This window comes from Lolium perenne, chromosome 3 (assembly GCF_019359855.2).
Source record: "Lolium perenne isolate Kyuss_39 chromosome 3, Kyuss_2.0, whole genome shotgun sequence".
In the NCBI taxonomy this organism is placed as follows: Eukaryota; Viridiplantae; Streptophyta; class Magnoliopsida; order Poales; family Poaceae; genus Lolium; species Lolium perenne.
Genome location: NC_067246.2, coordinates 22559619 through 22631707, shown reverse-complemented (window position 1 = coordinate 22631707; position 72089 = coordinate 22559619). Strand labels below are relative to the sequence as shown.

At 45.3% G+C, this 72089-nt stretch overlaps 1 protein-coding gene across 1 annotated transcript; it reads left to right on the top strand.

Annotated features, from left to right (window-relative positions):
• Positions 1-24080: 24080 nt before the first annotated feature.
• Positions 24081-24902, top strand: LOC127340921 (protein NEGATIVE REGULATOR OF RESISTANCE). The gene has a single exon (XM_051366691.2). The coding sequence runs from the start codon at positions 24141-24143 to the stop codon at positions 24540-24542; it is 402 nt and encodes a 133-aa protein (XP_051222651.1). The 5' UTR covers positions 24081-24140; the 3' UTR covers positions 24543-24902.
• Positions 24903-72089: the final 47187 nt, after the last annotated feature.

The window sequence follows — 72089 nt, the reverse complement described above, 5'->3', positions numbered from 1 at the left end:
GGGGTTACGCCGAGGCTGCCTCCGTATATGAGAAATGATGTGAATATGAGGTGAATGTACGACCCAAGCCCTGTGCAGTTCCCGGGTTAACAGTTGGTTTTCACCGCGAGGCCAAGCTCATGGGGAGAGGTGCCTATACTAGTATATATATAAGTGAAAGGTTATGGTTGATGATCCGCGTACTGAGTTACGATGATTCGGGGTTATCCTCGACGGATGAAATCAAAAGTTGTGGCACAAGAGTACAACCTCTGCAGAGTGTTAAACCTATTCGAATAGCCGTGTCCACGGTTACGGACGATTGGAAAGGCCATACTGTTCCGTTATCAGAATTTTGATCTTAAAAAGGAATGATGAATTTGAAAGGTGATTTGGAGTTTGAATTACAAATGATTTGTGGGAATGACACTAATGTTCCCACTTGAGTTAGTCTAGCGAATACTAAGTCTTTACCAAAGTTTGAGGAACTAAAACTTGGCTTTCCGCAAATAAACCTAGAGCTTAGTACCCCTTGAATACTCCTCTTAAGAAATTACTTTAGTATTAGTTTGCGAGTGCTTTAAAGTACTCATGGCTTTGCCCTGGCTATTCAAATGCCAGACTTTGAGGAGGAGCAACAGTATCCGGATGACGGACAACAAGATGTCTACGATAACTAGGCTCGTCTCCGAACGTCAAGCGGTGCCTGTGGGACAGTTAGTCCACTACTACTACGCTTCCGCTACTTATGTGTGATGTTGAACAATCTATTTGTGTAATATTGGATCATGTGATCCGTGGTTGTAAGACAAGTATGTGTTGTAATAAATGATGACTCTGAACTACTTACTATTATGTCTCGCAAAAACAATCTTCCTGGGATTGCGATGTATGATATAATGGGCATCTGGACTTAAAAATCCGGGTGTTGACACTTAAAATTATGTGCACATTTGTGTTGGGTTTGGATGATGAGCATCCACTATGTGTTATTCAACTTGAGGTTGAACTACATTTACTTGTTGAGGATATAATTTCCTCTGTTCCGCGGAAGCATATGAGAATTTATATCTCATGTGGCCAATTTTCTCCCCCTTTTGCTCTCATTTCGGAGAAAAGTGGTTACATTAGGTACCTTCACTCTTTTGGCACATAGGTTGCATGCATAATATGATTTTGTGACATATTTGTCACGAGTAAATGTATGTGGCAGATTTGCAATGTGTTGCAAATTTATGACTGAACTTGTCGTTTAGATTTTCAAGTACATGAATATAAGGACTGTAAGTCTATGACATTTATTATTTATTTGTCGGCATTCTTTGTGGTACTAATCTCCCCCCTAATGCCAAAAAATGTCGTTATTGCAAATGCAATCAGCGTACGGGCTATCAATAACTCCCTTGTTAGGGTCTTGAGGTATTTGACGGATAAACAATTATACCTTAGTTATTTATCACATAGATCCCAAATTGATGTGAGGGCCCATGATGTCCGCTGGGGTGGTGATACCGGTATATAACCGAATTATCGTAGATGGGAAATACTTGTTTGATTTCCACGTACTTACTGCAAGGGGAAGCAATATGATAAGCAACTGTAGTGATGTTGATTAGATCTACGGCGTGTAAGACCGCATGTCTCCAACAATATGTTGGTACATCAAAATTTTGTGCAGTGGTCATTTAATTAGTTTGATTCTTTTGACAAAGAATTAGTTGCACTATTCTGGGTATGTACACGCAGGTACTTAGTAAAATCATGAATGCTCATGAAAACAATATTAGTATTGGTTTAACCAATATATATAATATTTTGCTCTTAATTTGATAATTTGAGCAATTAATTTAGTAAAATCATGGATTTATGGAGATTAAAGACCCATGTAAGACCATCCACTAGATGTGTCTATCAATACCATGAAATACTTATATGACCCAGATAGTTGTTGAATAGTCAACAAGTATCTTCTTGAATAAATTCAAGTAATTTGAGTGGAGTGTGAGAGACTTAGAAGAAAAAAATTCTCATGGCACATTAGGTGCTCATAAAATCTAATGATTTGAGAATTTTGCAACTTGTAAATTGTGACCAACAAAATTTCACTAATTTTTCGCATTATCCCTATAATGGGTTATCAAGGCGATTATGAAAAATCTTAGATTCATCAAAATCTGAAAAAAAATAGTTTGTACTCAACAGAGTTTAGTATGAATTTAGTTCATACATTGAAATGTCATGTATGAGAAACATGATATTAATGGACAAAATACCACGTATGGTAGTATAAATATGGGTTTATTGAGATAGGTATGAGACTAAACAAGGTCTCCAAAATGTCTTGGGAATTTTATTCCACAAGAAAACTAGTATTGTAAAGGAGTGTATCTCCAACCGGATTATGCCTGTGTTTTCTTCACGATGAAGATTATAAGTATAATCGTAACAAGATTATAGTACGGTGTTTCTTGAAGTGAGCTTCAAAATTACCCCGTTTAACTTGCTGATGATCAACTTGTGGAATAACCCAACCAAAATGCTTGGGAATTGGGATTTCATATGTACAATGATTCATACAATAACATCTTTGGTAAACTTGAGAGTTATCTTATCCCTTTAATATATCCATTATGTTTCTCCTTGTCATTTTACCTCCAGTTTACATTGATTTCTCATAGTTCTTTCTAGGACCATTGAGATTGCTAGTACTATGGTTACCATTTAAATTTCAGGTAGTGGTATATATCACCCGTAGGGTGTATCTAATGATTCTTTCTGGGAAGACATCATATATCCTGAAATTGAGAGGATAATAACTAAAAAAAATCACAATGGGTTAGAATACTCAAAAGTGGATGAGAAACTATTCACATTGCGTTTATGCATCATACATCTCCTTGATGGAGATTTACAGAGAAATCAATATTTACCCAATTTCTCTCATGTAATGTGAGGTTTACTGTGATAGTAAATTGAAATTGATAACAAATGCCCTAATGAGCATATATTAATAGTCAAGGTGATTTCTTAATGACCATAGGTAGACATTTAATGTTGATAAATCAAATGATACTTCTATCAATGATTTGAACTTCATTCCCAAAGTGATGGGTGATGTTACATTATATATATACTGTTGACATTGGTTGTTCATGGTGAATATAATTATCACCACATGCTGTAGAAATTTAATTTTACTTCGATAGCAAAATTTCCTTTGGTGATAACAAGTATGCTCTAGAGGAACAACTTAAATGTTAAGCTAATGCTTTCATGCCATATATGTGCGTGCTGATCTTAAATTCTAAGTTAACACATTGTAGTTAGCCACCATATTTATGGAGTACATCTCTCGGTAGTAGGAGCCATAGTCTAACATATATATCGGTAGACTCCTTATGCTGCTATCTTGTGTTATAATTTGACAAATAATTGAAGATCCGCAATTTTCACAATCAATGTCATTATCTTGTGATTCACAAATAAAATTTAAGATAATCACATATTATGTTGGCAATTTTATCTCAAATTTTAATGAGATATTTGCATGTCATATTTTTTTCAGTTGCAAATAAAATTTTAACCGGAATTACATGTTACAAAGAATGCTAAAGGCAAATATGTAACATGACTTACTGAGAAATATAGTATGGGAGGCATGAAAAGTATATATACTTGTGCTGGAAGACGTGATGGCCTCATATGGTAATTTTACATGATGTAAAATTGTGCGTCCCTATTATTTTTTATGCATTTTTTTTTAAAAAATACCGTGACCTTCTACTGTGAATATTTTCTATAAAGAAAATGGATTTAAAATGCAAATAACAATAACCATGTGCTACGAATATCACGTCTGAAGACTCGGTAGCTATGTCTACCAAGTCTGATGGCTCATTAAAAATGCAGTATGGAAGGGGCTAAATTGCAACACAGCAAAGAGATAAGAATCCCTATCTTCCTGTCTTGATACGAATCAATGGATTTGTATCACTTCTAATCAACTACGCTCGCCTAGATTTCCGTCGTGCGGTCGATTGAGGGGAAGAAGAGCGACGGGAAGACTCCGTCAGGTCGATTTGTCTCGCCGCCTGGAGGACGACGACGCATCGTGTCGCCAGAGGCCGTCGTCGGCGTGGCTGGTGGTCGGAGCACGGAGGGCGCCGCCGCGACGCCGGGAGCCACGCGTAAGGTCACATCCGCAGGGGCAGTCGTCGGTCGTCACCTTCGCCGCGTCTAGGCAGCCACACCACCACGAGGAGCCGGCCGAGGGCCACGGCCGTCTCAGGAGGACCGGCACCGAGGCCGGCGTCGCCTCTGCGCTCATGGGGCAAGATCGAGGGCTGCAGCCGCGGGCGCAGGACGCCGTGAGGGCCTACGTCGGTGGGAGCCGAGGAAGGGCCGGTGATGAGGACGCCGACGGAGACGGTTAAGCTTCGTCGCCGGTATTTCTTTCGTTCCTATTCTCAATCTAGCGTGTTGCTCTCGGTAGAGGCAGTGCTGATAACGTAATAGGAACTAATGATTGAGAGAATTAAGTGATATTTCATTGATGATTGTTGGGTATATATACCCACCGAACAGACGCCAATAAGGCGGTTACAAAGGTACCTCTTCGGTATTACAGTGTTTGGACAAAACTAACTGACTACTTAGCTTAGGACCTAAACTAATCTTAATAACTGCCTAATTAGCTTAGTACCAAAGCTATCCTACTTCTAACACACATCTCAAAAAAGATAATGACGGATCAAGCTAACATGCAGGGTTGGGTTTGCGTTTCCAGTCAATTTCACCTGCGTTCACACGGAACATCAAAAATTACTTTATGTAGATAGCTTCATAAAACAGAGTTTTAGATCCAATAGTACATGAAAGTATCTGGTCATGTACGCATGAACTAGGCTATAGAAAGAAAACAAGAGCAGGCTTGTGATTTTGTGGGAACTGAATATTCTTGTTCGGTGAGATTTGCTCGTCCGATCTACACGAGAGGCGGCTCAGCGCAGCTTCTGAAGATTTTTTTTCTTTTGAGAATTGCTTCTGAAGATTAGGGATATGCAAACACCAGAGGGTTCAGAAGGGTGACGGTGGGTGTGGAGGAGGCGGCGGCACGGCTCCAGGGGTAAGGAGGAGTTCAGAAGGCAGCCACGGCGGCGTGTCTCTGCGTGATCAGTTGCAATCAGCGAATTAGATTGTGTATGATACCCTTAATTACAATGGAAAAATGTCTAAACTATCCTTCTAAACCAATGGCTAGATTTAGTTTGTACTCCATCAAATAACTGGGGAGTATAGGGGTACCATAAAAACTCCCGCACTAAAAAACACAAGATACTATGTTGACTATAGTTGATACTTAATCAGTTGTAATATATATGTGGCGAAAGAGAGAAGTTGTTTCTTAGCATGACGAAGATTAAAATTAGCTCCGAGGAGCACATGCGCTGGCCTAAGTAGAAATTAAGGGCATTTCAAATGTAAAAAAAATCTGAAATTGTCAGCATATGTAGACATGAAAGTAACAAGCTCACCCAAAAAGTACATGTATTTTTTTTAACAAAACTAGCAATCTAACCCACAACACTTGCGCGGTTAGATTTATTATATGGATTTATACATGTCAAATGAGATTTTGATATAGCCTTTAATACACAAACGTTGTCTACACTATTATGTACTATATTTAGCTATCAAGTACTAAGAAAATATCCATGAAAAAGAATATGTTAGTACTATTTTCATCTGACCAGTCTAAATACCCACTTCTATGTATAAATAAACAAAGTGTGAATGCATGATTCATCTCTATGTTTAATTTGATTGATGTCAATGAATATTTAAACACCAAATATAACATGATCACTTAATTATTATGGATCCTGTGTTAATTTCTTATTCTTGTCTCGGTGTCATGATAAGTGGACTATAATTACATATTCGCTTAGTGCAGTATGTCAATCGGTGCATGTGAATTGCAAATTGCTCAATTATTTTCTTTTAGTACTTTTTTTTCTGGTTCCCATTTCAGTATTGCTGCATGGAAAACAGGTTTCCGTCGTGATTATTATTATTATTGTTCTAACTGCGAATTTCCACAGATATACATATATGGGGAATTTGAAGCAACAATTATTGTGCTCACTGCTCAAGATTCACTCAGAACTGTACGCGTTGTGCGATCAATCAATTGTGAATGCAGCTGTTCTAAACTGATTGGTTGCTAATGTTGTGCTATCAAGAAAGGGGCCCACGGTTGTTAAAGAGATCTTGACCTGCGCTTGACTTCGTTGGCGAGACAGCGATGACCTGCACGGCCGCACCAACCTCGGAGGTGATATCACCCAAGTGAAGAAAGCGAGCAACATCACAGACAGCCACAGTGGTTTACTGGTTTTTGATTTTTTGATATCTAGCCGGTCCTTTCCTGGAATTTGTGGCCCAAATTTCTTTCTGAATCTAAGGTGTCTACAACCTCACTTATTCTCATTCCCGATATTCTTCATCCAACCATTCTTCAACTTTATGCAAAATCATCGGCGCAGAAAGCATGTAAGGGGACTTATGAAACTTGACAAGGCTTGTGCGTTACCTCTACCCCTCGACAGATTTAACCCTTGGTCATTGTGTGGGTTTGTTGATCCATGCCACCTTGCAAGATCGGCTAGGCCTGGCCTCCTACCTTTTCGCTGCTCCCTCCTTCCAAGCCATCAGCGAGAGAAGGCTGGGAGGTGTAACCTCTCAAGACTTTTTTATGTAGACACCACTAGTGCAAACATGGCCTTTTGCACCGGTTTTTAAAGGCCATATGCACCGGATGGGCAACCGGTGCAAACCATCCGGTGCAAAAGGCCCCCCCCCCCCTTTTGCACCGGTTGGCTTACAAACCGGTGCTAAAGGGGTCTCCACGTGGCCGGCTGTGGGGCGCTCGGCGGGGAAGCTTTTGCACCGGTTCGTAATACGAACCGGTGCAAAAAGGTTAGTCGCGGCAGCATTTTAGTGCCCTTCCCTGCCGCGGCAGACTCTGCCGCGGTAGGGAATTGCACTAAAACGCTGCCGCGGCAGAGACTCTGCCCCATTCGAAACACGGTATAATATTAATGCAGACAATTCAAATATATATATATATAGGAAACCATTATATTACATATATCGATCAAAGTGACACACGTTCATGCATATATATATGTCTACATCAACTTTGATACTGGATGTCGGCCACATAGTGTTCTCCGTCTGGAGCTAAGACTTGCTCAAGTAAGAATCCCGCCAGCTCTTCTTGAATTGCTCGTACACGCTCGGTTGCTAGAAGACCGTCCCGCAACCGTTCGATCTAATCATTTGAAGAAGGTACGGTGGTCAATATATATGTGTGTGTATGTGAATGAAACAGAAGGTGATAAAATAAAGCCATGAATGTTGTTTACTTACATCAAGTTGTTCCAAAATGTCCCTCTTATGGTGGGTATTCTGGCGGATGAACTCGCAAACGTAATACCCGCATAAATTATTCCCGTCCTCCTGCCTCAAGCACTTTACGAGAACAAAATTCAGTCAAAATAATATATATATATAATCAAGGATGATAATAATGGTATTGAAACTAGAATCATCAAAGAGATGCGCGGCCTAGCCAGTATTACTTACCGGTACATGTTTTATTCGAAGTTCTTTATTCTTTAAACCCGGAGACTTGTTGGTGAACCGTTTCCAAGCCTTGAGTAGGATATCAGCCATGTCCCCCCACGCCTCAAGGGGTTTACTCTTCGAGTCCATGACTTCTACTATCCCGGTGTCGGGTTCAATGACTAGCAGGATATAGTGAAACCTGCGGACACACATATATATGCATAACTCATCAATTACACTTAACACATGGAGTAAGCGAAAAAGATTTAATGTGTGAAGACAAGAACACTCACGCAGTTGTAAGGAAATAGTATTGCCCTTTTGTATGAGTTTTTCCTTAAGACATATACCAAGTTATTCTCCGTGTCCTTGGGAGAGTGGTCGACAGTATACCCATTCACGGTATATGGGTCAACGAACCCAAGATCATAGATTTGCCCCTTGCGGCATTCGCGGATCTTCATTCTCGCATAATACGGTGAGAGTATGGTTATATGCATGCAATGGACGAGCCGCGGTAGAGACTTAATTACAAAAATAATACTTACAGACAGTAGGCACTCAGCAGAGATTTGTCGAGGGCGTCTTGGTTGAATAACTGAAATAATTCACAAAATTCGATGTTCATCACGTCATTTCGCCCGTAGTGCTCATCTGTGATTGCCACCATGATCCAGTTCTTACCATCCTTACATGCATCCATGTACCAATTATGCAGTCTTCGCAGTTGTGTTGATAGATTAGGCAACTCCTCAGCTCTGACAAGAGGTTGCCCGTACTTGTACTGGTATGCTATTTGGACATCATCACCCGTACTTGTAAGGAATTTTGCATCGATGCGGCTTAAGTACTCAGGAATACTCATACCGACCGCATCTGCCTCATCTTTGTATAGTCTTACCATCTCCGGATCAAAGCACGCTGTGACATCGGGATACACTTGGAGCGGGGGGCACGAGTTTTTCTGGTTTCCAAGCTGGGGAACTGGTTTCCCTTCTACCTTACTTTTTTCCCACCGATCTCTTGCTGACACATTTGACTTGCGAATAGACCGGTCATAGTTCGATGAAAGACTTGGCTCAGGTTGATGAAGGTTCTTCAACAGTTTCAACTTCTTTTCTAGAGATATAGCTGGCTCCGGCTCAAGCTGGGGCTTTTTCAATTTCAACATTTGTTGCTTGTGTTGTTCAGCTACGATCTTGGCATTTTCCTCAACTGTATAGTCATAAGGTCTCTTGGGAGGAACCTTAGGCACTCTTGGGAGGGGCTCTTGTTTGCGTCTCGGTGATCTGTTACGACTCAGCTGTGTCGTAGCGGACCGCCTAATTTTGCTCTTAGACTTGGGCTGCGGCGGCGGAGAAGGCTCACACGGCGGCGGAGAAGGCTCACGCGGCGGCGGAGAAGGCTCACGCGTCGGCGGGGAAGGCTCACGCGCCGGCGGGAAGGCTCACGCACTGGAGACGGCTGCATCGGTGGAGAATGCTGCCTCGGTGGAGACCTTGTTGGCGCCTTCCAACCCGGAATCACAATGAATTCTTTTCGCCATAGAACTGTAGTGTTCTTGGCTTCTCCCAGCTCTAGCAAATCCCCTTCACCGGCTGGGTGGTCAAGCCTCAGCGGCCCATACCCATCCATAACTTGATCCACCCCGGCAACAGCGTAGCTGTGTGGAACCGGCTTGAAGTGGTATCTTTGATCGGGCATCGGGCGGTAAGACATAGCCGACCGCCACCTTGAGCGTTAAGTGGCCCATCGTTTGGAAATGTAGCTCACAAGGTGTAGACTCTGTGATAAAGTCTACAGGTAGAGATCAAGATCCATCTCGCGGTTCCACAGGGAGGGAGGAGCCATCTCGCGGATCCACATGTGCATCATCACCGTGCAGCTCCGTGGAAGCCACGCTGCTTTTCCGCCGAGATCCTCGGCCGGTAGCATCGAATGCAACTTCTTCTATCTCGCGGATTAGGTTGAGGTTGGGTGATCGTGGATCGAGCCTCGACATTATCATCCTCACTTGCTCCTCTAGCTTAGCAACGCGTTCGTGAACCACATCCTTTTGCCTCTCGACGGCTTCTATCGGGATATTTCTTCGTTTCGCAGGAAACCCAATACACCACGGCTTGCCACCTGATGTGGTTCGTGTTCGTCCCGAGTGTTCAGGATTCCCAAGGGCGCGTGTGAGCTGGTCCTTCTCTCTTTCGGGACGGAACTTCCCTCTTCAACTTCCTTTGCAACATTTCTAAAGGCTTCGATGGGAAGTGGGTTTTCCTTATGTCTTTGTGTATATATGCATAACCCTTGTGCGTCCAACGTGCCCCCATGCGCGTAAAACCAATCCCTTGACCGCTGGTTCCATTTCAGTACCTCTGGCTGGATCCCCTTTTTAATTAGCTCGTTCTCCCATTTCTCCCACTTAGGCCTGCCAAACATTGTAGCCTCCTCGCCCCATGGTATGGAAGTACATCTTATTAGAAGCATTTTTCGTATTGGTGTCGACCTTTTCTTTGCCTTGTCCGATTTCTTTAACTTCACAAATTCCTCCCGGTGGTCTTTTATCTTCTCATAGGGGCCTTTGAAATCAGGAGTCTTCCCTTTCTTGACAAAGAAGCTGTCCAATTTCTTCTTGTAGTCGTTGAACTGCATCGCCATCTTCTTAAGAGCCCACTTCTTAACTCTTCGCTGTACGCTATTCAGCTCGGGATCCTCGTGGTCTGGCCTGTCATTCTCACTATCGTAGTCGCTTGGCTCCGGAAAGATGAAATTTATCAGCAGCTTCCTAAACATCACACTTTTTAATCTCGTGTCGACATAAGTAACTCCTTCGCCCCCCTTTACAGGTTTCTTCCATTCTTGAGTGGTGATCGGGACGGTGTCCCTAACAACAACTCCACATTGACTTACAAAATTTTTGCGAACTTCTTGGGAGAAATGGGTTCGCCATCTATCGCGATTTCCGTGATGGTGCACCTTTCATGGTCTTCCATCTTTCTGGCCGCGCCTCGTTTAGTTCTGCCAGTAGAGTTTGTTGATCGGGAGGTCTAAAAGAAGAAACAACGTTAATACATGTATATGCACAAATCTGGAGGCTTGGTTAATTAATATATATACACCTCGGCGGCGTCGTGAGCTTCTCCCTCGCAGTCGTCACCTTCTCCCTCACCGGAGCCGTCTCCACGGTTGTCTTGCTCATCTTCCTCACCGGAGGCGTCTCCACGGGTTCGGTCGTCTCCCTCGCCGGATTGGTTTAGGTAAAGAGAGGTGATATCCTCATCATCACGGATAATCTCCTCGACCATGTATTCTTTTTCTAGGTCTCGTTCCATAGTTTCTGCAAAGACTTACAAGTTATTCTAATGCTATAAACACAACGAAGCAGTAATTAACCAAGATAATGATATAAATAAATGATCAAATATTAGAGTTACACATATATATAAGTGCAAATAAAGGATAATGCTGAATACATAATCAAAGATCTGAGTTACACATATAGCTCGATCGGTCCCTAATACATCACACTACAAGCTCTCAACGGCGCCGATCGGGTCCCGAGCCGCGCCGGGTGAACACCCAAAGCCACGGAACAGTAACGGGAGCATAGCTAACATGAGATCCCTGCATAACTGACCATCCGGTCCTATACATGGTGTCTAACGCATACATGTAACGGCGAACATGCTCATCCTCCGCTGCAATGCGCTGAGCTACCACCTCCGGCGGGGCCGGCTCCCTCTGAAACGAACGTGGCCCATAAGACCTCCACCAGAGAATATCCGGGTCGACGACGGGACCCGGATTCCGCACCAAGGTGCGCGCCCCGGAAGATAACACCTCCCAGTGCCACCCCGGCGGAGCCCAGTCCCGAACTTCCCCCAACTGCCGCAACTCCTCTAAAATTGTCCTAGCTCCAGGACGCGGCGGGCGCGGCATCGTATGCAAACTAATATTGAATTTGAATAAATTACTTATGAATATATATATATCTTAGTAACAAATACTACTATTTTTAAATTTGTCTAACATATATTTTGTCTAACATATATTTTCTAACTACAATTTTCTAACATTTTTATCTAACATATTATAAATTCTAAATTCTAAATTTCTAAATTTCACTACTATTTCTAAGATTCTAAGATTTATCTAACATATTCTAAATTCTAAATTTCTATATTTCACTACAATTTTGTAACATTTTTATCTAACATATTCTATATTCTAAATTCTAACAAATATTTTCTAACTACAATTTGTCTAACATATATTTTCTAACATATATTTTCTAACTACAATTTTCTCACATATATTTTCTAACTACAATTTTCTAACATATATTTTCTAACTACAATTTTCTAACATATATTTTCTAACTACAATTTTCTAACTACAATTTTCTATATCTTAGTAAAAAAATTTGTCTAACATATATTTTCTAACTAACAATTTTCTAACATTTTTATCTAACATTCTAACAAATAATTTCTAACTACAATTTTCTAAATAGATCTAACTAAAATTTATCTAACTTATATTTCTAAATTTAACTACTAAATTTTCTAACTAATTAAAACAAAAAAAAGAAGAAAAAAAAAAGGAAAAGGCCGGTCGGGCTCACCCGTAGCCGCGGCTGCCGGCCGGAGCTGGGCGGCGGTTGGCGGCGCGGGCGCGGCGGCGCGGCGGCTGCAGCGGAGCGCGCGGGCGCGCTGGCCGGGCGGTGGCGGCGCAGCGCCGCGGGCCGGGCGGGGGCGGCGCAGCGCGCTGGCCGGGCGGGGCGGCGCGGGCGCGCGGACGCGGAGGAGAGGCGGCGGCGCGGTCGGCGGCGGCGCGGCGGGCGGGGAGGCGGCGGCGCGGTCGGCGGCGGCGCGCGGCGGGCGGAGGCGCGCGGCGGCGGCGGCGCGGCGGGCGAAAATTCTGCAGAGTCTCCCGTAATTTGGTCCTCGCGCGAATGGAGAAGAAAGGGCGCGCGCGCGGAATTTATGCACGTGCCTTTGCAACCGGGGTTGTTGGCTCGAACCGGTGCAAAAGACCCTTTTGCACCGGTTCAAGCCAACAACCGGTGCACACGGTCCCTTTTTTCACGGCCTTTTGTATTTTCCCGCCCTTTATTGTTCGTGTTTCGCGTGGGATAGGTTCCCGCCACGACGCGCGTGGTAGGTTCCCGTCAAACGACGCCGCGCGGATATTTTCCCGCCACGACGCGAGGGATGTTTTCCTCCACGACGCAAGCGGCGCGTGGTATATTTTCCCGCCACGACGCAAACGGCGCGGGATATTTTCCCTCCACGGCGCCGCGCGGGATATTTTCTCTCTATAAATAGTACGTCCCCGTCTCTCCCACTTCGATCATCACCAAACCCTAGCCCATTGCACAATGCCCCCAAAGCCGCACCCGCCGCCGGTGGAGGTGGACCCGCAGCTCACGGAGATAGAGGAGTGGGAGGAGCTGCAGCGGCAGGAGGCGGCAGCAAGGAGGGCAGCAGAGGATGAGGTGGACCCGCAGCTTGCAGAGATAGAGGAGTGGGAGGAGGCGGCGCTAGCGGCTACCATAGAAGCATTTGAGAGGCAGAGTCTCCAGGAGCTGCATAAGCGGCCGCGTGTGGCGGATCTGGATAGTGAGGAGATGCATAAGCGTCGTTGTGAGGAGGAGCTGCGGCAGGAGGCGGCAGCCGTGAGGGCAGCAACGGATGCGCGGAAGAACTAGTAGAAGTTGTTATTATTTTAGTTTAAATTTAGTTAATGTTAAATTTCAATAAAGTCGTTGTCGTTGTTTTAGTTTAAGTTTAGTTAACGTATCTTGTTAAATTTCAATAAAGTCGTTGTCTTTAGTTTATATACCCCTTTTATCCCGGTTCCTGGCTTGAACCGGTGCTAAAGATGGTGGATTTGATTATATACCCCTTTTATCCCGGTTCCTGGCTGAAACCGGTGCTAAAGATGGGGGGCTAAATCTGGGGGACGCTTATCTGGTGTTTGCCTTATCTGGGGTGGCCTCATCTGGGGGGGATTATCTGGAGGCACATTGCTATATATAGCCCCCTCCGGGGAGAGTAGAGAGAGCAGCCTGAGAGGCAACGACCAAGAAGGAAAGAGCCTCTCCGGCGAAGCTTCTCGAAGATGTCTTAGATGGCTGGCCGTCTTAGACATCTTCGGAAGCTTTGCCCGAGTAACTCTTCCCGCAAGTCCCGCTCGGAAGCTGCTAGTATACACCCAACAACCAGAAGCTCAGGGTCTTACGATCTCTTCCGGTAGCTTTACGATGGAAAGAGACTCTCCAGCGAAGCATCTCGAAGATGTCTTAGATGGCTGGCCGTCTTAGACATCTTCTAAGCTTTGCCCGAGTAACTCTTCCCGCAAGTCCCGCTCGGAAGCTGCTAGTATACACCCAACAACCAGTAGCTCAGGGTAAGGAGGGCTTCCGGGAGCTTTTCGAAGGAAAAAGCCTCTCCGGCGAAGCTTCTCGAAGATGTCTTAGATGGCTGGCCGTCTTAGACATCTTCGGAAGCTTTGCCCGAGTAACTCTTCCCGCAAGTCCCGCTCGGAAGCTGCTAGTATATATACACCCAACAACCAGTACCTCAGGGTAATTAAAGAGGGCTTCCGGGAGCTTCTCGAAGGAAAGAGCATTTAGTTCAAACGACCAATGTTACTGATACATATCACAACAAACGCTTCACAATATGAGCTCATCAAGGTACAGGATAATAATTAATACATTATGATCGCTTCGACCGTAACCATGGAGTATCTTCAGCATTTAACGCGATGGTTGGATCAATGTTCACTCTGAAGGGCGGAATTTCAGCAAACTTATTATAATCTTCTGACATGTCTGTCTTGTCCTCGACTCCCACGATGGTTCTTTTCCCTGAAAGAACTATGTGACGCTTTGGCTCATCGGATGAGCTCGTTTCCTTATGTTTTCTTTTCTTCGGTCTGGAGGACATGTCCTTCACATAGAAAACCTGAGCCACATCATTGGCTAGGACGAATGGTTCGTCTCTCGTAACCAAGATTGTTGAGATCCACTGTTGTTATTCCGTACAGCTGGTCTACCTTTACCCCTTTTCCATCAAGCTTGAACCATTTGCACCGAAACAAAGGGATCTTAAAATAAGGTCCATAGTCAAGTTCCCATATCTCCTCTATGTAACCATAATATGTGTCCTTTTCCCCACTGTTAGTGTTTGTTGCATCAATGCGGACACCACTGTTTTGGTTGGTGCTCTTTTTATCTTGGGCGAACGTGTAGAAGGTATTTCCATTTATCTCGTACTCTGGAAAGTCAAGTATAGTCGAAGATGGTGACCCGGCCAACAAGTACAATTGATCATCAATGGCGTTGTTATTCATGAGATGTGTTCGGAGCCAACCGCCGAATGTCTCGCATATGTTTATGTGTAATCCATTCTTCAGATCGCCCGGATATTCGGAGCGTACAATATTCTTGTGATCGGTGATATACGGGGCCACCAAGGTGGAACTTTGTAGAACTCGTGTAGTGTGCTTGAGTGAAAGAAATGCCGTCCCTACATATCATTGATTTCCTTCCTAGCGTGCCTTTTCCACTTAGTCGCCCCTCATGTCGTGATTCAGAACACCAATCGACTTAAGGTCAGGAATAAAGTCAACACGTAACTCGATGACCTCCTCTCGTTCCATAGCCCTTGGAGATGCTTCCTTCGGCCTAGCACGGTTATGAACATATTTCTTTAAGACCCCCATGAACCTCTCGAAGGGGAACATATTGTGTAGAAAGACAGACCGAGGATGGCAATCTCTTCGACAAGGTGAACCAGGAGATGTGTCATAACATTGAAGAAAGATGGTGGAAACACCAACTCAAAGCTAACAAGACATTGCACCACATCCTTCGTAACCTTGGAAGACTAGCTGGATCGATTACCTTCTGAGATATCGCATTAAGGAATGCACATAGCTTCACAATGGGTATTCGAACATTTTCCGGCAGAAGCCCCCTCAGTGCAACCGAAAGCAGCTGCGTCATAATAATGTGGCAGTCATGCGACTTCGTGTTCTGGAATGTTTTCTTCTCCATATTTATAATTCCCTTTATATTGGAGGAGAAGCCGACGGGACCTTGATACCGTAAAGGACTTCAAAAAAGATATCCTTCTCTCGCTTTGGTAAGAGCGTAGCTGCCAGACTTAAGCGACTCCCTGTATCCGTCTTGTAATCCTGTTCTTGCTTGTTCTTTGGGCCTTTCATACGATACTGGTCCTCCCTTGCTTCGGGTGTATCTTTTGTCTGCCCATACACGCCTAAGAAGCCTAGCAGGTTCACGCAAAGATTCTTCGTCACATGCATCACGTCGATTGAAGAGCGGACCTCTAGGACTTTCCAATAGGGTAGATCCCAAAATATAGATTTTTTCTTCCACATGGGTGCGTGTCCGGTAACAACCTCTTTGGGAACAGATTTTTCTTCGAAGCCTTTTTTGGGAACAAGATTGGCCGCCAGACCCTTTCCAAATATTACTTTTATGTCCTTGACCATATCAAGTAAAGCATCACCAAGACGGAGTTCAGCTTCTCCCGGTGATCCGCCTCACCTCCGAAATGATTGCCTTTCTTCTCGATGGGGTGCCTCTTTGGAAGAAATCGACGATGCCCTGTGTACACAACCTTCTTACATTTCTTCAAATAAGCACCTTCGGTCTCATCTAAGCAAGGCGTGCATGCATTGTATCCCTTGTTTGTCCGTCCTGAAAGGTTACTAAGAGCAGGCCAATCATTGATGGTCACGAAAAGCAACGCTCGTAGGTTGAATGACTCCTGTTTGTACTCATCCCATGCAAGAACACCTGGTTTGCTCCACAACTGTAAGAGTTCTTCAAATAATGGCCGTAGGTAAACATCAATGTCGTTGCCGGGTTGCTTTGGGCCTTGGATGAGCACCGCATCATAATGAACTTCCGCTTCATGCACAACCAAGGCGGAAGGTTATAGATACATAGAGTTACAGGCCAGGTGCTATGACTGCAGCTCTGCTCCCCAAAAGGATTCATTCCATCCGTACTTAGACCAAACCTTAAGTTCCTCGTCTTCGCAAAGTCCGGGAACTCTCTATCGATTTTCCTCCACTGCGACCCATCGGCGGGGTGTCTCAGCTTCTCGTCTTTCTTACGGTCTTCTTTGTGCCATCGCAACAACCTCGGCATGCTCTTTATTTCTGAACAGACGTTTCAACCGTGGTATTATAGGAGCATACCACATAACCTTGGCAGAACCCTCTTCCTAGGGGCTCGCCCTCAACATCACCAGGGTCATCTCGCCTGATCTTATACCGTAGTGCATTGCATACCGGACATTTTTCCAAATTTTCGTACTCAAGGCGGTAGAGGATGCAGTCATTAATGCATGCATGTATCTTCAAGCACCTCTAATCCTAGAGGGCAGAGAACCTTCTTTGCTTCGTACGTATCGTCGTGCAATTCGTTATCCTTTGGAAACCTCCTCTTCATTATTTTCAAGAACTTCTCAAATGGCTTGTCACATATACCAGCCTCTGCCTTCCATTGCAAAGCAACTCCAGTGTGGCACCGAGCTTTGTGTTGCCATCTTCGCAATTTGGGTATAACTTCTTTTGTGATCATCTAACATGCCCTTTAACTTTCGCTTCGTTTTCGTTTCTGCATCTCTCGTGTGCATCAGCGATGGCCCGACGAAGATCATCATCAACGGGCTCATCCGATGCCTCTTCATCTTGATCACCTCCACCTGCCTCCTCATCTTCATCATGCCCCGTTGCGATATCACCGTAGTTAGGGTACATATCATCATCCTCTTCTTCTTCGTCGTCGTCTTCCATCATAACCCCTCTTTCTCCATGCTTGGTCCAACAATTATAGCTGGGCATGAAACCTTTCCAAAGCAGGTGGGAGTGAATGACTTGCCATTCAGGGTATTGCTTTAAGTTCGGCAATCAACACATGGACAACATATATAACCATCCGCCCGTGGGTTTTCCTCAGCCACACGGAAAAATTCTTTCGTGCCCGAAGTGAACTCGGGCAGACGTCTCACAACGTACATCCATTGCCGCCGGTTCATCTACATCAAATAATTAAGTTTATCAAAAAACCATTACAAAACATCATAATATATATATATATATATAGTGTATATTAGCACCGTACAAATGAAAGGATAAAGTTGTTTAACCTTGATTGAGGAGGGAAAGAAAGAGGAGAAAGCTTAAGTGTCGCTCCGGCACCTCATCTCATTTTTGTTTTGTGTAAAATCAAGCGGCATCATTCTCTCAGACATTTCATCGAGCACCTTGTGTGCATGCCAAAGAAATGCAAGGTAGCACTCAACACACACACCTTTCTCCTAGAAAAAGTGAAGTTGTGAATTGGCTGGTTGGAGGTGAGCTGATATAAGGGCTGGGGACCTTTTGCACCGGTTCGTGTTACAAACCGGTGCAAATGAGCTATCTTTTGCACCGGTTTGTAACACGAACCGGTGCAAAAGGTTCCTCGGCTGACACGTGCCTGGCGACAAACCTTTTGCACCGGTTTGTGTTACAAACCGGTGCAAAAGATATATCATTTGCACCGGTTTGTAACACGAACCGGTGCAAAATGTCCCTCGGCCGGCTGCTGCCCACGAACCGGTGCTAATGACCCCCTTTAGCACCGGTTCGTGCCAAATCCGGTGCAAAAGCCATCTGGGGCAAAAAACGAAAGCCCTTGTTTCTACTAGTGCACGTTTGGGTTTTGTCATCCCCTGTCAATGCGGGTGCGTAGTCAATTTTACATAATAATTTTCTTGACGACAAATACATGGAAGATGCACAGAACAAAGTGAGAAAAACGCCAAGAAAATTATTGAAACACATTTTTGTCATGCATACCCATGAACCGGTCGTCGAGTCATGTAAGGAGACATGATGATTTGGAGCCTTACCAAGTAATAATTGTTCATTCAAAAAATTGATGATATTGACTTTAACCAATCTAGCTTGTGGAATAAGTTCTTGGTTGGTGCACCAAATATAAGGATGTTTTGGGGACCCCCCCCCCCCCCCCCCCCCTCTTTCACACACAGAAGAAACATGAACTCATGATCATGTATATGTGTAGGCCGGTCGGGCCTCTTAGGTTTACATATTTTTTGAACATATGAACAAACATATAATTAAGATGTAAAATCCTCTTGAAACGTGCAAGTTGGAAAATTACATAATGTAGCATCAAGAGTGTTTATCACACAACATAAAAATAAATAAAGGTTAACAAAAAATTGCAAAGTTGATCGTTTTCTATAAAATTGTGCAAAGAATAACTCTTAAGGACGGGATTCCTGAACTGAGTGTCCAACTTGATAACCTGTGTTATCGGTGAGGTGTTTGGTGAACATAAATTATGAGAAATTCATGTTGTATGTATTCTTACATATCAAAAAATAATTGATGGGTTGCGTGAATCAACAGATGCAAATATTTGTAGGGTTTACACTTTACTTTTTTTTTCCTTATTGAGTGCAAACTAGCTAGGAGCCATTAGTTAGAATTTTCCACTCTTTCCATACCAACCACAATGACAAGAAGAAAGGCGCGGGATTCCCATACGAAGTTCCAACTTTATGACTGATTCGTTGTCTAGTTGCGTGATCAAGTAACCTACTACTATGAGTGGATTCCACGGGGAATTCGAGGAGGACCGGACGTTGGAAGACATTAAACTAAGACAAAAAGGAACATTTGAATAATTTTCTTCATTGATTCTTTACGAAAACATATACAAGGAATTTATACTGAAATTTTGTACATCTCCTTGAAAAAAGAAGAAACTTAAAATCATGTATATATGCAGTCTAGCTACCATTGGGGCCTCTTTAATTCAAAACATTTTTAGACATAGGAATAAACACATGATTGATATTTATTCTCTTGAAGCATGTAGGTTGAAAGCTAGATGAATTATCATGAAGAGTGTTTACACACTTATAAGAAATGTAGCATGAAATTCGAATGGTGATATTGTATAACCTACAAAAAAAGACTGTGTGTGAAGTATAATATATCTACTGAGCTGTTTGAGGAGTACCAAGTGCCCAACTTTACTACCCGTTTTATCTTGCCAGAGTACCAATTTTCCATTTTATGGTTGTGTTGTCAAGTAACACACTACCGTAAGTGCGTTCCACATGAAGTTCGAGGAGAACCGGATGTGTTGGATAACCTTAAACTAAGACGACCGGTTGCTAGGTCACGTTTTTATAGTTGCAATGTGTACCTCTTCTATTGTAAGTCACCATATCCATCACCCTCTCCTTCCTCATAATGTGTCAAAATCTTCATATGAGCTTAGGGGGGCTCATGAAATTCGACGAGGCTGGTGCGTCTCCTCTATCGGTGACACAGTGTCTCTCTTGCTCTGCTTTGTCACTCTCCTAACTCGACCCTGGCATGAATCCACCGATCGACAAATAACTTTGACATCACCTAGGTTGGCGATTCATGCTAGCTTTCAAGATATATATGCTAGATGTGACCTCCTATACCAGCAAGCCAATGCTGAGAGAAGATGGTGGAAATTGTGCAGCATGTTTAATTTTCTGAGTCTAGCCAGCGACGTATAGGTTCAGAACGCTCTGTCAATACTATTATACAGTTGACTTTTTGATTTTTTTTCTTGATAGAAACATATGGACCATGCAATCAAAGTCACTAAAGCACTTAGAATTTTTTACTGCATATCCTTGAAATTGCATGTGGTCACCGAGTGATCTGAAAATAGAGCATGATTTGGACCTTAACGACCAATAATTAGTCACTGGAAGAATTAACGGCATTGACTTTGAGCAGATCGATCAGAATGTCGAATAAGTTCTTGGCTGATGCTTTACAACATATACAAACAAGTTATGTTCAAAAAAATTACATGTCCCCGAAAGAAAAATAAACAACTAAAAATCATGTACATATACAGGCCAGCCATCATCGGAGCCTCTTAGATTCACAGAATATTTAAAAATAGAAATAGACAGCATGATTGACATGTCATATTCTCTTGAAACATGCAGGTTGAAAACTTGATGAATTAGCATGAGGAGTGTTGAACACACTTACAAAAAAATGTAGCGGGAAAGCTCAATATAACTTACATAAAAACTACAGGTGCAGTGAGCGGTTTGATGAACATAAATCACAATAGATACATCTTGTATATATACTTGTATGGGAGGAAAGAACAACAGTCTTTCAAGTGAGTATCTAGAAGGTAATTAATTTCTTCTACAATTTTCTAATCTTTCCACATCACCCATGATCACTAGAAGTAGGCTGAGATGAGATTTGTGAACCAAGTGTCCAACTTGGATAACGGGTATTATCTAGTGAGTCATTTGTCTGGTGAATATAAATCACGAGAAGTTCATGTCGTGCATATTCTTGCCCACAAGGACACTGGCTGCATATATCATAAGGTTTTCTCCTTTTGGGAAAAAAATCATTTTGCTTTCTTATAATTCAGTGCAAATTAACTAGCTGGGAATCAATCAATGGTAGGGTTTTCGCAATCTTTCCAAGCCAACCATCATGGCTACAAGAAAAAAGGAAGGATTCCCGTACGACCAAGTGCCCAACTTGATGGCCAGGTTTATCGTACCAGACTGCTAATTATACATTGTCCAGATGCGTTGTCGAGCATCATGCTACCACTAGTGGATCCCATAGGGAATTCGAGGAGGACCAGACGTGTTAAATTAAGACGGCCATTTGCCTTAAACCACGGCGACCATTCGCTGGGTCTCGGTTTTACAGTTGTAGTGCAGTCTCGAATACTCCTAGTCAGCGAATTACATTGGGTACGGCACGTCAGCTGTATGACGAAAGGCCGTAATCAGCCATGACGGTGACTATTGTCTCTCCCGTTTTTGGAGTGTGTGGATGTGCATTTTCCAGTGTCCTGAAGAGTACTGGAGGTAATTAACATCTCTCTCTTGACAAAAACAACTCGTGTAAAACTAGGCAGATGCAACGAACCTGTGTGTGCGACGATTTTCCATGATGTCTAGGCGTGGAAAATTCGGAAGTTTCCGATTCTAGAGTGACGACGAGCAAATTGCAAACGGTTTTGCAGCTGCATGCCCTAGAATTTACTCTGTTCTTTACCAGGGTTGGGATTTACTCGTGGAGAATTCTGAAGTTTCAGCTAAGCATAGGCCGTGTGGTATCTATCTAGTGACATAATTAGTACTGTATCATGGATATTTCTCTCATAAATCTGCTCACGTACTCTACACACTTTCTCTTTTCTCGCTTGTGTTCGTTGCGTGCGCCAACGGAGAGTCTGTCCTGCGGTGCCAAGATACCTAAGCAGAGATCGATCGACAAGGCAGGTAGGCACCACCTACTATTATCGTACGTGGGGCATCGCTCCACTAGCCATATCGACCATTCTAAGCAACCTCGAATCAACATCCTGATGCAACGGACGTTGTTTAGCACTGTTATTGTTCAGGCAACTTTGAAAGTTCTAAATATGTAGTGTAAGAGCATTTCCAGCCGCGTCCTTCAAAGTGTCCCTAAACGGTACCGGATCGAGCGTTTAAGGACGTGTTTTGTTTGTGTCGCGTTTGGGGGACGTCACTCCCCAGCCGCGCTCCCAGTCCCTCCCCCCCCCCCCCCCCCCCCACACACACACACACACACACACACAAAATTGTTTTTACATTGAAATACTTTTTTTTGCATTTTCATTTTAATAAAGAGGAGGAACATTAACTAATACATAATTGGGAACATGATTTTTCACAAACTAAGACATACTACCTCTTCCTAAGGCTTAAGGCTTTTTTTTTAAGTCAAACGATGTAAAGTTTGATTAAACTTTTAGAACAATTTATGAACAAACATGATATTTTGTAGATACCATATAAAAATATATTTTATTATCTATCTAATTATATTGATGTTGTACGTTTCATGTTAATGTTTTTTGATAAAAACTTGGTCAAACTTGACATAGTTTGACTTTCTGAAAAAATATAGGCCTTAAACCTTGGGATGGTAGTAGTTTGGAACATTATTTCCACAAATTAAAATATTACAAAATGAGGAAACCTAGCTATAGTTGGCCTTGCAGATTTCGTATGTTCGCTGCCAAGAAAGAACACTCTCGTGCAATCTCAGTCACCTAAGCTGGAAAATCCAGCTGATAATGATAGCCATGTTGGTCCTTTACAGGGAGAACATACAGAAACCTCCGTGACCATTTTCGCTGCAAAGAAAGAACACTCGGCGTGTTCAATCTTCCTCCTCCTCATCGTCGCCGTGGTATTGCCGGCGGCAGAACGTGTCATCGAACACCTTCACGCTCATCTCCTCGTCGCCTTGGTACGAGAATATGAGCACACAGCTGGTTTGGAGGTTGTGGAAGCGCGCAAACTTCTCTCAGACGGTGTGAAGGTACATCTTGCTGCGCCCGTCGAAGAGCATGTCCACCGGCCACCGGCAGAAGCCGCGGCTAGCCTCCCGCGGCTGGCTCGTTGCCAACGACAAACTCGACGAACATGTCCGGCATCCTATGGATGCCGAGTAGGTCGCCATTGAGGACGACGATGAACTCGAACTCGGGCAATGGTCTGAAAGTTTGGGCCTGACTATTTAGAGGGTCAAACGAAGTGGATACAACTCGTATCATGGCACATAATGAGGCTTGATGATTTTCTAGAATGATCGGAAGCATCGATTGCATGCACTAATCATGAAAGAATTATCTTTTTCCTGATAAGATTTTTACAAAGGACATCATGGATACTGCAGGGTGGTACTTGAACTTGTTAGGGACTATGCCATATGGATTTGGCATGCTTACAATGATATCAACGTGCTCCTGTTGTCACCAATGCTTGCTAGACTTGTTGAAGGCCATACTCTACCTTGCAAATATGAGATTAATGGATAGAGAGTTATAGGAAGGATGTGGAGCATGTATTTGATATGCTACAAGCTTAATTTGTTACTGTTAGTACACTTGCATGATCCTTCACAACATGGTCATGCAAAGAATCCATGCATGTATGGTGCATGATAACCAAGGTCATCATGCCGAGCTTGATCATCACGCGTCCGTGACACATATATTAGTGCGCAACTACATCTTGTCGACCATGAAAGCTCAACGAAGAGGCCAGTTAATTTAATTAGAATTGTATGAATAGTTTATTTTATTTCGATTTACTTATTGTGAACCTGCTACTTATTTATCTGTCCGAGGCGTGTACCGCCGTTTGAGTGCGATGGCTGGGATGCTTTTTGTCTGGTCGCCGTGGTTTTGCACTCCGGTAGTTTGTGAGCAGTGAGCAGGGTGGACCTTAGTTGCCGTCCCATCGTAAAGAAAAGAGCAACTTTATTTTGTTCTCGAACTCTCCAACGCAACTGGCCCTTGTTTTTGTTCCCATATAAGCGTAGGCCTCTAGGCTTCTTTTCGTCGGAAACACTCGTCAAGACCACCGCACCCGCCTAACAAACACCAGTGTACTCAGACGCACGCCTGGACGACGATGGACGCGCCCACCGCCGCCGCCAAGCGCAAGCGCACCGATGCCGACACCGACATCGCCCATGTCGTCGAAGAGGCCTCCGACGCTGAGGTGGAGGAGTTCTACGCCATCCTCCGCCGCATGCGCGACGCCTCGCGCCGTTTCGTGTCGAGAGCCGGAACTGGCGGTCGGGCTGGCCCCGCAAGCGCGCCGGCGTGGCGCCCCAGCTTCTCCTGGGAGGACTTCGCTCCACCTGCTGCCCCGATGACAACGGCGCCGTCGACGCAGCAGCAGCAGCAGCGGCCAACCGTCGACGAGCGCGTTGCCGAGAACGCCACGCCGTCGCGCGTCACCCTAGACCTCAACGCCGAGCCGGAGCCCGAGGCGCCGGCCACCCCGCGCCCTGAGCGCGTCCACGCATAGCGACGACGACGTCGCCCACCGACGATATGTTTTATCGCCGGCCGGTGTTACGCCTCACAATCACCGGTCAGGAACAGAAGATGTGGAATGCGGGGTCAGTCAAACCGGAGGCCGATGTCGCCGGCGACTCGCGGGCTCGCGGCCGATGGGGCCTACGAACTACGAAGACGTGGTTTTGTACATAGGGTTTGCCCCCATCGATCTCCTTTAACAAATTCTTTCGGTAATCAAAACGACGATAATGGCAAGGATGCGGACGATGGATCGGACGCGACGCGATCGTGACATTGTTCGGCGCTCTCGCTACCTTCGTTGTCGCGTGAGCTTTCAGGCTATGAATATTGCATCACCTTCATGTCACATCTCTTCAACAGTCTCTCTCTTCCATTAAAAATCACGCGTGAACTCAGATTTGTTTCGATTTCTTACCCGGCACGAATGGATGTTGTGTGAATACTCTCACAGTTACTGTCGTCGTTGTGAAATACAGAACACCGACAGGTGTTGTTGTTGTGAAAAAACAACATTACGGAAATGGCCTGCGGCTTGGGCCGAGTTGTCAAGCTCTAAGGTGACATGGCAAACATCAAGATCGTAAATGATGAAACACGGCGACATCGAAACTAGCCGTAACCCTAGAAAGATTAAGGCGATGTTTTTCGGAAGAATATTTAGCCTCTGCTAGAAGAGAGAGGTGTAGCCATGTGACATGAGGTAGTTCAAGCTATATTTTTTTAGGATATATATAAAGGTATAGTCGTCCTGACATCATATTACATAGAAAAGATTGTTATGTACACATAAGTTTCAAAGAACCGATATGTCAAGCTTTTGTTTCATGTGCTTACAATGATGCCCACGAAGGCAGGAAGATCTCGTTAGGTAAACCTAGAGGGGACTTTTTCTCTCGTTTTTGCGAAAGAGGACCTTTTCCTCTTTGATGTGTTACGTGGACTAATCGCGGATTTTTGTTCTTCATTTTTTTTGTTTTTCTGCATGTTTTTCTTTCGCTGGGCATATTTTGTTGTTAACGGAGTAATCCACCCGCCTTCAGCAAATGCTCATTTTTAAAAATAAATACTAATAAAAAGTTACTTTAAATTTTCCTAGTAATAAATCTCGCCAAGGACATTAACTCCTTATCTATTAAGAGAATGAAACAACAAAAAATTACACAGCAAATAGGCGAGCAATTTTTTGTTCATAAGAGGAACATGCGTGGAAACCAACATAAACGATCTATGCGATAGTGCGCAATACTGTCTAACAGGGTAGCCACCCTTCCAATCAGAAAATTGTCCTAGAACACTAAATACGCAGCTCCCACGTTTATTTTTCTTCGAAAAGCAACTTCCATGTAGGTGAGGCGGCGAATTGCATTCTCAGATGCGCGCGTTCACTAGTAGAAAATAGGGCATCCATCTAAGCCTTTGGTACCGGTTCTCTTACAAACCGGTACCAAAGGGGTCATTTGCACCGGTTTGGGACCTCTAGCGGGCCAGGAGCTTTGGCACCGGTTCGTGAGCACCCTTTGGTACCGGTTCGTGTTACGAACCGGTACCGGTTCGTAACACGAACCGATACGAAAGGGTGCCACCTATATCTCACACCGCGAGCCCGTCCCTGGATCTTCATCTCATTTTTTTCTTTTTCTCCTCTCACACTATTTTGCACCTCTCACACCAACAAATCTCTATTTTTTCTCCACCATTTTAACAATATTAAGGGCATACATCTATCCAAGGGTTAGCAATATCATCCTTCCTTCCGGCGTTCCTAATTTCCCGCATTTTTTTGGTAGTTTTAACTCGTACTATTTTTCTAGTGCTAGCAAGGTGTTCGATGAAATGCCTAAGTTAGGGATTTTACTTTTTTTATAATCAATTTGAGCTGAAATTATGGTATATTTTGTATGTTTTAATTAGTATCATCCCCGTCCTCACCGTCGTCGATCGCCAGCGTCGTCCCCTAGCCGGCACCGTACAACCTCGGTGAGCCTCTTCTTTTTTATAAAAAAACTTAGTTTTATGTGATGAACTTGAATATTAATTAAGTTGTTCACTCATATATCCACGATGTTGTGTAATTAATGATTTTTGATATACATATAAAATACAGATGAGTCGACAATGGATGTACGGTGACCGGTGCCATCCTGACATCATTAATGGTATGCATTATTTTCTCAACGTGGCTGAGGCATGGGCTCCCCGGATGGATGAAAGCCCAAATCCGAATGAAAACGAGGATCTGGGGCGCGACTGAACCGTTTTCGTCCATCCAGATGAAAAAAAAGACGTCCTGGGGGCCTTCCCGGGGAGACGGCTGGAGATGCTCTAAATTTGCATGTTTGGGCTACTTAACAACATCCGGAAAAATAACTTGTTATCATTCTTCTAGTGCAACTAAGGATGGCACTTTTACCCATGGGTACGGGTACCCGCGGGTACCGTACCCGCATGGGTAGGGTATGGGTACACTTTTATGCCCATGGGTAGTACCCATATCCTGCCCGTTAAGTCATGGGCAGGGCACGAGTATAGCCTCGTACCCGCGGGTAAACCCATACACTGCCCGTTTATTGTCAAATCTTACGTGACACATCTATTTTTGTTGACTTATGTGTTAGAATATGAGAATGTGATTTCTATATTATGTTAATTTTTATGTACTCAACTACATGTTATTAAGTTGAGATAGTTAATTTTTTAATAAAATTTGTAGTCGATAAATGTAAAATTGTCGTTGACTTGTGTACAATTTATCCTACCCACCAGGTACCCAGTGGGTACGGAGTACCCGCCGGGTATGGGTATGGGTAAAGTTTTATACCCATGAGTACGGGTATGGGTAGAAGTTTGTACACATTGGCTATACGGGTATGGGTATGGTATTGCTCTACCCTGCCCATTGCCATCCTTAAGTGCAACTAGCAAATAATACTATTTTCCATGTGAAAAGATCATACGAAATACATACACCGTAAGTCAAAAAAGGCGCTAAGAAGATGTGTACAAACATGTTTCAACACGGATGCCCCTCGAACAGCACATTTAGTCAAGTCATGTGAAAGGAGAGCATGGAGAGCATGATTTGGACCCTTAATTAACAAACGAGATCTGTTCATCGAAATAACTAACGACACCGACCCAGTCGGTCTTGTCTAATCGTTCTTGCGTCGATGCATATGTAATACTCACTGAGCAAGTTATCTTGGAATCTCCCCCGACAAATTGAGGAATGCAACATCAAATCATGTTGAGTATTTCCAGGTTCCGTGGTTCACCACCCGCAAATTAAAAGCATGCACGTGAAGTCTGAATTTTATCTAGCGGCTGTTCCTGTAATCCTGCTAATCAAAGAGGACATTCGTGAACAGAAATCGCTACATAGTGAAATATTCCCTCGAACAAGAGGGCATTTTATTTTATTTTCGCAAGTGCAAGATCTCTCCGCGAACAATTGATCACCCCATACTTTTTTTTAGAACTCGCAGGAGAGCTGCGCATCATTGTATTAAGCTTAAAGGAAGAACAACCGATCCAGTTTATGAGGTAAACAGGACCCAAAACCCTTACACATGAAATAGTAAACGGTGAACCACACCCAAAACACGACAAGCGCATACACCTAGCCCAACCACCAGCCAAAGAGGCACAATGGTTGGGACACAGAGAGCTGAGACCGCGTCACAACTGAAAGCAAACCACCTCCAAGCAGACCCTAGCTCCAGGAAGGCACCCGTCGACGTACAGCCCACCCAAAGCGCCGAGAAGTAGCAAGTGGACGGCAAGACATGGCCAGACCTGAGAACAACGACGCCAAAAGGGGATGTCGGCGCCAGTGTACATAGCACCCTAGACGCCCACGCTCCGAGTGGCGGCCAACCGTGACCCCGATTATCAACTTGGACTCCACGAGCAAACCGTATAGCGCCTCCAACGAGGGAACGACGCCGTAGCGCTGCCACTATCTGAGCCAAGAAGATGGACCTAGGGTTTCCCCCGTTGCTCGGGAGGGGCCATGATGGAAAGGCCTAGACGACGCCTTCAAGAAGGTGACGATGCCCGCGGGCGTCGCCGTCGTCCTGCAAAAGCACAGAATTTCTCCTGGCCATTCCATCGACCCCAAAATCCACCCAAGTAATCGGACACCAACAGCCGGAGATGCCTCCCACAGAGGCTAGCACTTGACACTAGGGAGGTGACCACCGCCAGTTTCACCCCGGCAGCCCAGAACGCTACCAGCCATACCTTCCACAGTCCCTTACTAGCAGGCAGGCAGCGAAGGCACTGGGCGACCTCCGGCCGCGGCAGCAAGCAGACCGGCGAGAGAGAAGCCGCGCCATGCCCTGCCGCGCACGGGCAAGCCGAGCAGCACAGGCGGCCGAAGCTGCGGCCGCGGCTCGAAGCCCGGGCAGGCCCAGATCGGGCCAGCCTGGGCCCTTCCTGGTCGGAACCCGTGAGGACGCCACCGCCCTGTCACGCCGTTGGCAGGTCGCCCCAGCCACCTCGCCGCAGCACGATCCTGCAAGCTCCGCCGCACCGCACCGCCGCGACCGCCGCCGCCAACCTCGCGACCTCCCGCGTCTCCTACTCCCCGCGCGGAAAGGAGACGAGAGAAGCCCGCAAACCCTGCCCTCCGCCTTTGGCTGCCGGGCGCCGCCACCACCGCCGGCGCCGGCGGCGGCAGCAGCCGGGGGGTGGGGGGCTCGGGACCTGGGGCTTTTGTTTAGGGTTGGGGGAGCCCTCCGGAGCCGCCCGCGCGAGCGACCCGGGAGGGAGGTAGCGGAGATAGTATTGACTGGAATGACCTGACCCCATACTTTCCGCGATAGAAAATTCGAGGGATTTCTCAACGAAATGCCCAAGTTGATAATCGTTTAACCGTACCAAATTACAGATTGCCCATTGATTAGCTGTGTAATCGAGTATGTTGAGTGGCGGATTCGACAAGAGTTTTTCGTGGTGGATAGATAATGAAAAACTAAGACGACTACCGTTTGCTCGGTAGTCTCGCTTTTGAAAGAGTTATGCGATGGTCTCGAATCTCGACCACAGCTTGCGTTTGAGTAGTTAGTGACTTCCAAGGCACTGGTGTGCGTCAGCTTCGTGACGAGACGAGAATCCCTCAACAAGCATGATTAAGAAGAAAAAAGACAGCGATGCCGATGGTTTTCTCTTCTGTTTTAGTTGTGGGTTTGAATTTTCCAGCTTCTTGGATAGTGCTGGAAGTTACTAATGGTATCATCCAGAGTGACGATTAGCAAATTGCAGACGATTGTGCAGGCGTAGGGCACCACAATATTTTGCTCTAATTCGTGCACCGGACGGAAAGTGAGATGGGCGTATCCCTTGTTAGAGCATCCCGGCCACTCGTCTCCGACGAGGCCCCCGAGCGACGTATTTTCCATCCGGATGGTGAAATTCGGTCCAGTCGCGTCCCCGGTTCCTCGTTTTCGTCCGGATTTGGCCCTTCATCCATCTGGCGAGCCTACGCCATCCCCGGCCCCCCGGGGAGCTATCGGGGACTCCGAGCGAGTGAAAAGCGGGGAAGTGCCCGATCTGTCGGCGACTCGACACACGAACCCCACCACCACCTCGCTCAAAATCCCCCCACCCCTCGTATCTCTCTCGCCGCCGGTACCACCCCGCCGGCTTGTTGCCCAGATTCCGCCGTCCCTCCTTCCCCACCTGCCTATATTCCGCTGTCTTTCGACGACGGCCTATCTGCCTGCTCCCCTGCCTGCCTATTTTCCAAGGACGGCATACTCCTCGTCGTTCGTGGCTCGGCTTGCCTCGACCACGCCCATCAGGTGTTCGTCCATTTGCCTCGCCGGCCATGGACTCGGACGAAGAGGAGGAGCAGATGTTCGTCGAGCTTATGCGAGAAGAGATGGCAGCCACCTCCTGTTGAGGGTATACTTCATGGGTGTACCATCGACAGTGCCTAGATCCGGCAAGCCCGGGTGGCCCATAGATGGTGATTTGGCATGTGGTCTATCGGACGGCCCAGTTGCTGTTGATCCTAAAGGATGAAGTCCAGCCCAGGATAGGGAAGCCGGATCCCAACCGACCTTCGGAGGAAGCCGGATCCATGGAGGCCCATATGGAACCCGGATCCAGTACGACGTAGATAGGAAGGCGGATCCTTGACGTGCACGGCAAGACATTGTACCAAAGTTGGGCAACCTGTAATCCGGCTAGGACTCTCCATGTAAACCCTAGATCCGTGCGCCTTTATAAGCCGGATCCCGGGAGCCCTAGAGGCACAACCACAACTCATTGTAACAACGCGAAAACGCCCAGATAATTCCAGACAAGCAGCAGTAGGCCCTGTCATCGTGCAGGTGTTCCAAAGCTGGGTAAATCGCGTACCACCGTCCCGAGTGCTCTCCGCCCTATGGCCCCTACTTCTTCTCCCCCTCGTGAGGATCCCTCCTCCGGGGTACCGTCGAATAGGCAACGACAGTTGGCGCCCACCGTGGGGCCTGCGGCGTCTGGAGGCCGGAACCGGGAGGGTTCCGCCATGGGAAGCTACGACGACACCATCGCTGTGGGGCGCGTCCTTTACGCCGGAAACCTTCCGATCGTCCCTCCGGACGAGTGCTGGATTCCGACCAAGACAAACCCCGTCAAGCGGCATACACATCTTCATCGGCGAAACCGTCGATTCCGACGGAAACGCCCTGGTAAGTAACGCTGACGCGACCGCCGCTGAGCGGGACACAGTCGCGAAGATCCGATCTGAGATGCAGGAACTTCCTAAGGAAGATTCCGCCTTAGATCTGGAAAAATCAAAGCCCACCCAATCCGCCCCTGAGCAGGAAACAAAGGTGGAAGACCAATGCAGATCCGCCTGGGTCTCCCAGGTGTTAGAGAAGCAAAGGTGTCACTTCGTACACTTCTTGGCCCATACCGCCGGAACCGCCCCTCAAGAAGCCGGAGCTGGTCCCGAGCAGGTCGAGGCCCCGGAAAATAGCGCCGCTCCAGATCAGCAGGAGGCTGTCGGAGAAATCGACGCTCCGGGTGAAGAATCGATCCTGGGTAATCTGAGCCCAATCTCCAGGGATGCCCCTCCATGGATACAGAAGAGTTCGCTCGCAAGGTGAAGAAATTCGGATATGGTGATCAGCCTGAGGTTGAATCCGCCCAGCCTAAACAGGTCCTTGCAACTTTGGCGGCGCTAGATCAGCAACATTCAGAGGAAAACACTCTCTCCGACCCTCAGCCATCCCGTGCTGGATCTCCGCTCTCGCGGGAACGTCCGCACAAGGAAATCCTATCCCCAGAAGAACTGGTCGAGCAGGCAGGCATGGATGCAGTCGCGCACTCGGATATCCTCAACAAACCCATAACTCCTGAAGATGCAGCAGACCCCGGAAGCTCTAGAAGCTAAAAGGCAGGAGATGTTGGCAACAACCAAAAAATTCGCCACCACCGCAGCCGTAATGCTCGAAGAAAGGAAAGAGGTCGCGCACTTCGTGGACAATTTCCTCCAGTGGGAACGTCGGGTGGACGAGTCACTGGAGCAAGTCAAGAACCTCCGGAAGCACTGGGAGGACAAGATCGCCGAGGTTCAACAGGAAGCAGACAGGATGAAGCGAGAAGCTGTGGCTCCCCGCAAAATCACCTTCGCAACTCCTACTGAACAACAGCCGTTCGCAACTCCAAAGGATAACATGAAAAAGGCTGCGGAGATCTTGAAGAAGAAGGACGAGGAGATTGATATCGACTACGTCCGAACGCTTGTTGTCTCAGCAATGAAGCAGCAGAGCAAGGCAGATACTTCGCGCAGGCTGGAATCCAATCCGGATCATTGCATGTCCACCGCGCAGAAGGACGCCTACGATAATCGCCATCGCGATGACGAATCGCGCACCGGATCTTCGGAGCGCAGGAGGAGAACCAGAGAGCACCCAAATCCAATCCATGTACCATCAAAGACACCTCCGTCAGATCCAAAGAAGGGAAAGGATGCGATGTACGCTGGTAAAAACAAGTACCGGAATCCGTCATCTCCGCCTAAGGGATACCCGCGTCCTCCGCTCCCTCGATGTCGTAGTCCAGCCGGAAACACCAGACCCCACGGGCCAGGTGGAATCAGTATCCGCGACAACGTGGTACCTCAGAGGAATAGGAGCAGGGAGCGCACGCCGGAACCCCGCCGTAGCCGGAACAACAATCATGAGCCCGAGCCAAGGAGGAGCCGGAACGACGAACGCGAGCCGGAGCCCCGCCGAAGCCGGAACGATGAAGGCAGCCAAGACCATGGTGAAGGCAGTCATCGAAGACGGAGTCAGCATCACGAAGGGCGCGGAGAATCAGAAGGCGGAAGCAAAAGGTCGAACCGACCCCCTCGCAGGTCTCCCTCCCCACCACCTAGCGGTGGAGGCGGAGGTGGTGGCCGGAGATCTCGCTCACGCTCAAAATCTCCCCGCAACGGCCCGCGTGACGCATGGGAACGTCTCAACGAATACAGATCTGACTACATCAGCCCAAAATGCTTTGGCAGGATGATTCGAGAGGAACCAAAGCCAAGGATGAACCTCAAGATACCCGGAAATCTGAAGCATTATGATGGCACCGAAAGTCCGGATACCTGGATCGAGGATTACTATAATGCAGTGACCTTCGCCGGAGGAACCCCTAATATCGCCTGCCGCATTCTCCAGCTGTACCTTGTAGGTCCAGCCCGGATCTGGCTCAGCGACATCGAGAAGAACTCCATCTTTTGCTGGTTTGACCTGAAGAACGCCTTTGAAAAACACTTCAGAGGCACCTACAAAAGACCTGCCACAACAAGCGTCCTCCACGCCTGTATACAGAAGAAGGGTGAAACATCGAGAAACTTCCTCACCCGATGGCTAGCAACCAGGAATGAGTGTGAGAATGTCGACCACACCACAGCTATGCACGCCTTTATAGGTGGACTGCAGCGGGGAGGATTGCTGCGGCACAAGCTCACATGCTTGGCTAACGCAAATAAACTGACTTTGGATGACATGATCTCCATTTCCAGCGATCATACTGCCGCCGATGACGACGCAGGCGGAGATCTAGCAGCCACAGCAATTCCCTTGCATCAGCAGAAGAAGAACCGTGACAACGGTAACAGCAGCGGCAGCAAGCAGAAAAATCCCCCCGATGACCAGAAGAGTGGCGGATCCGAGATGATCGCCATGGCTTTCCAACGCGGAGGTCAAGGAGGCGGAAGAGGACGCGGCCGCGGAGGCGGAGCTGGCAGGGGCCAGCAGCGTGACGAAGTTGCTGCTGCCGGAACCCGCGCCCCCCAAACCTATGAAGAGTACAGAGATATGCCCTGCCTGGCCCACTTGGATCCGGCTACGGGGAAGTCCACTCACACCAACCGCAACTGCAAGTGGGTCAACGATCTCAAATCTGACCCGGAAGTAGGCTACAAGCGAGCCCGGAAGCACCGCCCTCGCGGCAAGGGAGGCAAGGGCAAGAACAAGGACAAGGAGGAAGACAGTTCCGGGGCAATGGACGAGGATGATGCTTCGCCGGATCCCAAGGAAGGAGCCGACCCCTTTGTCAAAAAGAGTGCAGGCGCGTACCACACCTTCCTCGGAACCCCAACAGTCCGACACAACAAATCAGCTCTCCGGATCCTGAACGCCACAGTTCCGGCTGTGCCGTAGTATGTCAGGTGGTCGGAAACTCCGTGTACGTTCGACAGGAAGGATCACCCTACCGTCGTTCCGAAGGAGTGCTATGCATTGGTTGTAAGTCCCCGCATCGACGGCTATGACTTCTCCAAGTGCCTCATGGACGGCGGGGCCAGCTTGAACATCATGTACCTGGAGACTCTGGAACGGATGAACCTTACCAAGGAACAGCTCAAACACAGCACCACTGAATTCCATGGTGTGGTTCCGGGTAAAAAGGCAAACTCCTTAGACAGTATCAGACTTCCCGTGGCCTTCGGCGATGTTGAAAATTTCCGCGAAGAAATGATCACGTTTGAGGTCGTGCCCTTCAAGAGCTCCTACCACGTCATCTTCGGCAGGCCCACCTACCACAAGTTCCACGCAAGAGCGTGCTACATCTACAACAAGCTCAAGATTCCGGGTCCCAACGGTATGATTACCATATCCGGAGACTACAAGAAAGCTCACGAGTGCGAGTTGGGCGAAGCCGCCTTCGCAGAATCTGTGATATCCGGAGAGGAGCTGGAAGGCTACAGAGCCGCGGTGGATCCGACAGAGATGCAAACCACCAAGAGGCAGATCTCCGAACAGAAAAACTCGTTCAGGGCCGCGATAGAGACCAAAAACATCAACCTCAATAAGGGAGATTCATCTAAACATGTCTCGGTCGGAGCCAACATGGACCCCAAATAGGAAGGCGCGCTCGCCGAGTTCCTTCGCGCTAACATGGACATCTTCGCATGGTAGCCTTCTGACATGTCCGGAGTACCTAGGGAACTCGCCGAGCACTACCTCAACATAAATCCGGGGGCTAAACCGGTGAAGCAATCTATGCGACGCTTTGGAGATAAGAAGCGCCGCGCCATAGGAATGGAACTAGCTAAGTTACTAGAGGCAGGTTTTGTAATAGAAGTTATCCATACTGATTGGGTCGCAAACCCCGTCCTTGTACCCAAAAAGAATTCTGAAATACTAAGAATGTGCATCGATTACTCCAGCTTGAACAAGCATTGTCCGAAGGATCCGTTTCCCCTACCGCGCATTGACCAAGTCATTGATTCGACGACAGGGGCGGAACTTCTGTGTTTTCTTGACGCATATTCTGGGTACCATCAGATCCGGATGAAGAAGTCCGACCAAAAGGCGACCTCGTTCATCACCCTTTTCGGCACTTACTACTATGTCACCATGCCCTCTGGTTTAAAAAATGCAGGTGCCACTTACCAACGTATGATGCAGCGGTGCTTGAAGGACCAAATTGGCCGGAACGTACACGCTTACATCGACGACATCGCGGTCATGACCCGGAAAGGATCCGACTTGATCAGCGACCTCACAGAAACCTTCGAGAATCTCCGACGGTACAAGATGATGTTAAATCCGCTGAAGTGCGTCTTTGGCGTTCCAGCCGGAAAACTCCTTGGCTTCGTTGTCTCCCACAGAGGCATTGAGGTTAACCCGGAAAAAATCAAGGCAATCCTGTGCATCAAAAGGCCAACTTGTCTCAAAGATGTGCAGCGACTAACTGGTTGCGTTGCAGCAATCAGTAGGTTTGTCAGCCATCTTGGCGAGAAGGCGCTACCTTTGTACAAGCTATTGAAGAAAACAGACAAATTTGTCTGGGATGACGCAGCAGATGCAGCACTTCAAGGGTTGAAGGAAATACTCACCTCCCCACCTATCCTAACAGCACCAGAAGAGTCAGAGCCTATGCTCCTTTACCTGGCAGCTACCAACAGAGTCATCATTCTCGTCATCGTGGTGGAGCGACAGGAAGAAGGACACGAGTATGGAGTCCAAAGGCCAGTCTACTACATTAACGAAGTGCTTACGGAATCCAAGCAAAGATATCCTCACTTTAAAAAGCTAGCCTATGGAGTATTCCTAGGTAGCAGGAAGCTGAGGCACTACTTTCAGGAGCATCCAGTAACAGTCGTGAGTAAAGCTCCGCTGTCAACGATTCTCAATAACGCTGACGCAACAGGACGCACAGCAAAATGGGGCATCGAATTATCCGCCTTCGACATCAACTACAAAGCAAGGACTGCGATCAAGTCCCAGATCTTGGCGGTATTTTGTCGCAGATTGGACAGAAGCTCCTGATATAGATCTGGAGCCAGAACCAGAGACATGGGTTATGCACTTCGATGGATCCAAGCAGCACCAAGGCTCGGGAGCCGGAGTCACCCTGAAGTCCCCTACCGGAGAAGAACTGTAGTATGTTCTGTAGATCCACTTCGAAGCTACAAACAACATGGCGGAATACGAGGATCTACTACATGGACTGCGCATCGCTAAGGAGATAGGCATCAAGCACATCATTTGCTACGGAGATTCCGACCTGGTGGCACAGCAAGTAGCCGGAACCTGGAACGCCAGAAACTCCGTCATGGCGGCTTACAGAGACTAAGTTGACGAGATCGCCAAATGCTTCCACGGATACAAAGTCAAGTACATCAGGAGAGACGACAACGCAGTGGCAGATATGCTATCCAAGCTCGGATCCGGTAGGAAACCAATTCCGCCTGGCATTTTCCTGGAGCATCTGCGGATACCCTCGGTGAAGGGTGCTAACCCGGAAAACCCAGAGGTGGCAGTATCTCCGGCTAAGGAAGTGATGGTTATCATTCCGGCATGGACACAACCTTTCCTGGACTACCTCATTGATCGAAAGTTGCCAGAGGACGAGGTCCTCGCACGACAGATCATCAGACGAGCAAGATCCTACACAATTGTCGATGGACACCTCTACAAACGAAGCGCAACAGGAGTATTTCTCAAATGCATCTTGATACGTCTCCGACGTATCGATAATTTCTTATGTTCCATGCCACATTATTGATGATATCTACATGTTTTATGCATACTTTATGTCATATTTATGCATTTTCTGGAACTAACCTATTGACGAGATGCCGCAGTGCCAGTTCCTGTTTTCTGCTGTTTTTGGTTTCAGAAATCCTAGTAAGGAAATATTCTCGGAATTGGACGAAATCAACGCCCAGAGTCTTATAATTGGACGAAGCTTCCAGAACACCCGAGAGCCGCCAGAGGGAAGCCCCGGGGGCCCCACATGCCAGGCTGGCGCGGCCAGAGGAGGGGCCACGCCGCCCTATGGTGTGGTGGCCCCAGGCCCCCTCTGACGCTGCCCTTCCGCCTATTTAAAGCCTCCGTCGCAAAAACCCTAGGACGATCGACGAAACCCGCAAAAACCTTCCAGAGCCGCCGCCATCGCGAAGCCAAGATCTGGGGGACAGGAGTCTCTGTTTCGGCACGCTGCCGGGATGGGGAAGTGCCCCCGGAAGGCTTCTCCATCGACACCACCGCCATCTTCATCGACGCTGTTGTCTCCCATGAGGAGGGAGTAGTTCTCCATCGAGGCTTGGGGCTGTACCGGTAGCTATGTGGTTAATCTCTCTCCTATGTACCTCAATACAATAATCTCATGAGCTGCCCTACATGATTGAGATTCATATGAGTTTTGTATCACTATTCATCTATGTGCTACTCTAGTGATGTTATTAAAGTACTCTATTCCTCCTGCATGATGTAATGTGGACAGTGTGTGCATCATGTAGTACTTGGCGTAGTTTATGATTATGATCTCTTGTAGATTATGAAGTTAACTATTACTATGATGGTATTGATGTGATCTATTCCTCCTTTCATAGTGTGATGGTAGTAGTGTGCATGCTATGTTAGTACTTGGTTTAGTCGTGTTGATCTATCTTGCACTCTAAGGTTATTTAAATATGAACATCGAATATTGTGGAGCTTGTTAACTCCGGCATTGAGGGTTCGTGTAATCCTACGCAATGGTGTTCATCATCCAACAAGAGAGTGTAGAGTATGCATTTATCTATTCTGTTATGTGATCAAAGTTGAGAGTGTCCACTAGTGAAAGTATGATCCCTAGGCCTTGTTCCTAAATACTGCTATCGCTGTTTGTTTACTGTTTTACTGCGTTACTACTGCTGCGTTACTACTGCTTGTTTACTGTCCTGGGTAAAGCACTTTTCTGGTGCCGTTGCTACTGCTCATATATATTCATACCACCTGTATTTCACTATCTCTTCGCCGAACTAGTGCACCTATTAGGTGTGTTGGGGACACAAGAGACTTCTTGCTTTGTGGTTGCAGGGTTGCATGAGAGGGATATCTTTGACCTCTTCCTCCCTTAGTTCGATAAACCTTGGGTGATCCACTTAAGGGAAAACTTGCTGCTGTTCTACAAACCTCTGCTCTTGGAGGCCCAACACTGTCTACAGGAAAAGGAGGGGGCGTAGACATCATGCTATTTTCTGGCGCCGTTGCCGGGGAGGAAAGGTAAAAGGCACTCATACTCCGGTTCCAGGTAACTAAGTACTTTTCTGGCGCCATTGTGTGTGTGCTCGAAGCTATTTCCTTTAGATCCTGCAATTGCATCTTTTTGTTTCTTGTTTACACTAGTAAGGCATAATGGAAAACAACAAAAATATGAGAGATCTTTATGAACTTTATCTTGAATTAGGACATGATGTGTTTGAAGAGAGAATTAAAAAACCCATGGAACTTTATATGCATGCTAATGGGAATGTTATTAATATGAATGCTTTGAACACTATTGTTGCTAATGCTATGGAAAATTCTAAGCTTGGGGAAGCTGGCTTTGATGAGCATGATATTTTTAGTCCCCCAAGCATTGAGGAGAAAATTTACTTTGATGATACCTTGCCTCCTATTTATGATGATTATAATGATAGTAGTCTTTTGGTTCCACCTGTTATGGAGGATGAATTTAATTATGATTACAATATGCCTCCTATATTTGATGATGAGAATAATAATGATAGCTACTTTGTTGAATTTGCTCCCACTACAACTAATAAAATTGATTATGCTTATGTTGGGAGTAGTAATTATTTTATGCATGAGACTCATGATAAGAATGCTGTAAGTGATAGTTATATTGTTGAGTTTTCTCATGATACTACTGAAAGTTATTATGAGAGAGGAAAATATGGTTGTAGAAATTTTCATGTTACTAAAACACCTCTCTATATGCTGAAATTTTTGAAGTTACACTTGTTTTATCTTTCTACGCTTGTTGCATTATGCCTACATAACTTGTTTATTTACAAGATCCCTTTTCATAGGAAGCGTGTTAGGCTTAAATTTGTTTTGAATTTGCCTCATGATGCTCTCTTTTGCTTCAAATACTATTTCTTGCGAGTGCATCATTAAAACTGCTGAGCCCATCTTAATGGCTATAAAGAAAGCACTTCTTGGGAGATAACCCATGTGTTATTTTGCTACAGTACTTTGTTTTATATTTGTGTCTTGGAAGTTGTTTACTACTGTAGCAACCTCTCCTTATCTTAGTTTTGTGATTTGTTGTGCCAAGTGAAGCCTCTAATCGAAGGTTGATACTAGATTTGGATTTCTGCGCAGAAACAGATTTCTATATGTCACGAATCTGGGCTGTTTTCTCTGTAGGTAACTCATAAAAATATGCCAATTTACGTGCGTGTTCCCCAGATATGTACGCAACTTTCATTATTTTTGAGTTTTCTGATTTGAGCAACGGAAGTATTTATTAAAAATTCGTCTTTACGGACTGTTCTGTTTTGACAGATTCTGCCTTTTATTTCGCATTGCTTCTTTCGCTGTGTTGGGTGGATTTCTTTGTTCCATTACCTTCCAGTAGCTCTGAGAAATGTCCAGAAGTGTTAATAATGATTGTGTCAGCTCTGAACATGTGAGTTTTTGATTATGTACTAACCCCTCTAATGAAGTTTATGAGAAGTTTGGTGTGAAGAAAGTTTTCAAGGGTCAAGAGAGGAGGATGATATACTATGATCAAGAAGAGTGAAAGCTCTAAGCTTGGGGATGCCCCGGTGGTTCATCCTTGCATATTTCAAGAAGACTCAAGCATCTAAGCTTGGGGATGGCCAAGGCATCCTCTTTTTCATCGACAACATTATCAGGTTCCTCCCCTGAAACTATATTTTTATTCGGTCACATCTTATGTGCTTTACTTGGAGCGTCTGTTTGTGTTTGTTTTTGTTTTTATTTGAATAAATGCTTGTGTGGGAGAGAGACACGCTCCGCTGGTTTGTATGAACACATGTGTTCTTGGCTTTTAATGTTCATGGCGAAGGTTGAAACTGCTTCGTTAATTTGTTATATGGTTGGACTCGGAAAATGATACATGTAGTAATTGCTAAAATGTCTTGGATAATGTGATACTTGGCAATTGTTGTGCTCATGTTTAAGCTCTTGCATCATATACTTTGCACCTATTAATGAAGAAATACATAGAGCTTGCTAAAATTTGGTTTGCATAATTGGTCTCTCTAAGGTCTAGATAATTTCTAGTATTGAGTTTGAACAACAAGGAAGACGGTGTAAAGTCTTATAATGTTTACAATATGTCTTTTATGTGAGTTTTGCTGTACCGGTTCATCCTTGTGTTTGTTTCAAATAACCTTGCTAGCCTAAACCTTGTATCGAGAGGGAATACTTCTCATGCATCCAAAATCCTTAAGCCAACCACTATGCCATTTGTGTCCACCATACCTACCTACTACATGGTATTTTCTGCCATTCCAAGTAAATACTTCATGTGCTACCTTTAAACCTTCAAAATGCTTCTCAATTTGTGTTAATGTTTTATAGCTCATGAGGAAGTATGTGGTGTTTTATCTTTCGATCTTGTCATTTAATTTTGACAGACTTTCACAATGGACTAGTGGCTTCATCCGCTTATCCAATAATTTTGCAAAAAGAGCTGGCAATGGGGTTCCCAGCTCCAATTAATTACAACTTGCATTAATAATTCTCTTCACATGTTTTGCTCTGATTCATCAGTAAGCAACTTAATTTTGCAAATAGACACTCCTTCATGGTATGTGAATGTTGGAAGGCACCCGAGGATTCGGTTAGCCATGGCTTGTGTAAGCAAAAGGTTGGGAGGAGTGTCATCAATAATGAAACTAAAATACATCTGTAAACAAAAGAGAAGAGGGATGATCTACCTTGCTGGTAGAGATAACGTCCTTCATGGGAGCCGCTCTTGAAAGTCTGGTTGATAAGGTAGTTAGAGTACCCATTACCATTCGTTGACAACAACAAACACCTCTCAAAATTTTATTTTTATGCTCTCTATATGATTTCAAAACTTGAAAAGCTCTAGCACATGATTTATCCCTGCTTCCCTCTGCGAAGGGCCATTCTTTTACTTTTATTGTTGAGTCAGTTCACCTATCTCTCTCCATCTCAAGAAGCAAACACTTGTGTGAACTGTGCATTGATTCCTACATACTTGCATATTGCACTTGTTATATTACTTTATGTTGACAATATCCATGAGATATACATGTTACAAGTTGAAAGCAACCGCTGAAACTTAATCTTCCTTTGTGTTGTTTCAATACCTTTACTTTGAATTATTGCTTTATGAGATAACTCTTATGCAAGACTTATTGATGCTTGTCTTGAAGTACTATTCATGAAAAGTCTTTGCTTTATGATTCAGTTGTTTACTCATGTCATTTACATTGTTTTGATCGCTGCATTCATTACATGTGCTTACAATAGTATGATCAAGGTTATGATGGCATGTCACTTCAGAAATTATCTTTGTTATCGTTTACCTGCTCGGGACGAGCAGGAACTAAGCTTGGGGATGCTGATACGTCTCCGACGTATCGATAATTTCTTATGTTCCATGCCACATTATTGATGATATCTACATGTTTTATGCATACTTTATGTCATATTTATGCATTTTCTGGAACTAACCTATTGACGAGATGCCGCAGTGCCAGTTCCTGTTTTCTGCTGTTTTTGGTTTCAGAAATCCTAGTAAGGAAATATTCTCGGAATTGGACGAAATCAACGCCTAGAGTCTTATAATTGGACGAAGCTTCCAGAACACCCGAGAGCCGCCAGAGGGAAGCCCCGGGGGCCCCACACACCAGGCTAGCGCGGCCAGAGGGGGGGCCGCGCCGCCCTATGGAGTGGTGGCCCCAGGCCCCCTCTGACGCTGCCCTTCCGCCTATTTAAAGCCTCCGTCGCGAAAACCCTAGGACGATCGACGAAACCCGCAAAAACCTTCCAGAGCCGCCGCCATCGCGAAGCCAAGATCTGGGGGACAGGAGTCTCTGTTCCGGCACGCTGCCAGGACGGGGAAGTGCCCCCGGAAGGCTTCTCCATCGACACCACCGCCATCTTCATCGACGCTGCTGTCTCCCATGAGGAGGGAGTAGTTCTCCATCGATGCTTGGGGCTGTACCGGTAGCTATGTGGTTAATCTCTCTCCTATGTACCTCAATACAATAATCTCATGAGCTGCCCTACATGATTGAGATTCATATGAGTTTTGTATCACTATTCATCTATGTGCTACTCTAGTGATGTTATTAAAGTACTCTATTCCTCCTGCATGATGTAATGTGGACAGTGTGTGCATCATGTAGTACTTGACGTAGTTTATGATTGTGATCTCTTGTAGATTATGAAGTTAACTATTACTATGATGGTATTGATGTGATCTATTCCTCCTTTCATAGTGTGATGGTAGTAGTGTGCATGCTATGTTTGTACTTGGTTTAGTCGTGTTGATCTATCTTGCACTCTAAGGTTATTTAAATATGAACATCGAATATTGTGGAGCTTGTTAACTCCGGCATTGAGGGTTCGTGTAATCCTACGCAATGGTGTTCATCATCCAACAAGAGAGTGTAGAGTATGCATTTATCTATTCTGTTATGTGATCAAAGTTGAGAGTGTCCACTAGTGAAAGTATGATCCCTAGGCCTTGTTCCTAAATACTGATATCGCTGTTTGTTTACTGTTTTACTGCGTTACTACTGCTGCGTTACTACTGCTTGTTTACTGTCCTGGGCAAAGCACTTTTCTGGTGCCGTTGCTACTGCTCATATATATTCATACCACCTGTATTTCACTATCTCTTCGCCGAACTAGTGCACCTATTAGGTGTGTTGGGGACACAAGAGACTTCTTGCTTTGTGGTTGCAGGGTTGCATGAGAGGGATATCTTTGACCTCTTCCTCCCTGAGTTCGATAAACCTTGGGTGATCCACTTAAGGGAAAACTTGCTGCTGTTCTACAAACGTCTGCTCTTGGAGGCCCAACACTGTCTACAGGAAAAGGAGGGGGCGTAGACATCACATCTCCAATCAAGATGGCATTGAAATCCTCAGAGAGATCCATGCAGGGGACTGCGGGCATCATGCCACCCCCAGGTCACTCGTTGCAAAAGCTTTTCGGCTTGGATTTTACTGGCTCACAGCTAAAGAAGATGCTGACAAGCTAGTGAAGACCTGCCGAGGTTGTCAGTACTACGCTACTCAACCAAACGCTCCAGCCGAAGAGCTGAAGACCATCCCTATCACCTGGCCATTTGCGGTCTGGGGGCTCGATATGGTTGGAAAACTAAAGAAATCATCTCCTGGCGGTTTTGAGTACCTCCTGGTCGCTGTTGACAAGTTCAGTAAGTGGATCGAGGCAAAGCCAGTGAGAAAAGCCGATGGTGCTACGGCACTAAAATTCGTCTGCAGCCTTGTGATGAGATTCGGCATCCCGCACAGCATAATCACAGATAATGGCACAAACTTCGCACAGGGAGAATTGAAGGATTATTGCGATGACGTAGGGATCAGACTTGACCTTGCCTCTGTGGCCCACCCACAATCCAATGGTCAGGTCGAAAGGGCTAACGACCTCATATTATCAGGAATTAAACCACGCCTTGAAGAACTGCTGCGACGCGCAGCTGGAGCTTGGGCTGATGAGTTAGATTCTGTCTTGTGGAGTTTACAAACTACCCCTAACAGGTCAACCAGATTCACTCCGTTCTTCATGGTATATGATACGTCTCAAACGTATCTATAATTTCTTATGTTCCATGCTACTTTTATGATGATACTCACATGTTTTATGCACATTATATGTCATTATTATGCATTTTCCGGCACTAACCTATTAACGAGATGCCGAAGAGCCGATTCTTTGTTTCTGCTGATTTTGGTTTCAGAAATCCTAGTAAGGAAATATTCTCGGAATTGGACGAAATCAACGCCCAGGTCCCTATTTTTCCACGAAGCTTCCAGAAGTCCGAGGGAGAGACGAAGTGGGGCCACGAGGTGGCCACACCATAGGGCGGCGCGGCCCAGGCCCTGGCCGCGCCGCCTGGTGGTGTGGGCCCCTCGGGCGCCCCCCTGACCTAATTCCTTCGCCTACTTAAAGCCTTCGTGGCGAAACTTCCAGTACCGAGAGCCACGATACGAGAAAACATACTGAGACGCCGCCGCCGCCAATCCCATCTCGGGGGATTCTGGAGATCACCTCCGGCACCCTGCCGGAGAGGGGAATCATCTCCCGGAGGACTCTACACCGCCATGGTCGCCTCCGGATTGATGAGTGAGTAGTTCACCCCTGGACTATGGGTCCATAGCAGTAGCTAGATGGTTGTCTTCTCCCCATTGTGCTTCATTGTCTGATCTTGTGAGCTGCCTATCATGATCAAGATCATCTATTTGTAATGCTACATGTGTGTTTGTTGGGATCCGATGAATAGAGAATACTATGTTATGTTGATTATCAATCTATCTATGTGTTGTTTATGATCTTGCATGCTCTCCGTTGCTAGTAGAGGCTCTGGCCAAGTCATTGCTTGTAACTCCAAGAGGGAGTATTTATGCTCGATAGTGGGTTCATGCCTGCATTGACACCTGGGACAGTGACAGAAAGTTCTAAGGTTGTGTTGTGCTGTTGCCACTAGGGATAAAACATTGATGCTATGTCCGAGGATGTAGTTATTGATTACATTACGCACCATACTTAATGCAATTGTCTGTTGTTTACAACTTAATACCGGAAGGGGTTCGGATGATAACCTGAAAGTGGACTTTTTAGGCATAGATGCATGCTGGATAGCGGTCTATGTACTTTGTCGTAATGCCCAATTAAATCTCACAATACTCATCATGTCATGTATGTGCATTGTCATGCCCTCTCTATTTGTCAATTGCCCAACTGTAATTTGTTTACCCAATATGTTATTTCTTATGGGAGAGACACCTCTAGTGAACTGTGGACCCCGGTCCATTCTTTTACATCGAATACAATCTCTTTGCAATCTTTGTTTCTACTGTTCTCTGCAAACAATCATCATCCACACTATACATCTAATCCTTTGTTACAGCAAGCCGGTGAGATTGACAACCTCACTGTTTCATTGGGGCAAAGTACTTTGGTTGTGTTGTGCAGGTTCCACGTTGGCGCCGGAATCCCTGGTGTTGCGCCGCACTACATTTCGCCGCCATCAACCTTCAACGTGCTTCTTGGCTCCTACTGGTTCGATAAACCTTGGTTTCTTTCTGAGGGAAAACTTGCTGCTGTGCGCATCATACCTTCCTCTTGGGGTTCCCAACGAACGTGTGAGTTACACGCCATCAAGCTCTTTTTCTGGCGCCGTTGCCGGGGAGATCAAGACACGCTGCAAGGGGAGTCTCCACATCGCAATCTCTTTACTTTGTTTTTGTCTTGCTTTATTTTATTTACTACTTTGTTTGCTGCATTATATCAAAACACAAAAAATTAGTTGCTAGTTTTACTTTATTTACTGTCTTGCACTCTATATTAAAAACACAAAAAAATTTAGTTACTTGCATTTACTTTATCTAGTTTACTTTATTTACTATCGCTAAAATGGCTACTCCTGAAAATACTAAGTTGTGTGACTTCACAACCACAAATAATAATGATTTCTTATGCACACCTATTGCTCCACCTGCTACTACAGCGGAATTCTTTGAAATTAAACCTGCTTTACTGAATCTTGTTATGCGAGAGCAATTTTCTGGTGTTAGTTCTGATGATGCTGCTGCCCATCTCAATAATTTTGTTGAACTTTGTGAAATGCAAAAGTATAAAGATGTAGATGGTGACATAATAAAATTAAAATTGTTCCCTTTCTCATTAAGAGGAAGAGCTAAAGATTGGTTGCTATCTCTGCCTAAGAATAGTATTGATTCATGGACTAAATGCAAGGATGCTTTTATTGGTAGATATTATCCCCCTGCTAAAATTATATCTTTGAGGAGTAGCATAATGAATTTTAAACAATTAGATACTGAGCATGTTGCACAAGCATGGGAAAGAATGAAATCTTTGGTTAAAAATTGCCCAACCCATGGACTGACTACTTGGATGATCATCCAAACCTTTTATGCAGGACTGAATTTTTCTTCACGGAACCTATTGGATTCAGCTGCTGGAGGTACCTTTATGTCCATCACTCTTGGTGAAGCAACAAAGCTTCTTGATAATATGATGATTAATTACTCTGAATGGCACATGGAAAGAGCTCCACAAGGTAAGAAGGTAAATTCTGTCGAAGAAACCTCTTCCTTGAATGATAAGATTGATGCTATTATGTCTATGCTTGTGAATGATAGGACAAATGTTGATCCTAATAATGTTCCGTTAGCTTCATTGGTTGCACAAGAAGAACATGTTGATGTAAACTACATTAAAAATAATAATTTCAACAACAATGCTTACCGGAACAATTCTAGTAACAACTATAGAACATATCCTTATAATAATGGCAACGGCTATGGTAATTCTTATGGGAATTCTTACAACAATAATAGGAATACACCCTCTGGTCTTGAAGCCATGCTTAAAGAATTTATTAGTACACAAACTGCTTTTAATAAGTCTGTTGAAGAAAAACTTAGAAAAATTGATATGCTTGCCTCTAAAGTTGATAGTCTTGCTGCTGATGTTGATCTTTTGAAATTGAAAGTTATGCCTAATAGGGATAATGAAAATAAAATTGTTACTACAGCAAATTCCATACAAGTTAGAATTAATGAGAATATAAGATTAATGGCTGAACTGCATGCTAGGTGGGAAAGAGAAGAAAATGAAAAACTAGCTAAAGAAAATAATGTAGCTAAAGTTTGGACTATTACCACCACTAGCAATGCAAATGCTCCACATGTTGCTGCACCTCCTACTATCAATGGTAAAATAATTGGTGTTAGCAATGTTTCCACTCCTAATGCAAAGCGAGCAAAACTGCCTAAAACTGCTAAAACTGCTGAAACTGCCTGTGATAAAACTGCTGAAATTTTTTCCAACATTGGGGACAATGATCCCATTGCTTTAGATCATAATGGTTTAGATTTTGATGATTGTCATATCTCTGAAGTTATAAAGTTCTTACAAAAACTTGCTAAAAGTTCTAATGCTAGTGCTATAAATTTGGCTTTCACAAAACATATTACAAATGCTCTCATAAAAGCTAGAGAAGAGAAACTAGAACGCGAAACTTCTATTCCTAGGAAGCTAGAGGATGGTTGGGAGCCCATCATTAAGATGAAGGTTAATGACTTTGGTTGTAATGCTTTATGTGATCTTGGTGCAAGTATTTCTGTTATGCCTAAGAAAATCTATAATATGCTTGACTTGCCGCCATTGAAAAATTGTTATTTGGATGTTAATCTTGCTGATAACTCTACAAAGAAACCTTTGGGGAAAGTTGATAATGTTCGCATTACCGTTAACAATAACCTTGTCCCAGTTGATTTTGTTGTCTTGGATATTGAATGCAATGCATCTTGTCCCATTATATTGGGAAGACCTTTTCTTCGAACTGTTGGTGCTACCATTGATATGAAGGAAGGTAATATTAAATATCAATTTCCTCTCAAGAAAGGTATGGAACACTTCCCTAGAAAGAGAATGAAGTTACCTTTTGATTCTATTATTAGAACAAATTATGATGTTGATGCTTCGTCTCTTGATGTTACTTGATACACACTTTCTGCGCCTAGCTGAAAGGCGTTAAAGAAAAGCGCTTATGGGAGACAACCCATGTTTTTACTACAGTATTTTGTTTTATATTTGAGTCTTGGAAGTTGTTTACTACTGTAGCAACCTCTCCTTATCTTAGTTTTATTGCATTGTTGTGCCAAGTAAAGTCTCTAATAGAAGTATGATACTAGATTTGGATTACTGCGCAGAAACAGTTTTCTTTGCTGTCACAAATCTGGGTCCAATTCTCTGTAGGAAACTCAGAAAATTATGCCAATTTACGTGAGTGATCCTCAGATATGTACGCAACTTTCATTAGTTTTAAGTTTTTTCATTTGAGCAAGTCTGGTGCCTGTTAGAAATTCGTCTTTACGAACTGTTCTGTTTTGACAGATTCTGCCTTTTATTTTGCATTGCCTGTTTTGCTATGTTAGATGGATTTCTTTATTCCAATGACTTTCAGTAGCTTTGTGCAATGTCCAGAAGTATAAAGAATGATTGTGTCACCTCTGAATATGTGAATTTTAATTGTGCACTAACCCTCTAATGAGTTGCTTTAAGTTTGGTGTGGAGGAAGTTTTCAAGGATCAAGAGAGGAGGATGATATACACCATGATCAAGGAGAGTGAAAGCTCTAAGCTTGGAGATGCCCCGGTGGTTCACCCCAGCATATATTAAGAAGACTCAAGCGTCTAAGCTTGGGGATGCCCAAGGCATCCCCTTCTTCATCGACAACATTATCGGGTTCCTCCCCTGAAACTATATTTTTATTCCGTCACATCTTATGTACTTTGCTTGGAGCGTCTGTTTGTTTTTGTTTTTGTTTTGTTTGAATAAAATGGATCCTAGCATTCATTGTATGGGAGAGAGACACGCTCCGCTGTTGCATATGGACAAGTATGTCCTTAGGCTTTACTCATAGTATTCATGGCGAAGTTTCTTCTTCGTTAAATTGTTATATGGTTGGAATTAGAAAATGATATATGTGGTAATTGGTATAACATCTTGAATAATGTGATACTTGGCAATTGTTGTGCTCATGTTTAAGCTCTTGCATCATATACTTTGCACCTATTAATGAAGAAATACATAGAGCATGCTAAAATCTGATTTGCATGTTTGGTTTCTCTAAGGTCTAGATAATTTCTAGTATTGAGTTTGAACAACAAGGAAGACGGTATAGAGTCTTATAATGTTTACAATATGTCTTTTATGTGAGTTTTGCTGTACCGGTTCATCCTTGTGTTTGTTTCAAATAACCTTGCTAGCCTAAACCTTGTATCGAGAGGGAATACTTCTCATGCATCCAAAATCCTTGAGCCAACCACTATGCCATTTGTGTCCACCATACCTACCTACCACATGGTATTTTTCCGCCATTCCAAAGTAAATTGCTTGAGTGCTACCTTTAAAATTTCCATTCTCTACCCTTACAATATATAGCTCATGGGACAAATAGCTTAAAAACTATCGTGGTATTGAATATGTACTTATGCACTTTATCTCTTATTAAGTTGCTTGTTGTGCGATAACCATGTTTCTGGGGACGCCATCAACTATTTCTTTGTTGAATATCATGTGAGTTGCTATGCATGTTCGTCTTGTCTGAAGTAAGAGTGATTTATCATGATCAAATGGTTTGAGTATGCATATTGTTAGAGAAGAACATTGGGCCGCTAACTAAAGCCATGATCCATGGTGGAAGTTTCAGTTTGGACAACAAACCTCAATCTCTTATGAGAATATTATTTGTTGTTGAATGCTTATGCATTAAAGAGGAGTCCATTATCTGTTGTCTATGTTGTCCCGGTATGGATGTCTAAGTTGAGAATAACCAAAAGCGAGAAATCCAATGCGAGCTTTCTCCTTAGACCTTTGTACAGGCGGCATAGAGGTACCCCTTTGTGACACTTGGTTGAAACATGTGCTATGCTATGATAATCCATGTAAATCCAAGCTAATTAGGACAAGGTGCGGGCACTATTAGTATACTATGCATGAGGCTTGCAACTTGTAGGATATAATTTACATAACTCATATGCTTTATTACTACCGTTGACAAAATTGTTTCATGTTTTCAAAATAAAAGCTCTAGCACAAATATAGCAATCGATGCTTTCCTCTTTGAAGGACCTTTCTTTTACTTTTATGTTGAGTCAGTTCACCTATTTCTCTCCACCTTAAGAAGCAAACACTTGTGTGAACTGTGCATTGATTCTTACATACTTGCATATTGCACTTGTTATATTACTCTATGTTGACAATATCCATGAGATATACATGTTACAAGTTGAAAGCAACCGCTGAAACTTTATCTTCCTTTGTGTTGCTTCAATACTTTCTACTTTGAATTATTGCTTTATGAGTTAACTCTTATGCAAGACTTATTGATGCTTGTCTTTAAGTACTATTCATGAAAAGTCTTTGCTTTATGATTCAGTTGTTTACTCATGTCATTTACCATTGTTTCGATCGCTGCATTCATTACATGTGCTTACAATAGTATGATCAAGATTATGTTGGTAGCATTGTCACTTAAGAAATTATCTTTGTTATCGTTTACCTACTCGGGACGAGTAGGAACTAAGCTTGGGGATGCTTGATACGTCTCAAACGTATCTATAATTTCTTATGTTCCATGCTACTTTTATGATGATACTCACATGTTTTATACACATTATATGTCATTATTATGCATTTTCCGGCACTAACCTATTAACGAGATGCCGAAGAGCCAGTTGCTGTTTTCTGCTGTTTTTGGTTTCAGAAATCCTAGTAAGGAAATATTCTCGGAATTGGACGAAATCAACGCCCAGGTCCCTATTTTTCCACGAAGCTTCCTGAGTCCGAGGGAGAGACGAAGTGGGGCCACGAGGTGGCCACACCATAGGCGGCGCGGCCCAGGCCCTGGCCGCGCCGCACAGTGGTGTGGGCCCCTCGGGCGCCCCCTGACCTAATTCCTTCGCCTACTTAAAGCCTTCGTGGCGAAACTTCCAGTACCGAGAGCCACGATACGAGAAAACATACTGAGACGCCGCCGCCGCCAATCCCATCTCGGGGGATTCTAGAGATCACCTCCGGCACCCTGCCGGAGAGGGGAATCATCTCCCGGAGGACTCTACACCGCCATGGTCGCCTCCGGATTGATGAGTGAGTAGTTCACCCCTGGACTATGGGTCCATAGCAGTAGCTAGATGGTTGTCTTCTCCCCATTGTGCTTCATTGTCTGATCTTGTGAGCTGCCTATCATGATCAAGATCATCTATTTGTAATGCTACATGTGTGTTTGTTGGGATCCGATGAATAGAGAATACTATGTTATGTTGATTATCAATCTATCTATGTGTTGTTTATGATCTTGCATGCTCTCCGTTGCTAGTAGAGGCTCTGGCCAATTCATTGCTTGTAACTCCAAGAGGGAGTATTTATGCTCGATAGTGGGTTCATGCCTGCATTGACACCTGGGACAGTGACAGAAAGTTCTAAGGTTGTGTTGTGCTGTTGCCACTAGGGATAAAACATTGATGCTATGTCCGAGGATGTAGTTATTGATTACATTACGCACCATACTTAATGCAATTGTCTGTTGTTTACAACTTAATACCGGAAGGGGTTCGGATGATAACCTGAAAGTGGACTTTTTAGGCATAGATGCATGCTGGATAGCGGTCTATGTACTTTGTCGTAATGCCCAATTAAATCTCACAATACTCATCATGTCATGTATGTGCATTGTCATGCCCTCTCTATTTGTCAATTGCCCAACTGTAATTTGTTTACCCAATATGTTATTTCTTATGGGAGAGACACCTCTAGTGAACTGTGGACCCCGGTCCATTCTTTTACATCGAATACAATCTACTGCAATACTGTTTCTACTGTTCTCTGCAAACAATCATCATCCACACTATACATCTAATCCTTTGTTACAGCAAGCCGGTGAGATTGACAACCTCACTGTTTCGTTGGGGCAAAGTACTTTGGTTGTGTTTTGCAGGTTCCACGTTGGCACCGGAATCCCTGGTGTTGCGCCGCACTACATTTCGCCGCCATCAACCTTCAACGTGCTTCTTGGCTCCTACTGGTTCGATAAACCTTGGTTTCTTTCTGAGGGAAAACTTGCTGCTGTGCGCATCATACCTTCCTCTTGGGGTTCCCAACGAACGTGTGAGTTACACGCCATCAGTATACGGATCCGAAGCCGTCCTCCCCTCCGACATCATCCACGATTCCCCACGAGTTTCCGCCTATAATGAAGAAACTGCTGACGAGGCCAGACAGCTATCTATGGACCTGATAGAAGAAGCTCGGAATTTAGCTGACCAACGCTCCACCATATACCAGCAGAAGCTCCGACGCTATCATAGCCGTCAAGTCCGGAATCGCTCATTCATGGCCGGAGACTTGGTCCTCCGCCTTCGTCAGGTGAAAGACCATAAGCTGCAATCTCCATGGGAAGGACCCTTTGTCGTTTAGCAAAGTGCTTCACAATGGATCTTACTACCTTGTCGATTTTCAGGAGCTAAAGGACAGACCTGCTAATTGGTACCGGAAACGCAAGCGAGAGGATCCGGGTGACATATACGATGAAATAGATCGTCCCTGGAACATTGCACAGCTAAGTCCTTTCCACACTTAGCAAAATTTTAGAATTACATACCTTGTAATAGTTATGCATGATCAATGAAATAAAGCTTCTGGTTCACTCTTTGAGTCTTTTACCTCCGTTACTTGTTCATTTTTAGATCATGTAAGTTTTCCGACTAAAACCGCAGAGCTGGATTTTTCCGCCTAGGCGTGTATGAAAGTTGTGATTTTCAAAAATCGTCCTTTTCTGGACGTAAGCTTAAGTTTTCCGGCGGAAATATTTTCTGTTCCAAACTCATGGATTCGTGGTAGCGATTTCCGGCACCTACGCTGGGGGCTTGTTTCCGCGGTTATTGACGGACGCCATTGGGCTTCGTCGCCGCTGGCTAGCGTTTCCGGCTAACGGTCTTCCGGCTCGTGGACGGTCAAATGAGCAAGCCGGAAAATATGAAACCAGCACTTGCTTTCAAACAAAACGAAACATGCAAAATAACACTCAAACGGATAGCAGGATAAGTATTTCCGCCCATGCATAAGTGTTTCGTCCCTAGCTACTTAAGAATTTAAGTTATCTTACAAACCCACTCCGGGGCCAAAATGATACATCAGTTCTTTTGTTTCACAGATTTCTACTCGGAGGACTGCTCCTCATCAGACGCTACATAGGCGGAGCCATCGCCAGAGCCAGAGCCATCGCCGGAGCCAATGCCAGAGTTGTCATCAGAGCCTTCATCGGATTTATCAGCGCTCGATCCGGAGCCCTCCGCGTCGCCCTCCTCGACACCTTCCTCTTCATCTTCCGCGTCAGAGAAGCAATTGGGGAGATCGTACTTGTGGTACCAGAACGAGTGGTTAACTCGTCCAACAAAGAGTCGATCAAATCCTTGGGTCTCCGCGAGAATGGCTCCCATTTTGGTACCCTTCGGAGTATCGCGCGCAACGTCCGCGAATCTCATGGTGGGGAAGTGCGCTTTGCAGGTGGCTAAGACGAGGGAGGCGACTCCGCGAGCAGAAGATTCTTGCCAATCTTTGATGAGCTCCGGCACCTGCCTCATAAGCTTGGACATAGTGTCAATCACTGTGGTCTTGGCTCTCTTCAAGGACAGAGACTTGGCGATTCCGCGACACGCCTCGACCAGCTCGTCAATTGAACTCCGCGCTTCATCATATGCTTCCGTCCTCTTGAGGGTTGAATCCTTGGTCCATTCAAAGCCAAGACTCGCTGTGAAAATGATGATCAGTTCTTCCGCGGACATAGCAAAAGGTGAGGAAGTCGGAATTAAATAGGAAAGGTTCTTACGGAGGATCATCTTGTCGATAGCCTCCGCCTCTGCCTCTTGACTCTCATTTTTAGCCGCTAAGGTTGATACCCTTTGTTGGCTCTTCTTAAGTTTGTCCGCAAATTCCGCCATGTCGCGTGCGTGCTTCTTCGAGAGCTCCTTCTTCGCCAAAGTCTCCTTCTCGGAGGATTCCTTGAGGAAGTTCTTGAGGGACTCGTTCTCCGCCTCGAGCACTTGGACTTTGGCGGACAGGGTATCAACGGCGGGGCGCTTGGCAATCTCTTCTGTAGGCGGAAAATCACACAAGTTATGCATCATGATTGTTCATTGAAAGATTCGAATCCAACACGGAGTTCTTACCATTCAGGCGGGTCTCCAAGAGCTTTATAGCCTTTTAGCTATTTTCAGCATTCTGGCGCAGCCCTTCTATCTCCGTCATTTGCTCCAGCACATGGACGCGCAGGTCTTCGTGCAGCTTCCGCGTGTTCTGAGAAGCAGGCAGGAGTTAGCCGGAAATTCAAAATTCTGGGGGCTGGCGAGGAGTTCAAATTCTTGGATTGAGAAAATTTTAAATTCCCGCTAAGGTGCACATAAAAAGCATCGGATCACACATGTTACTCAGAAAAAATGTCTAATCCAATGCTTGGGGGCTAGTGTTACCTGGCGCACGTTCTTGTGCTTAGCAAAGAAAACCTTGAGATCACTCTCGAGGTCGGAGAGCTCCTGCATTTCCGTGTTCGCAGGCCCCCACACTTGGTCCATCATGGCGGAGACTTCCGCATGGCGCTGTGAGAGGGGGACCTTTTGCAAAGTCGGAAAAAGGTGAGGATGAGTTTGGGGCGTGCCGGTGGCACGACTTAGCTGTAACTTTTTCTCAACTTGCTCAGCCGAAGGTTCAGCAGAGGTGGCAGTTGGTTTCTCAGGCGGAGGTGCATAGGAGGATGCGCCCTTGTCGGATTCTCCGTGGCCGGTCTCGGCAGTTGGGCCTTCGGGGAGGTCATCAAGGTTGATGACGTCCTTAGGGTCCGGCTTGGCGGTAGAAGAGGCCTTGGGCGGAACCTCAACTTCCGGTGTGACTGGCATGGAAGCCGGAGATGGCTTCGTTCTCTTCTTGGGGACCTTGTTGCGTAAAAGAAAAGGCATAATGGTTAAGCATATGCTGGTTCATGGCGACAGAGGATTTTTAAAGGCGGAAACCAAGCACTTACCCAGATGGTTTAAAAAAATGATGCATGTCAGGTTGGGCTCGGTTGCTGGTGTCGATGCGCTTGAGGCGCTTCTTCTCTGCCTCCGCCTTACGGGTAGCCGCGGTGCTAAGCACTTCGCGGGCACGTTTGGCTGCGGGGCTGGAGGGAGTAGCCCTCTTCCTTTTGGAGGGACGCGGAGCCTCGGGAGCCTCCGCGTCCGACGCGACTTCCAGGTCGGTGTTGCCCGCGTGAGGGACCCAGAGGAGAGTTCCGAGTTCGCCCTCCTCAAGGGCTTCGAGCTGTGTTACCAAGCCAACACTTAGACGAAATTCAGATCATAAAGGAATCGACGGTTGGGTCAAGACAACATACCGCGGTCCCGGAGCCATTGGTGTGGATGTCCTTGTTACACACGTGAATCCGAAGATCACGCGGAATCTTGATGAGAAGTCAGATCCGTTTGTCGATGGCGTCGGCAGAAGGGTTGTCCTTAGAGGCGCGCATAGGATCGTCGCGCCCCATGTATTGGAACATCAGGCGGTCCCGATGATGAAGTGGTTGGATCCGCTTGGTGAACCAGGACATTGTGAGGTCCTTCCCCGACAGACCTTCCTCCGTCAGCTTGCAGATCCGCCTAACTGCGCGAGTCAGCAGAGGCGACTCGGAAAGGTGAGGACATTGTGTCCAGGCCGAAGTCTCGCTGGCGGGGCTATTCTTGAAGGGCGGCAGCATCCTTTCGCTCGCCGGGTCGGAAACGTCCTTCAGGTAGAAGAAGCCTCCGGACCAGTATCGCGCGGATTCGTGGCGATCGGTGGGAGGATAGACGCGGCCGGGGCGGAGTATGAATGTGATTGACCCACAAGTGGCCAACTCGGAGGTCTGAGCAACCTCCTCCTTTTTAACGGAGAAGTAGTACTGAAAGAGAGAAAGTTCTGGGGGTACCCGGAGGTGGCCTTCACATAGAGTGACGTGATTGCTGATGGCTAGGACGCTGTTTGAGGATAGGTTGTGGGGTTGGAGCCCGTACGCCTTCAAGATTTCCGAGAAGAAATCACTTGGCGGAAATGAGAAGCCGCGCTCCACAAGCACCTTGGTCACCACCATTTCTCCGGCTTCGGGAGCTGGAGCCAGAGAACCCGGAAGTGTCCGCCAGGACCCGGGTCTTAGGAAGCCCTCCGCCTCGAGGTTGTTGAGCTCTGTTTCGGTGGTGGTGCAGGGCCACCATTTCCCCTTGGCTTCGATGTCTCGCTGGCGAGCCTTCGATTTTTTGGCGGCTTCCTCTTCCGCCTTCTTCTCTGCTTGATCTGCTCCGGAGGTTTTCTCCGGGTTAGTGCATGTTCCCTCGACGTTCTTGCCGGAATCCTTGGAAGGTTCCAGCTGAACTAGGACAAATGGGGGAGGGGCGGAGGAGAGGGCCGTTGCCATGATCGGCTCGGATGTAGGAAGCGGAGTCGAAGAAGACATATGAAGAGAAATAGTGGCGGAAAAAATTAACTTAGTCGGATCCTATGTTGAAATCCTACCTCATCCCTACCAACTACGGTGCAAAGACGAAGCTCGAGATCTTACCGGAATGGCTTCCGCGGTGGTCGGAGTCGTCGGCGGCGAGGTTTATCTGCGGTGGCTCGCTGAAGTTAAGAACACGAAGAACACGGCGTGGCGGCGAAATGACTCCAGCGAGATTCCGGCGAACTCCGGTACGGCAGAGGAGGAGCTCGGAGGCGGCGCTGCGCTGAGAGGTGAAAAGGGGGAGAATGGGGTGATTAGGGTTTGAACGGCGGATATTTATAGGCCGAAGGAGGAGATTCGTGCTCCGCATCCTGTGGTCGGAACGCAAGCGTCGCACCGTTGGATTAGCGACACGTGTCGAAGCCTTAAGCGGTAAAAACGGCTAAGGATAAATTACCGCTCAAATCGCGCGAAAATGGCGCCAGGATTGGCGGAACCGTTTGAACCTTTTAAGGTTCCGGGTTGCAGCGTGAAGATAAGCAGACTTTTGTCCGCAGCAGGGGAGTAACCCGGAGACACGCCGTATTGATGCTGTCGATGGATGAAGTCCCGCGGGATGGGGGTATTTTCCGACCAAGAGTTGGGAAAGCAGAAAGTGTGAAGTTGGAGTTCTTCAAGTTTCTCCGCGTTACCGAAATTGCCGGAAATCGTGAAGCGTTAGCAAGGCGGAAACAAGAGGTGAAACTCGGAGAACTCTGGGGGCTACTGTTGAGGGTATACTTGATAAGGGGTGGCCCGATCTTCTCAGTAAGCAACGGTAGTGATGATGATCATGGGATGATGGCAGCGGAGGAACACGACGATGTAGTGGATGATAACTCGTATGACGCAACGAGATCTCTCGATTGGTCCCTGTCGCCAATGCAACAGCTCTCAACCCTGCAAGATATTCGCAACTCCACACACTTGCGCACGTAGCCGCCGACCACGAAGCGGTAAGTTGCAACCGTCTAATTCCCAATGGAACAGCAGATCACACAAGACTTTTTCAGGATCTACACAATATCAAGCAATATGGTGTAGGGATTCAATAGTTTTGCATAAGCAAACAACTCAGAACTAGGGTTTATCTTAAACGTGGTCTAAAGCAGCTAGGGGGGCGTCCTGGGCACTTATATAGGCGTCCGGGACAAGTTCTGGTCGAAAAGATACAAAGAAAACCGACCCAGAATAGATCTGGTCGAGACAGACTCGGACGCGTCCGGTCTGGAATCCGGTCAACCGGGCTGTGGACCGGGTGGTCCGGTCGTGGGTCCGGTCGACCGGGCGGAAACCGGGAAACTGCGAGGTTTCCGGTTTTCGTCCGGTACGAGCGTCAAAATCCGGTTGGCGGCCGGTTGCCGCCCGGTCGACCGGACCAGGGACCGGGCGGTCCGGTCTGGAGGCCGGTCTGACCGGGTTCTGGACCGGCCTGGACGTCGTCTTCTCCTCTCGCGCATGCCTCCCGCTCCTCCCTCGTGCGTTCATGAGATATCTTCATGTCCAGCTCCATGTCCATCTTCACGGCCATCTTGACGTCTGTCTTCATGTCCAGCTGCTCCTCTCCTCGTGCGATGCTCGTCTCCTCTTGATACCTGATGATACATAAGTAATAGGACTTAGGCAGTATAAAGTTCTCATCAATCAAAGTACCATTTAGAAACAAGTTCACCTGTTGTTTAAGTAGCTTCGCACGAGCCCTTGTAATTGGTCCAATCCGAACTTCATTGGACTTGAGCTTCACAGCAGGTTCAACTTCAGCTTGCAATGACGGAGGTAGTAGTGAGGTAGGGATGTCCTCATCATCTCCCCCCCTTCAAAAGGCATCGACCCCGACGCTCCAAGGTCTTCTCCGTCATATGGTGTCAAATCAGCAACATTGAAAGAATTACTGACACCAAACTCATCAATTGGCAGATCTATTGAGTAGGCATTATCATTGATCTTGGCAAGCACTTTGTAAGGACCAGCACCACGAGGCTTCAACTTAGACTTCCGTAGCTTCGAGAACCTATCCTTGCGAAAATGTACCCAGACCATATCACCAGGATTGAACAACATCTCTTTGCGCTTCTTGTTTATCCTTGCAGCATTGCTCTTGCCTTTCTTCTCGATCAACTCTTTAGTCTTCACATGGATCTTACGCACAAAATCTGCCCTCTTGGATGCCTCCATATTAACTCTCTCGTGTATGGGCAAAGGCAACAAGTCAAGTGGAGTAATGGGTTTGAAACCATACACCACTGATACGTCTCCGACGTATCGATAATTTCTTATGTTCCATGCCACATTATTGATGATTTCTACATGTTATATGCACACTTTATGTCATATTCGTGCATTTTCTGGAACTAACCTATTAACAAGATGCCGAAGTGCCAGTTCCTGTTTTCTGCTGTTTTTGGTTTCAGAAATCCTAGTAACGAAATATTCTCGGAATCGGACGAAATCAACGCCCAGGTTCCTATTTTTCCCGGAACCATCCAAAACACCCGAGAGCCGCCAGAGGGGAGCCCTGGGGGCCCCACACCACACCCTGGCGCGGCCAGAGGGGGGGCCGCGCCGCCCTATGGTGTGGGCCCCCCAGAAGCCCTCCTGCGCCGCCTCTTCGCCTATATAAAGCCTCCGTCGCGAAAACCCTGATGCGTTCGACGAAACCCACAGAAACCTTCCAGAGCCGCCGCCATCGCGAAGCCAAGATCTGGGGGATAGGAGTCTCTGTTCCGGCACCCTGCCGGAGCGGGGAAGTGCCCCCGGAAGGCTTCTCCATCGACACCGCTGCCATCTTCACCGCCATCTTCATCACCGCTGCTGCTCCCATGAGGAGGGAGTAGTTCTCCATCGAGGCTCGGGGCTGTACCGGTAGCTATGTGGTTCATCTCTCTTCCATGTACCTCAATACAATAATCTCATGAGCTGCTTTACATGATTGAGATTCATATGAGTTTTGTATCACTACTATCTATGTGCTACTCTAGCAAAGTTATTAAAGTAGTTTTATTCCTCCTGCACGTGTGTAAAGGTGACAGTGTGTGCACCGTGTTAGTACTTGGTTTATGCTATGATCATGATCTCTTGTAGATTGCGAAGTTAACTATTGCTATGATAATATTGATGTGATCTATTCCTCCTACATATGCATGAAGGTGACAGTGTGCATGCTATGTTAGTACTTGGTTTAGTCTTTTGATCTATCTTACACTATAAGGTTACTTAAATATGAACAAATTGTGGAGCTTGTTAACTCCGGCATTGAGGGTTCGTGTAATCCTACGCAATGCGTTCATCATCCAACAAAAGTGTAGAGTATGCATTTATCTATTCTGTTATGTGATCAATGTTGAGAGTGTCCACTAGTGAAAGTCTAATCCCTAGGCCTTGTTCCTAAATACTGTTGCGTTACTACTGCTTGTTTACTGTTTTACTGTGTTACTACTGCTGCAATACTACCACCATCAACTACACGCCAGCAAGCTATTTTCTGGCACCGTTGCTACTGCTCATATATATTCATACCACCTGTATTTCACTATCTCTTCGCCGAACTAGTGCACCTATTAGGTGTGTTGGGGACACAAGAGACTTCTTGCTTTGTGGTTGCGGGGTTGCATGAGAGGGATATCTTTGACCTCTTCCTCCCTGAGTTCGATAAACCTTGGGTGATCCACTTAAGGGAAAACTTGCTGCTGTTCTACAAACCTCTGCTCTTGGAGGCCCAACACTGTCTACAGGAAAGGAGGGGGAACTTAGACATCAAGCACTTTTCTTGCGCCGTTGCCGGGGAGGAAAGGTAAAAGGTACTCACACTCCGTATCTCGGCTACTAAGCTATTTTCCGGCGTTGTAAGTACTCAAATCTATTTCCTTTAGATCCTGCAATTGCAACTTTTTGTTTCTTGTTTACACTAGTAAGGCATAATGGACAACATCTGTGAGCTTTTTATTCTATTTCCTGAGTCAAGACATGAATGGTTTAATGCGAAAATTAAAAAACCCATGGAATCTTATTTGCATGCTAGTAGCAATGATATTAGTATGAACGCTTTGAACACCATTGTTGCTAATGATATGGAAAATTCTAAGCTTGGGGAAGCTGGTTTTGATGAGCATGATCTTTTTAGTCCCCCAAGCATTGAGGAGAAAATTTTCTTTGATGATACTTTGCCTCCTATTTATGATGATTATAATGATATTGGTCTTTTAGTGCCGCCTACTATGGAGAGTAATTTTTATGATGATAATACTATGCCTCCTACACTTGATGAGAATAATAATGATAGCTACTTTGTTGAATTTGCTCCTACTACAATTAATAAGAATAACTATGCTTATGTTGGGAGTAGTAATAATTTTATGCATGAGACTCATGATAAGAATGCTTTATGTGATAGTTATATTGTTGAGTTTGCTCATGACACTACTGAAAGTTATTATGAGAGAGGAAAATATGGTTGTAGAAATTTTCATGTTACTAAAACACTTCTCTATGTGCTGAAATTTTGGAAGCTATACTTGTTTTATCTTCCTATGCTTGTTACTTTGCTTTTCATGAACTTGTTTATTTACAAGATTCCTATGCATAGGAAGCACGTTAGACTTAAAGGTGTTTTGAATTTGCCTCTTGATGCTCTCTTTTGCTTCAACTACTATTTCTTGCGAGTGCATCATTAAAACTGCTGAGCCCATCTTAATGGCTATAAAGAAAAGAACTTCTTGGGAGATAACCCATGTGTTATTTTGCTACAGTACTTTGTTTTATATTTGTGTCTTGGAAGTTGTTTACTACTGTAGCAACCTCTCCTTATCTTAGTTTTGTGTCTTGTTGTGCCAAGTAAAGTCTTTGATAGTAAAGTCAATACTAGATTTGGATTACTGCGCAGAAACTGTTTTCTTGCTGTCACGAATCTGGGCAAAATTCTCTGTAGGTAACTCAGAAAATTATGCCAATTTACGTGAGTGATCCTCAGATATGTACGCAACGTTCATTCAATTTGAGCATTTTCATCTGAGCAAGTCTGGTGCCCTTTTAAAATTCGTCTTTACGGACTGTTCTGTTTTGACAGATTCTGCCTTTTATTTCGCATTGCTTCTTTCGCTGTGTTGGGTGGATTTCTTTGTTCCATTACCTTCCAGTAGCTTTGAGCAATGTCCAGAAGTGTTAAGAATGATTGTGTCACCTCTGAACATGTGAGTTTTTGATTATGCACTAACCCTCTAATGAGTTTGTTTCGAGTTTGGTGTGGAGGAAGTTTTCAAGGGTCAAGAGAGGAGGATGATATACTATGATCAAGGAGAATGAAAGCTCTAAGCTTGGGGATGCCCCGGTGGTTCACCCCTTCATATATTAAGAAGACTCAAGCGTCTAAGCTTGGGGATGCCCAAGGCATCCCCTTCTTCATCGACAACATTATCAGGTTCCTCCCCTGAAACTATATTTTTATTCCATCACATCTTATGTGCTTTTTCTTGGAGCGTCGGTTTGTTTTTGTTTTTTGTTTTGTTTGAATAAAATGGATCCTAGCATTCACTTTATGGGAGAGAGACACGCTCCGCTGTAGCATATGGACAAGTATGTCCTTGGTTTCTACTCATAGTATTCATGGCGAAGTTTCTCCTTCGTTAAATTGTTATATGGTTGGAATTGAAAAATGATACATGTAGTAATTGCTATAAATGTCTTGGGTAATGTGATACTTGGCAATTGTTGTGCTCATGATTAAGCTCTTGCATCATATGCTTTGCACCCATTAATGAAGAAATACATAGAGCATGCTAAAATTTGGTTTGCATATTTGGTTTCTCTAAGGTCTAGATAATTTCTAGTATTGAGTTTGAACAACAAGGAAGACGGTGTAGAGTCTTATAATGTTTTCAATATGTCTTTTATGTGAGTTTTGCTGCACCGGTTCATCCTTGTGTTTGTTTCAAATAAGCTTTGCTAGCCTAAACCTTGTATCGAGAGGGAATACTTCTCATGCATCCAAAATCCTTGAGCCAACCACTATGCCATTTGTGTCCACCATACCTACCTACTACATGGTATTTCTCCGCCATTCCAAAGTAAATTGCTTGAGTGCTACCTTTAAATTCCATCATTTACCTTTACAATATATAGCTCATGGGACAAATAGCTTAAAAACTATTGTGGTATTGAATATGTACTTATGCACTTTATCTCTTATTAAGTTGCTTGTTGTGCGATAACCATGTTCCTGGGGACGCCATCAACTATTTCTTTGTTGAATATCATGTGAGTTGCTATGCATGTTCGTCTTGTCTGAAGTAAGGGTGATTTATCATGATCAAATGGTTTGAGTATGCATATTGTTAGAGAAGAACATTGGGCCGCTAACTAAAGCCATGATCCATGGTGGAAGTTTCAGTGTGGACAACAAACCTCACTCTCTTATGAGAATATTATCTGTTGTTGAATGCTTATGCATTAAAGAGGAGTCCATTATCTGTTGTCTATGTTGTCCCGGTATGGATGTCTAAGTTGAGAATAATCAAAAGCGAGAAATCCAATGCGAGCTTTCTCCTTAGACCTTTGTACAAAGTGCATAGAGGTACCCCATTGTGACACTTGGTTGAAACATGTGCTATGCTATGATAATCCATGTAAATCCAAGCTAATTAGGACAAGGTGCGGGCACTATTAGTATACTATGCATGAGGCTTGCAACTTGTAAGATATAACCTACATAATACATGTGCTTTATTACTACCGTTGACAAAATTGTTTCTTGTTTTCAAAACCAAAGCTCTAGCACAAATATAGCAATCAATGCTTTCCTCTACGAAGGGCCATTCTTTTACTTTTATTGTTAAGTCAGTTCACCTATTTCTCTCCACCTCAAGAAGCAAACACTTGTGTGAACTGTGCATTGATTCCTACATATTTGCATATTGCACTTGTTATATTAATCTATGTTGACAATATCCATGAGATATACATGTTAAAAGTTGAAAGCCACCGCTGAAACTTAATCTTCTTTTGTGTTGCTTCAATACCTTTACTTTGAATTATTGCTTTATGAGTTAACTTTTATGCAAGACTTATTGATGCTTGTCTTGAAGTGCTATTCATGAAAAGTCTTTGCTATATGATTCACTTGTTTACCCATGTCATATACATTGTTTTGATCGCTGCATTCACTACATATGCCTTACAAATAGTATGATCAAGATTATGATGGCATGTCACTCCAGAAATTATCTGTGTTATCGTTTTACCTGCTCGGGACGAGCAGAACTAAGCTTGGGGATGCTGATACGTCTCCGACGTATCGATAATTTCTTATGTTCCATGCCACATTATTGATGATTTCTACATGTTATATGCACACTTTATGTCATATTCGTGCATTTTCTGGAACTAACCTATTAACAAGATGCCGAAGTGCCGCCTCTGTTTCTGCTGTTTTTGGTTTCAGAAAACCTTGTAACTAAATATTCCCGGAATCGCACGAAAACAACGCCCAGGTTCCTATTTTTCCCGGAACCATCCAGAACACCCGAGAGCCGCCAGAGGGGAGCCCTGGGGGCCCCACACCACACCCTGGCGCGGCCAGAGGGGGGGCCGCACCGCCCTATGGTGTGGGCCCCCCAGAAGCCCTCTTGCGCCGCCTCTTCGCCTATATAAAGCCTCCGTCGCGAAAACCCTGATGCGTTCGACGAAACCCACAGAAACCTTCCAGAGCCGCCGCCATCGCGAAGCCAAGATCTGGGGGACAGGAGTCTCTGTTCCGGCACCCTGCCGGAGCGGGGAAGTGCCCCCGGAAGGCTTCTCCATCGACACCGCTGCCATCTTCACCGCCATCTTCATCACCGCTGCTGCTCCCATGAGGAGGGAGTAGTTCTCCATCGAGGCTCGGGGCTGTACCGGTAGCTATGTGGTTCATCTCTCTTCCATGTACCTCAATACAATAATCTCATGAGCTGCTTTACATGATTGAGAATCATATGAGTTTTGTATCACTACTATCTATGTGCTACTCTAGCAAAGTTATTAAAGTAGTTTTATTCCTCCTGCACGTGTGTAAAGGTGACAGTGTGTGCACCGTGTTAGTACTTGGTTTATGCTATGATCATGATCTCTTGTAGATTGCGAAGTTAACTATTGCTATGATAATATTGATGTGATCTATTCCTCCTACATATGCATGAAGGTGACAGTGTGCATGCTATGTTAGTACTTGGTTTAGTCTTTTGATCTATCTTACACTATAAGGTTACTTAAATATGAACACATTGTGGAGCTTGTTAACTCCGGCATTGAGGGTTCGTGTAATCCTACGCAATGCGTTCATCATCCAACAAAAGTGTAGAGTATGCATTTATCTATTCTGTTATGTGATCAATGTTGAGAGTGTCCACTAGTGAAAGTCTAATCCCTAGGCCTTGTTCCTAAATACTGCTGCGTTACTACTGCTTGTTTACTGTTTTACTGTGTTACTACTGCTGCAATACTACCACCATCAACTACACGCCAAAGAAGCTATTTTCTCAGCACCGTTGCTACTGCTCATATATATTCATACCACCTGTATTTCACTATCTCTTCGCCGAACTAGTGCACCTATTAGGTGTGTTGGGGACACAAGAGACTTCTTTCTTTGTGGTTGCAGGGTTGCATGAGAGGGATATCTTTGACCTCTTCCTTCCTGAGTTCGATAAACCTTGGGTGATCCACTTAAGGGAAAACTTGCTGCTGTTCTACAAACCTCTGCTCTTGGAGGCCCAACACTGTCTACAGGAAAGGAGGGGGAACGTAGACATCAACCACCTCAAAAGGACACAGCTCCGTGGTAGAGTGTACCGCCCTGTTATAAGCAAACTCCACATGCGGCAAACAATCTTCCCACTCCTTCAGGTTCTTCTTGATCATGGATCTCAATAGTTGTGACAATGTTCGATTCACCACTTCAGTTTGTCCATCAGTTTGAGGATGACAAGTAGTGCTGAAAAGCAGCTTCGTCCCCAGCTTTCTCCACAGCGTCTTCCAGAAGTAGCTCATAAACTTCACGTCACGATCAGAAACAATTGTCTTCGGGACTCCATGTAGTCGCACAACCTCCCTGAAAAACAGGTTAGCAATATGCGACGCATCGTCGCTTTTGTGGCAGGCAATAAAGTGTGACATTTTAGAAAATCTGTCCACTACCACAAATATAGAATCATGGCCTCTTTTAGTACGTGGCAAACCCAACACAAAATCCATACTAATATCTTCCCAAGGTGTAGTAGGTGCCGGTAATGGAGTATACAAACCGTGAGGCTTCAGCTTGGACTTGGACTTGTTGCAAGTAATGCACCTCTTCACATATCTGTCCACGTCCCGCCTCATCTTTGGCCAATAAAAGTGGTCAGCTAGCATGAGTAGCGTCTTCTCACGCCCAAAGTGACCCATCAAACCTCCAGCATGTGATTCATGCAATAAGAGCAAACGCACAGACGATTCTGGAACACATAGTTTGTTAGCTCTAAACAAGAACCCATCGTGTATGTGATATTTGTCCCATGCTTTACCAAGAGCACATAAGCGATATGGTTCAGCAAAATCATGATCAGTAGCATATAAATCACATAGCACCTCTAATCCAGGAATTTTAACATCAAGTTGAGTTAATAGCATATTCTTCCTAGATAGAGCATCAGCAACAATATTATCTTTTCCCTTCTTATGTTTAATAATGTATGGAAAAGATTCAATGAACTCAACCCACTTAGCAAGACGCTTATGCAAAGTAGATTGGGCTTTCAGATATTTCAAAGCTTCATGATCAGAATGTATGATAAATTCTTTTGGCCACAAATAATGTTGCCAAACCTCAAGAACTCTAATTAAAGCATACAATTCTTTATCATATATAGGATAGTTCAACTTAGCACCAGACAGTTTCTCAGAAAAATATGCAATTGGGCGACCCTCTTGCATCAACACACCACCAATTCCAATACCACTAGCATCACATTCAATCTCAAATTGCTTATTGAAATCAGGAAGTGCAAGTAACGGTGCAGAAGTTAACAATCTCTTAAGTTCATCAAAAGCATGATCTTGGGCTGCGCCCCACTCAAAGACAACACCCTTTTTAGTCAATTCATTCGAAGGTGCAGCAATAGTAGAAAAATTGGGCACAAAACGGCGATAAAACCCAGCTAGACCATGAAAACTTCTTACATGACTCACATTCATGGGAGTAGGCCAATTTTGAATAGCTTCAATTTTAGACACATTTACTTCTACTCCATGCTTAGAGACAACATAACCCAGAAATATGACCTTATCTTTGCAAAACGTGCACTTCTCAAGATTACCATAGAGTTTATTATCACGCAACACTTGCAAAACATGTCGAATATGTATAGTATGATCAGATTCATTGCGGCTGTAGATTAATATGTCATCAAAGTACACAACCACAAACTTGCCAATAAATTCACGCAAAACATGGTTCATCAGTCTCATGAAAGTGCTAGGTGCATTAGTTAGACCAAAAGGCATTACTAACCACTCATATAAACCAAATTTTGTTTTAAAGGCTGTTTTCCACTCATCCCCTTCTTTCATCCTAATTTGATGATAACCACTACGCAAATCAATTTTAGAGAACACAGCAGCACCACTCAATTCATCTAGCATATCCTCTAAACGGGGAATAGGGTGACGATATCGAATAGTGATATTGTTTATAGCTCTACAATCTACGCAGATACGCCATGTACCATCTTTCTTAGGAACTAGAATAACAGGAACAGCACAAGGACTAAGGCTTATGCGGATATAACCTTTGTCGAGCAGCGCTTGTACTTGCTTCTGTATCTCCTTCGTTTCTTCGGGGTTCGTTCTATATGGTGCCCGATTGGGTAGCGAAGCTCCGGGAATCAAGTCAATTTGATGCTCAATACCTCGTAATGGTGGAAGTCCTGCGGGTACCTCATCCGGAAACACGTCGCCAAATTCTTGCAAAACATTAGAAACACCAAGAGGAAGAGGGGTCATGTCGTTAGAAACCAAAACCGTACCCCTGTATAAGAGCACAATAGGCATGGCTGTAGGATCCTCACTAAATTCTCTCATGTCTTCTTTGGTGGCTAATGAGACTAAGGAATTCACTCTCTCACTTTTCGTTATATCACTCACAACATTACAATTCTCTCGCCTATCTAAAGATGCATCCTCCAAGTTCACTTCAACTTTCTGACGAGACTCATTGACAATTTGCTGTGGTGTCATAGGCTGTAAGTTGATTTTCTTGCCCTTGAACTCCAAGTGATATGTATTGGCACGGCCATTGTGTTGCACAGAACGGTCATAGAGCCAAGGCCGACCCAATAAGAGGTGACACACCGTCATAGGAACGACATCAAAGTCAATGCAATCCTTATACGGTCCAATAGCAAATTTAACACGCACCATGTGGTTTACCTTCATCTCACCATTGTCGCTCAACCACTGAATATAGTATGGATGCGGGTGCGGTAGATACTTCAACTTCAGCTTGGTACACAACTCCTTGCTTGCTAAATTGCGGCAACTCCCGCCATCAATAATGACCTTGCAAGCCTTGTCAGGACCAACTAAAGCTTTTGTTTGGAACAAATTGCAGCGCTGAGTAGATGCACTAGGCAACACATTAAGAGCACGCTGCGACACAACAATGGTGCAAGCATCAGACGGATATGCATCTTCACCATCAGTGTCATAGTCATCATCGTCTGGAGCATTAGGATCAACATCCTCTCCAGTCTCATACTCATTGTCCTCATTGATAATCATGACTTTACGGTTAGGACAATCTCTCTTGAAGTGACCTTTGCCACCACATGTGTGACAAAGCATATCACGGTTACGCGCAGTAGACACATTAGAGCCACTCGTACTTGCAGCAGATTCGGACTTCTTTGTGTTAGACACATTGGAGACCGGCTTACTAGGCTGAGTAGAGTAAGGGGCGGAGCGCGTCGAAGGCGCCGGCGCCGTAGATGGGGCCACGCGGGGTGTGTAACGCCCAGCTCCTGAAGCTCGTCCTTTGATCTTTGCTTCGTCAGCCAACTGTGATTCAGCTTCTCTTGCATGATGTAACAATTGATTCATATTGGTGTAGTTGTAGTGACAAACAATGCCTTTGATATCATACTTCAAACCATTCAGAAAACGCTGCATTGTCATCTCAAGAGACTCACGGACACGGCCACGCTGCATTAGCATCTCCATCTCCATGTAGTATTCATCGACAGTCTTCACACCTTGTCTCAATAGAGTCAGCTTATCATATATATTCCGCAAGTAATTTGTATGCACAAAGCGAGAAGTCATCGCCTCCTTCATGGCACGCCATGTACGTATAGGTTGCTCACCATCCTCGTCTCGGTTACGAACAAAAGCATCCCACCAACGCAATGCATAGCCATCAAATTCAGAAGAAGCAAGCTTGATCTTTCTATCTTCAGTGTAGTGCGGATGTAGATTCCACAACTTCTCAATCTTGAGCTCCCAAGTGAGGTATTCTTCAACATCAGCACCTCCTTCAAACTTGGGGATAGAAAATTTGGGCTTACCCAATCCATCTTCCTCATCATGTCCACGACCATTGCGGACAAGTGGAACCCCACCGCGAGCACGATCACCACGAGGCGCACCACGAGCATTGTGGGCGTCATCTTGAAGCTCAGGATCTTCATCATCGTCTTGTTGTTGTCGTGTGATCAAATTCTCAACAAGTAAGCGCAAGTCAGTAAGATTGCGTTGTATATCCGTCGTTTGATCCTGCATCCTTGTGACGGTCGCACTTGTAGCATCCAGCTTCTGGGAGATCTCTTGGACCGTCCCCTTAAGCTCATCATCCTGAGCGCGGAATTCACGTCGCATCTCATTACGAAGAGCCTCATACTCCCTCCATGTGATAATATCTGCAGCACTCTTGTTTTCCTGGTTCACAAGTTTATGATCACTAGCAGACATCGTTAGTAGATTAGTGCACTAAATCAAAAATATTTGGTGGTACTCTCACAACTCACTCAAAACTGATAAGAAAAGGAGATCTTACCGTTCCAAAGTAAATTAGTGTTGCTTACCACTTGTAGGAACAACTAGTGCACGGATGTAGCGAAGCGAATATCAAGGGTATAAGAACAAATCACACGACAAAGCAGGATATATGTGGGGCTGTAGGTAGGCTACCTATTTGCACCAATAACAAGCTCTAGCGCTGACCGTAGACAACCAATGATACTCACACAAGGCGATATAATGGGGCAATGCAACTATATGTGGGAAAGGTTGCAATGCACACGAGAGACGCTAGCAAAGCTCAACGAGACAGGCACAAGATTGCTCAACTACGGGTGCAGTAAAGTAAACTTAGGCCTTCACTTGATTCAACTAGCACTTCACTTCTTTTTGGATTTTTCTTTTTGTATAACACACGCAGCTATGTAGCTCTTTTTGCTTCTTTTCAATTTTCTGTTTTTTTTTATGACTCAACTACTTGATAACACGGCCAACAAAATATGCAAAGCACCAAAACCCTAATGAGCAGCCTGACGAGCGGTAAAACTAGTCTCTTCTGGGGAAGTTCCTAGTCACGTATATCGATAGGCTGTGGCTATGGTTGGGAAAAGCACACTGTACGCTATGTGGACGCGGAGTAACAAAAACTAACACCACTTGATAAGGGAAAAACACAAGATGATAGAGTAAACTCAAACCCTAAAACTAGATGGAAGACAAAGATACGCAAAAACAACTACGAAAAGCAACTAAAACTCGAAATTAGTGCAATCTAAGGCTATGGCAAACCCTAACCCTAATTTTTTTTTTGGCTTTTTCTGGATAGGAAAACACTCACAACTCAACTATGGGGTGGATTGTGGATGGCTTACCGAGGAAAACTGGAAATCTGATACCAAGATGATAAGGGGTGGCCCGATCTTCTCAGTAAGCAACGGTAGTGATGATGATCACGGGATGATGGCAGCGGAGGAACACGACGATGTAGTGGATGATAACTTGTATGACGCAACGAGATCTCTCGATTGGTCCCTGTCGCCAATGCAACAGCTCTCAACCCTGCAAGATATTCGCAACTCCACACACTTGCGCACGTAGCCGCCGACCACGAAGCGGTAAGTTGCAACCGTCTAATTCCCAATGGAACAATGAGATCACACAAGACTTTTCAGATCTACACAATATCAAGCAATATGGTGTAGGGATTCAATAGTTTTGCATAAGCAAACAACTCAGAACTAGGGTTTATCTTAAACGTGGTCTAAAGCAGCTAGGGGGGCGTCCTGGGCACTTATATAGGCGTCCGGGACAAGTTCTGGTCGAAAAGATACAAAGAAAACCGACCCAGAATAGATCTGGTCGAGACAGACTCGGACGCGTCCGGTCTGGAATCCGGTCAACCGGGCTGTGGACCGGGTGGTCCGGTCGTGAGTCCGGTCGACCGGGCGGAAACCGGGAAACTGCGAGGTTTCCGGTTTTCGTCCGGTACGAGCGTCAAAATCCGGTTGGCGGCCAGTTGCCGCCCGGTCGACCGGACCAGGGACCGGGCGGTCCGGTCTGGAGGCCGGTCTGACCGGGTTCTGGACCGGCCTGGACGTCGTCTTCTCCTCTCGCGCATGCCTCCCGCTCCTCCCTCGCGCGTTCATGAGATATCTTCATGTCCAGCTCCATGTCCATCTTCACGGCCATCTTGACGTCCGTCTTCATGTCCAGCTGCTCCTCTCCTCGTGCGATGCTCGTCTCCTCTTGATACCTGATGATACATAAGTAATAGGACTTAGGCAGTATAAAGTTCTCATCAATCAAAGTACCGTTTAGAAACAAGTTCACCTGTTGTTTAAGTAGCTTCGCACGAGCCCTTGTAATTGGTCCAATCCGAACTTCATTGGACTTGAGCTTCACAGCAGGTTCAACTTCAGCTTGCAATGACGGAGGTAGTAGTGAGGTAGGGATGTCCTCATCAATACTTCATGGGTGTACCATCGACAGTGCCTAGATCCGGCAAGCCCGGGTGGCCCATAGATGGTGATGTGGCTTGTGGCCCATCGGGCGGCCCAGTTGTTGTTGATCCTAAAGGATGAAGTCCAGCCCAGGATAGGGAAGCCAGATCCCAGCCGACCTTCGGAGGAAGCCGGATCCGGCAAGACATTGTACCGTAGTTAGGCAACCTGTAATCCGGCTAGGACTCTCCATGTAAACCCTAGATCCGTGCGCCTTTATAAGCCGGATCCCGGGAGCCCTAGAGACACAACCACAACTCATTGTAACAACGCGAAAGCGCCCAGATAATTCCAGACAAGCAGCAGTAGGCCCTGTCATCGTGCAGGTGTTCCGAAGCTGGGTAAATCGCGTACCACCGTCCCGAGTGCTCTCCGTCCTATGGCCCCTACTTCTTCTCCCCCTCGTGAGGATCCCTCCTCCGGGGTACCGTCGAATAGGCAACGACACCGCCCAAGACGAGGAGCACATCATGATCCTCGGTTGCTTATCA

What these genes read in the sequence shown, in the direction of transcription:
- LOC127340921 (XM_051366691.2), top strand. Translation starts at nt 24,141, where the DNA reads ATGGACGCGCCCACCGCCGCCGCCAAGCGCAAGCGCACCGATGCCGAC.